Source organism: Hyperoodon ampullatus (assembly GCF_949752795.1).
Source record: "Hyperoodon ampullatus genome assembly, chromosome: 14".
Classification (NCBI taxonomy): domain Eukaryota; kingdom Metazoa; phylum Chordata; class Mammalia; order Artiodactyla; family Ziphiidae; genus Hyperoodon; species Hyperoodon ampullatus.
Window position 1 is genome coordinate 53,712,767 of NC_136927.1, and position 60,948 is coordinate 53,773,714.

At 44.1% G+C, this 60,948-nt stretch overlaps 3 protein-coding genes across 3 annotated transcripts; all 3 read left to right on the plus strand.

Annotated features, from left to right (window-relative positions):
- Window positions 1-23,838: 23,838 nt before the first annotated feature.
- GJC3 (gap junction protein gamma 3) lies at window positions 23,839-24,663 on the plus strand (the record flags this gene model as incomplete). Its single annotated transcript, XM_079719641.1, has 1 exon — window positions 23,839-24,663. The coding sequence occupies one exon, from the start codon at window positions 23,839-23,841 to the stop codon at window positions 24,661-24,663; it is 825 nt and encodes a 274-aa protein (XP_079575767.1).
- Window positions 24,664-26,727: 2,064 nt separating this feature from the next.
- TRIM4 (tripartite motif containing 4) lies at window positions 26,728-44,122 on the plus strand (the record flags this gene model as incomplete). Its single annotated transcript, XM_079720273.1, has 6 exons — window positions 26,728-27,120; window positions 33,579-33,674; window positions 34,362-34,592; window positions 35,841-35,863; window positions 36,129-36,226; window positions 43,536-44,122. 6 exons carry the CDS (start codon window positions 26,728-26,730, stop codon window positions 44,120-44,122), a joined length of 1,428 nt encoding a protein of 475 aa, XP_079576399.1.
- Window positions 44,123-53,899: 9,777 nt separating this feature from the next.
- On the plus strand, window positions 53,900-54,848 carry OR2AE1 (olfactory receptor family 2 subfamily AE member 1; the record flags this gene model as incomplete). The annotated part of the gene is given in 4 exon segments (XM_079719063.1): window positions 53,900-54,051; window positions 54,053-54,182; window positions 54,185-54,517; window positions 54,520-54,848. Coding segments are annotated over 4 exon segments (861 nt in total). The 5' UTR covers window positions 53,900-53,982.
- Window positions 54,849-60,948: the final 6,100 nt, after the last annotated feature.

Sequence of the window (60,948 nt, forward strand, 5' to 3'; positions counted from 1 at the left end):
GGGAGGAGAAACCCAGAGGAGAAGGATCAGGAGGCGGAAGAGGAGGAGGACGGTGAAGAGGGAAAGTAGTTTTGGTTTTCTTTGGGGGTGGGGTGGAGTGGGGAAGATCATGCTGGAATTGGGACTCGTGATTCTGAGACGTCTTCAGGACATCCAGGTGGCAATGCTGGGGAATAGGTGTGAAAACGAGTGAGATGATCCCATAATTATAAAAGGGATCAACAAATACAGTGGAAGAGAGATGCCCTCCTCTTTCCTCTCACCCAGGGCTCCCGGACAAGCCCTGCAGGTTCTTAGAGCTGCTGGGAGAACCTCTCCGAGCCCGTTAGCTGGACACACAGTGCCCTCTCCTGGCGATTACTTGCAGCTGCAACTGAGCCTCCACCCTAGGGCGGAAATGCCTTTCCCGCTGAGCATCCTGAAAGCCGCAGCTGCGGTCCATTAGCCTAAGAAAGAACTGTGACTGACCAGCACGATGGGTTTTAAGATCCTGCACGTGAGGATTGCGTGCTCAAGGGTCCAGAGAAGCTAACCGCCCCCTCAGCAGGTGCCGTGAGCCTCGGAGGCACCTGCGGGACAGCAAAGTGGAAATGGGAGACCAATACGGAAGGTTCACGCCTAACTTAAAAGAGTCCGATGCTTTTGCTGTAAACCCCGTTGTTTATTTGAAAGCATTCACACACGGGACCTCACAAACAGAAGAAAGACCCAGGGCGGTGAGAGCTCCTTCATCCCTGTGGTCCCTTGAGGGCGGCAAGGGCAATGGTGTAATTCCATCATTTTTCTCTGCCCGGCCCCTGCCGCAGCCCCGGCTCTCTCTGAGAAGTAGACCCCGTCTCCTAATCCCACCTTCTTCCGAGGCCTGGGACTTAACACAGAGGGGCCTTGCCTCTTCTGTGTGTCGGGCATCTGAGCAGCCCCCAGGAGCTCCAAATCCCATCCTCTCCCCCATCAGGAAAAGTGCTGCATCCACCCAGCCCCGGCCGGATCCCCGGCATCTGAGTTTTGAGGTGCCCAGAGCTGGCTCCATGGCTTGGGGGTTTGGAGGAGAGGAAGGAAGGGGGAGAAGGCAGCACAACAGAACCCAGGAAACAGTCTAGACTGAGCTTTTCTCATAAATTCTGAGATCTCTCCCCTGTCCTGTTATCCACAACATACCACGATTTTTTCCTGATTGCGAGGCCTCCCGTGGCTGAGACTAAACGCTCCCCTGGTTCTCAGAGTTCCGGGTCTCCCAGTGAATTCTCTGCACAGATGCAGCCCAAACATTCGTTCCTCCTTCCCCTCTTCCCAGGACAGCATCCTGCCCCGGTGCTCCTGGCCTCGAGGGCACACACCCACCCTGTGAACCTGGCCTCCTCCCTCCCGGCCACGGACCCAGGGCTCTCCGTCACGTGTGAGCCTGAAACCACATAATCCACCGCCCACTGGGGACACGGAGTGTGCACAGGCAGGAAGGGTGACATCCTGCCAAGGAACTGGACTTGTTGATAAAGCAAGATTTAGAGGCTCTGGCTCTGTTTACAGAGCAGAGAGAGGGACCGCCCCCCTTAGGGTGGGGAAAGGCAAAATCAAGGTCAGCGATGGGGTGGCGTTGGGGGTACTCACAGCGGTGGCTCCGGGGGCAGATTTTTAAAATATGTAAATGTTGCAAAACTGTCACATGGCTTCACTAAGGGCCTTTCACAAGCCTGGTGACCATGCGGAGAGAGGGTGAGAGATGTGAGAAGGAATGCCAGTGAGGGGCGGCTACGTGGTGAACTGCCCTGTCCTGGGCATCCTCCCCTGGCTGCTCTCTGCCCGTGTCACTCACCTGGAGGCCCGAGCAAGGGCTTGTCCACAGGTAGAAGCACACAGAGAAAAGAGGCTTCTGGCCGGAGCCCACCTGAACCCCAGCTCTCCCCCAGGCCCAGCTTCCAGCCACAGCTGTGTCTGCCTCTTCGCTTTCCATTCCCCCTCGGAGGAAAGAAGACCAGCAGCTGGAGGCAGTCCTCCTCCTGCCTGTGTTTGAGAAGCAGCAGAAACATGGTTTCCTGAGCAAGGGGTGGGGCTGGAGAATCACTCCGAAGCCAGTGTGGAGGCAAGGAGGTGATGCCTGGGAGGAGTGCCCTGGGTGAGGCTCTGATCATGGCAATGGCAGGTCTTAGAGCCCAGGGCATGGAGGGGCCCTGGGCGGCAGGAAGGAATGCAGCCCCCGGTTACCTTCTTAACTTTCCTCTGTGTCACCTCTTTGTCCCTGCTGTCTACCACTGTTCAATTCTTAGGCCTTCCAGAAAAAAGCCCTGTGAGCACTGACTATCTCCAATTCTTGCCCCACCATCACTGCTCAAGCCACTGCAACCTGGCAGCTTTTGGCTCTCTTAACCAGCGGGCTGGAGAGGAAGATGGGAGATGCCTGACAGCTGGAGTCAGGAGAGCTGGGAGAGCCCTGACCCTGGTTCCTAAAGAGAAGTGGCACCAAAGAATGTTCCTGAATACAGCTCTGCAAGATTGCAGGTGCTGCAAAGTCAGGGGCTGTGCCTGTCACGCTGACCATTGTGTCCTAAGCTGGGTGTCTCACACGCGGTACATTTGAAGTAACAAGAAAACACAGTAACTAGGAAACAGAAGATGAGATGAAAGCAATCAATTTAACTGTGTCAGAAATCACAACATATTTAAATAGGTTAATTTCCTATATTAAAATGCAGATTGTTTAGGACTTAATTCTCCATTTCTTGGAATCCTTAAGAAGACATACTGTTACCCAGAAGGCCTTTATAGTTTTGCAGTGTGTAAAATAAGCATCAGCCCAGAGCAGAGAAGCAGAAGTTTGCAATCCAAGGGCTATGTGATGAGCTGAATTGCATTCCCCCAAATTCATGTGTTGAGGCCCTAACTCCCAGTACCTCAGAATATGACTCTATTTAGAGATAGGGCCTTTAAAGAGGTAACTGAGTTAAAATGAGACCATTAGGGTGGGCTCTAATCCAATTTGTCTGGTGCCCTTATAAGAAGAGGAAAGTTGGACACACAGGAGACACCAGGGTGTGCGTGCACAGGGGGACAACTGTGTGACAACACAGGGAGAAGATGGCCGTCTGCACGCCAAGGAGAGAGGCCTCAGGAGAAACCAACCCTGCCAACACCTGATCTCAGCTTTCTCGCCTCGAGAACTGGGAGAAATAAATTTCTGTTTTTTAAGCCACCCATTGCGTGGTGTTCTGTTACGGCAGCCCTAGGAAACTAGTACAGTCATGTACAAGAACATCGGGTGCTGACAGGTTATGGGCAAGTTACCAAAGGCATCTGCTACAGGGGCCAACTCATTTCATCAGATTCTCAAGGGGGCGATGATCTCCCAAAGTTAGAGTCACAGCGTAGAGGTTTCATAACTCAGCGTGGAGATAGAGAAAGGTAGGAAGTGCCCCTCACCCCAGCTTCCGAGGCTGCTCACCCTGACCCATTTGCCTGGCAGGAAGAGAACCCACTAGAAGGTGGTGTGTGGGGCAGAGGCTCATCTCCTATAAACAACCAAGGGGCTGCAATGTGAGGATGTGAGAAAATTTGGGAAGTAACTGCATAAAGGAAAACCCTAGGGGCCTTAAGTCATCGGGCTGATCCCATGCTGTGTATTTCAGAGTTATGATGAACTTTAACCTCCATACGGGGAAGAGGAAAATAAAGTAAAATGAAGCTACCTGGGAGGGGAGGTTGTCTTCTCTCCTTCTGCCCCTTCTGGGGCAGCCAGGGGCATGAGGAGACATCTGCCAAGGGGGCTTCAGGGAAAAGTTCAGTTGGGTCTCTTCAGTTTGGGCCACTTTGTTTAAGAATGATCGATAGCAGTTATTAACCTCCCGGGTAGAAAGTATTTCCACTTCCTGGAGCTTTCCTGCTGTCGGGGATATTAATCCAGCCACCTAGATTGAAGATACAAATTTGAGAGCTTTCAGCAGATTGATGGCTTCAAATCCATGGAAATGGAGTGAAAATCCTAGGAGAGGGTGGGCACAGAAAATAGAGGAAGGTCCATGCATTAATCGTGAAAGGCAAACCGAGTTATCAAAAAAAAAAAAAAAAAAAAACCCTTCTGCATCTCAAAGGCTTAAAATAAAGGTGTGTTTCTCACTTACTTAACAGTTAGTGACCGAGACGTATGGCCCCGCCTAGATGTCAGGGGCCTGGGGACTGAGGCCATCCTGTGTATCCAGGAGGACAATGCATTGGCTTGGTGGACACACAGCATCATCTCTGCCACAGTGCAGGCCCGGGCTTTCATCAGAGGAAGCTGAGGCAGGAAGCCCGTGTGCAACGTGACAGCCTGCAGAGGTAGGGCTGCAGGAAGTGGCTCAGAGCAAAAACCTGGGATGCAGACTTGAGTGATCCCTTCCCCGCAACAGCTCATATCCAGCCCATCAGCAAACCCAGTGCTTGCAGATCCATCAGCAAGTCCTGTAGGCTTGATCTCCAGGATATATCCTAATCTGGCTGCTTACTACCTTCTCCACTGCTGCCACTCTGGTCCAAGCCCTTCACTGGTGCCTGGATCTGGTTTCCTGATCTCCCTCCTTGCATCACTGTGGTCAGTTCACACAGCAGCCGAAGGGATGTTTTAAAAACGTAAATCAAATCATATTGCCACCTTGGCTAAAACCCACCAGGAGTTCCATTTGCAATAGAAACTCCTTTCCAAGGCCTACAAAGTCCTACATGATCTGGTTTCAACATCTTCTCTTAGGGCTTTCCTCTTGTTTACAATGCTCCAGCCCCACTGGTCTTTATTCTGTCTTTCAAACACCTAGATGGTTCCTTCCCCAGGACTTGGCATTTGCTGTGCTCTCTGCCCCAAATGCTCTTCCCTCAGATAGTCCCAGCTTTGATTTCTTTACTTTTCTTTCTCTTTCTTTGCACTTGGGAAGGAAAAAAAAAAGAGACTCGGTGATGGGTGGTCTGGGATCTCTTGCGACATCCTCAGATGATGTAGAGATTGGCTTCACTCAAACTTCTTCTTGAAATCTCCCCTGATATTTCTATCTGAAAGAAATTTCAGCATGAAAAGAGTGCATGTTGGAATTGGTTATCATGGAAGCGGTCGTGGGAGGACGTGAGATTGGAGCTGGACCTTAACAGTGAGGGTTGTTTCAATAAGCAGAATTGGGGTAACCTCCATGCAGGAAGGGGCTGTACCTACCTTGTTCTACGGGTCTCCAGTGCTTATTAGAGTACCAAGCAGAAAATAGATACTCAATATAGAATTCTTGAATGAATTCACCACTAAATGAACAAAGGAAAGAGAGTGAAAACACTAAATATGTGTGATGGCGACGAACAATAAGGTCTATTTGGCTAGAACAGCCAGTTCTAGCGAGAAATGAGGTTGAAAAAGCAGCATTCAGCTGAATTGAAGAGAGCATTAGCAGAGAAAGTATTTAAGTCCTATACCCGGTTGGTGTCTCCTGCCTAATTCGGAGCATGCCATTCCTCCAAACCAGCTGGTGAACTATCCCCAGAGAAATCCTCCATAGAGAGCTGAGGTAGTACTTAGGGACTGAGGAACTGTTGAGAAGGAGATAATTTGCGGCAACGAGCCTCTCCTGGGGTGGGACATCCTCAGATTGCACTGGAAGTTGGTCCTGCCCGCAGGGAATCTGTTGGTGGGTCTTTGCTGGGTGGGCAGGAGGTGACCATGGCAGGACCCCCATTTGGCTCTCTGGACCCCTTCTTCCTCCCTGCTTTGTCCAGTCGATGCCCATGGCCCCGCCCCACCCTCGGGTTGCTTCCCTTGTCAGGACCTTGCCACCTTCACATCTCAGCTGTCTCACACCCGACTGGTCAGGAACATTCTTCGTAACCTCTTCTTGGCAAGCTGTCTTAGGCTTCCCCTGAAATCTGAACCCCTCCAGGAAGTTTCTCTGGGTGTCCGAGTGGCTCTGTGCCCTCTCTTTGTCCCCACACCTGGCCAGGACTCAAGTCTTTTGAGGTTTTCTCCCCCTTGCACATCTCTCCTGTTGTAAGTGGGGCAGATCTCACATTGCCTCAGCCCTGGCCTGTTCATGTGGACTCTGCGTCTCCTCGTTGCTCTGAAACTTTTCTCCTGTCACGTGTTATTCTTTATTTGTTCAAAGGTCAGAAGTTACTTTGAAATATCACTGGCTGTGTTACTGAGTTATATATATATATATATAACTCCTTCTGAGTTATTTGGTTCTTCTTCCATGACTAACTATTAAAGATAGCATTTCCACGTATTGTCCACCAAATACAGGGTAAGAAAGTAATACTACTATGAGTGAGAATTATAGAACCATGGGGCTTATCCAGGCCAGTGTCTCCCTGGGGAGCTCAGGACAAGGACAGAATCCAGACTTAGGCCCTTTTCTTGAGTCTCAGGAGTGGGCTGACAATGTCCTTCCCTGTCTCCAACCTTGTCCTGAACCTACAGCTTTTGAGAGTACTTTTAGTGGGTTAAGCAGGATTCTGAGCAACACTGTTCCATACCTCTAAGCCTTCCTCCTTCTCTTCCACTGAGTCATGCACCCTCTTATGTCCCCTTTCCTCAAGGTTTCTTGGTCCTTCTTTTGCTCAATGCTGATGAGTAGAACACAAGAAGAAGTGAACACTTAGTCCAGGTAGTAGGTGATCCCGCTGAGCATCTCAGGGCACTCCTCCTCCAGGCAGGCCTCAGCCACTTCACTGAGCTGCTCTCCGATTCCCACTTCTTTTTTTTTTTTGCGGTACGCGGGCCTCTCACTGCTGTGGCCTCTCCTGTTGCGGAGCACAGGCTCCGGACGCGCAGGCCCAGCGGCCATGGCTCACAGGCCTAGCTGCTCCACGGCATGTGGGATCCTCCCGGACCAGGGCACGAACCCGTGTCCCCTGCATCAGCAGGCAGACTCTCAACCACTGCGCCACCAGGGAAGCCCCCATCTCTGTTTCTTAAAAAAATTTAATGTTTCATTTTTATCATTTTATCCTATAAAGCTATAAAAGCAGTTGAGGCTTGAGCCACATTTTTTTAAAATTAATTTTTATTGGAGTATAGTTGTTTTACAATGTTCTGTTAGTTTCTGCTGTACAGCAAAGTGTGAGCCACATTTTTTGTTTTAAATAAATTTCCACACAGTTACTTCCAATTACATGACCTTTTTGCAATTCTTTCCTTTTTCTGTTAATTATGTTCCAGTAAAAATTCTTTGCTTAAGACCATAAGTATTTTTTTCCAATGCTTGGTTTATGCAAAAAGTAATATGGTTTCCAAAATATTTTTTCTTTATATTTCACGTGATGATTTTTCATATCTTTTAGCTGGTTATTTTGTAGATACTTACCTCCATGTCTCTAAATAAAATGCTTTCTTGATATTTCATTATAAAGTCAATATCCTGGAAGATGATGATTTACCTTCATCCTTTCCCAGCCTCCACCACACACGTCCATTTCCTGTCATCCATCCTCCCAACATAAATAGCTTATATGAGAATTTAGGTTAGATCGTCATTATTTTCATTATTATGACTCTGTAATATATTCACACCTCTGCTGTGTAGTAAACTATAATCATTTTACTTTCCCACACAACTTTTTATTTTCAATGGAGCTAATAGTTATTATTTTCAATGTTCTTATTCAACTGCAAGCTTCTCACCAGTCATATTAATCTCATCACAAGACATTCAGAAATCTGGGGTTTAGACAAGTTGCTCTCCACACTTGGGATCTCCCTTCATCATCCTCATCTTGGGAATTCCATCTCTTACCTGTGTGGCACCTTCTATGTCCTCTATACCATATATATAGTCTTCTCTTAGTTTACTTTTTCATTTCGATGGAGCACATTATCAAGAAGCTTCTGGAGGTAAATTTTTAGAGTGCTGGTATATCTGAAAATGTCTGTATTATACCCTCACACTTGAGTGACAGTTTGGCTAGGTATAGAAGTTTAGGTTAGAAATTATTTTCTTCATAAGTTGAGGCATCTCTCTGTTATCTTCTGGCTTTCATTGGTACACTTGAAATGTCTGGAGACATTCTGATTTCTGATTCTTTAGTATGTGACCTGTTTTTTTTTTTTTGTCCCCTTTGGAAGCTTGTAAAAAAATTTATTTTTTTCTCTAGCATTTTGGAATGCAAGATATGAGTCTATTCCTCCTCAATTCTTTCTTTAGGGAACTCCTATTGTGTAGCTGTTGAACCTGCCAGCCAGGTTAATTTTTAAAATCTCTTTTCTCCTACTTTCTATTTCTTTTCTTTTTACTATAGTTTCTGGGAAATTTCTTCAACCCCCCCCCCCACCATGAGGGGCTACAGAAACAGAATGACCCATTGCTCTGTTCCTGTGCCTCATGGAACACCTGGAGCTTTCCAGAGCCAGTGAGAGGGGCTGGAGGGGGATGTCCAATGATGGGAGGACCCTCCCTCCCCTTGGTGGAGGGGGATCCCCAAGAGACAGGGGGACCCTGAGCCATACCTCACCAACCATATGGCTGAGGAGGAGGAGGGGGAGGGCCAAGGGGGCAGCAAGAAGAGCAGTCAATCCTCACGGCTATGCCTGGCCAGGAGAGCACTGAGCCACCACACTGATCACCACAAGTGAGGATGTTCCTCTGCCTAATTCATCTGGAAAGCCCAGCTACAAAGATAGGTGCTCTCCCCACTCCCCAGCCTGATCTGAGAAACAGAGGGGGGCGTCCAGGTTGCTGGACACCAGCTGCCACCCTCACTGCCCTGGGGTGCTGTGGATTGGAGGGGGCACCTCATAGGTTCTCCCCGCAACCTCCAAACTCACACAGAAGGGTAGGGCTGTGGGCTGCTATAGCCCAGAATCCTGAACCCGTCCTGCGTCCCATGCCCATGAGAGCAACCGAAGATCAGTGTGTTAGCATCATTCTGATGCAGTCCTGCCTCACCAGCAGGAGCAATCAGCTTGTGTGGACGGTGGGCCAATCTGGCGTAGAGGTGGGGTTGGGGGCAAGGAGCTGGGGAGGGTGCTGTTGGGAGGGGCAATCTGCCATGGGTTTTGAACTCCCTGTACATTCTGGGCATCTCAACAATGCAAAGTCCTGTGTTATCTTTACCCAGGCTGTTTCTCAGGGTACTGCATGGAGCCACCTCCAGGGATGTGGTATTGAACCCCTCTGGAAAAAGATCAGGCTTGTGCCAGCTCGCTGTCATTCCCCAAGCTCCGTGTTCCCTCCAAGCCTGCCACCTGGGTCCTGTGGAGTCACTGTCTGGGATTTAGGGGCCATGCTGCTTGCTGTGCCATAATCATCAGTTCTTTGTCTCTGTTCCAGAGCTGTCCTGTCTCTGTCACATCCATGAAACATAACAGGCTTATTGGCTTGCAAGTAGGGTTCAATTCCAGAGTCTGACAAGCACCTGCCCCAGGGGATGGTCTCACGCCCCTCCCCTGCCTGCATCTGATTCTCTGCTGGCAGTGTGTGTTGGGGGTACTTTGTGTGCTAAGCTGATCAACCCACATGTGTGCACCCCAGCTATGGATATGTCAGTGCACTTTTAGGAAACCAGGTCCACCGTTCCAGGGAAAACAATCAGGATGATCCAGCCCTCACTGCCGGCCTCCTGGAACTCTTGTGGGGGACACCACACACCTTCACTTTAGTAAGGTTCAAACCCGACATTGACACTTGGGTTGGTGTTTCTTAGACTCTTAGAGGTAATATCCCATTTAGCCACAAGAGGAGCCTATCAGTGGGCTGGGAAAGGAAAATCAGCTCGGTGGGCACTCCTGAGTCGGCTGAATAGAATCTTTCTTTCTTTCTTTTTTCATTGAAATATAGTTAATGTACAATATTATGTTAGTTTCAGCTGTCCTATATCATGATTGTACATTTGCATACATTGTGAAGTGACCAGCATAAGGCTAGTAACCTTTTGTCCCCATACAAATTTATTACTATATTACTCACCGTATTATTCTTTATGCTGTGCATTATTATACATCCCTGTGACTTATTTATTATGTAACTGGAGGTTTGTTCCTCTTAATCCCCTGCACCTATTTCACCTACACTTACTCACTCCCTTCTGGCAACATTCATTTGTTCTCTGTATCTGTGAGTCTGTTTTTGTTTTGACTTTGTTTTTTTAGATTCTACATATAAATGAGATCGTGTGCTATTTGTCCTTCTCTGACTTATGTCACTTGGCATAATGCCTTCTAGGTCATCCATGTTGTGGCAAATGGCAATATTTCTTTCTTTTTAAACAGTTGAGGAATATCCCATTGTGTGTCTGTGTGTGTGTGTGTATATATATATATATCTATCTCTATATATATCTATATATATATCTCACATTTTCTTTTCTTTCTTTCTTTTCTTTTTTTTTTTTGGCCGACCAGGGATCGAACCCGGGCCCTTGGCAGGGAAAGCGTGGAGTCCTAACCACTGGACTGCCAGGAAATTCCCTATACCACACCATCTTTATCCATTCATCTATCAATGGACACTTAGTTTGCTTCCATATCTTGGCTATTGCAAATAAAGCTGCAGTGAACATTGGAGTGCAAATATATTTTCGAATTAGATTTTATTTTCTTCAGGTAAATGTCCAGAAGTGAAAATTCTTCAGGTAAATACCCAGAAGTCATACGGTAGTTCTATTTTTAAATTTTTGAGGAAACTCTATACTGTTTTCCACAGCGGCTGCACCAATTTACATTCCCACCAACACTGCACGAACATTCCCTTCTCTCCACATCCTCATCAACGTTTGTTATTTGTTGTCTTTTTGATGACAGCCATTCTGACATGTGTGAGGTGATATCTCACTGTGGTTTTTTTTTAATTTTTAAAATTTATTTTTATTGGAGTAAAATTGCTTTACAAGATTGTGTTAGTTTCTGCTGTACAATGAAGTGAATCAGCTGTATGTATACCTGTGTCCCCTCCCTCTTGGCCCTCCCTCCCTCCCTTTCTCCCCCCCATCTAGGTCATCACAGAGCACCGAGCTGAGCTCCCTGTGCTATACAGCAGGTTCCCATTAGCCATCTATTTTACACGTGGTTAATCTGCATCTCCCTCATGATTAGCAGATGTGTGTGAGGCTGGGGAAAGGCAGAAATGTCTGGATATCTCTTCCTCTCCCTGAACACCTGGGATCAGTATAATCCTACCCAGGGCTTCCTCCTCCTTCCTCCTTCCGTCTATTCAGAACAGTAACTCTAATTAGGATTTAACCCAATATGAGTGTTTTGGTTAACTATCCAGGTTTTACAGACAGCGTGTCCAGTTGAATGTTGAATCCCAGTTCCACCACCACTGGCTAAATTTTTTACCTTGAGCAAATTACTTAATTCCTCTGTGCTTCAACTTCTTCCTCAATAAAATGGATATTTTGATAACAGTTTTATCATAGAGTTTTTTTGGGTGAGAATTGAGATAATATGTACCTGGTACAAAGTACTTGCTCAATAAATGCCATCTACTATAATTACATAGTGTCCTGTTCTTTCTGTCTATCTGTCACCCCTGCTACTCATGACTCTGACCACAATTCTTCTGTTCCAGCCCATGTCTCTCCCAGTCCTCTGTGCCTTAATTACTCCTACTTAGGAGACACGATCCAGGCTGCTTTCCTGATCTCTCCTCCTGGAGATTCCAGATTCTCTGCAGCTTTCTGGGCATTCTTTTCTTGAACGCCGCTCTTTACCTCTTATTCCATGTCTTGTAGCAATGGATCTGAGGAACTGGTTCTTGCCCTGGTCTGGATCTTGGAGTCTGTTTCACCCATAGAAATTATTTATTCTGAGTCTGTTTCCTCATACATAAAATGGCCTGGAGGATTCGTAGGATTCCATGTAGCTATGACAGTCTATGGAAAGGAAAACATTTAGTGAGCACCTGGCATGAACCATGAACTATGCACCGTATGTACTGAGCAAGTTCTAAACGCCGAGCAATGCCCTTGGCAATGAGGGTCAGGGCAGATCAAGAGACACACCCTCCCTGTCCTCACGATGCTTACACAGGCTAGTTTTTAAAAATTGAATTCTCATAACAACCATGAGGGGACTCATGGGGGCAATGCTATCCAGATGATTAAGTTACTTGATTAAGTCACCAAGAAACAGCCAGTGACTGGTGGAGCCATCATGTGAACCCAGGTCTGACTGACCCCAAGATTGGCTCACTTTCCACCCAATAGCCCTGGACAGGGGTGAGTCTGACACCTTCTGAAGCGGGAACAGCCTCAGGCAGATGCGGGGCATGGAGGTGAGAGGTCAGATGTGCCTGGATCAGAGCTGACTCTGACATCACTTCCTGTGTGAGCTGAGGCCTGGGAGTGGGGATGGGGGAGAGGTGGGGGAAGGAGGAAAGCAGATGAGTGTGGGGTTGGGGAAAGGCAGAAATGTCTGTGTATCTTTGGGTGCTCTGATATTTCCTTCCTGCTATCTCCCTTTCTCATGTCTACCTGGGACTGGCCCTTGAACTTGTGAAAATGGCCTAGTCCTACCTCCCATTCACAGCCTTCACTCCACCAGCCTTCTGTCTTTGGAATGGTCCATGACGTCATTCAAGGTCGCCATGAAGACGTCCTCTCTGGTCTTCTGAACTTGGTTCTCCTTCTGTCCTCCATGTGTACCACCTGGCTCTAGGGGCCCAGGGGCTTACTGCCTTCACAGTCATAGAGAAAGAAGACCTGATCATTGGGGTGGGCAGTGGCCTAAAACATGGGGAACACTTCATGGGGCCTGGAAAATCTACTGTAAAGAAAGTCACAGACATAAATCACAGCAAGATCCTTTTGGACCCACCTCCTAGAGAAATGGAACTAAAAACAAAGATAAACAAATGGGACCTAATGAAACTTCAAAGCTTTTGCACAGCAAAGGAAACCATAAACAAGACCAAAAGACAACCCTCAGAATGGGAGAAAATATTTGCAAATGAAGCAACTGACAAAGGATTAATCTCCAAAATTTATAAACAGCTCATGCAGCTCAATAGCAAAAAAACAAACAACCCAATCCAAAAATGGGCAGAAGACTTAAATAGGCATTTCTGCAAAGAAGATATACAGACTGCCAACAAACACATGAAAGAATGCTCAACATCATTAATCATTAGAGAAATGCAAATCAAAACTACAATGAGATATCATCTCACACCAGTCAGAATGGCCATCATCAAGAAATCTAGAAACAATAAATGCTGGAGAGGGTGTGGAGAAAAGGGAACACTCTTGCACTGCTGGTGGGAATGTGAATTGGTACAGCCACTATGGAGAACAGTATGGAGGTTCCTTAAAAAACTAAAAATAGAACTACCATATGACCCAGCAATCCCACTACTAGGCATATACCCTGAGAAAACCATAATTCAAAAAGAGACATGTACCAAAATGTTCATTGCAGCTCTATTCACAATAGCCCGGAGCTGGAAACAACCTAAGTGTCCATCATCGGATGAATGGATAAAGAAGATGTGGCACATATATACAATGGAATATTACTCAGCCATAAAAAGAAACGAAACTGAGCTATTTGTAATGAGGTGGATAGACCTAGAGTCTGTCATACAGAGTGAAGTAAGTCAGAAAGAGAAAGACAAATACCGTATGCTAACACATATATATGGAATTTAAAAAAAAAAAAAAATGTCATGAAGAACCTAGGGGTAAAACAGGAATAAAGACACAGACCTACTTGAGAATGGACTTGAGGATATGGGGAAGGGGAAGGGTAAGCTGTGACAAAGGGAAAGAGAGGCATGGACATGTATACACTACCAAACGTAAGGTAGATAGATAGTGGGAAGCAGCCGCAGAGCACAGGGAGATCAGCTCGGTGCTTTGTGACCGCCTGGAGGGGTGGGATGGGGAGGGTGGGAGGGAGGGAGATGCATGAGGGAGGGGATGTGGGAACAGATGTATATGTATGACTGATTCACTTTGTTATAAAGCAGAAACTAATAAAAAAAAAAATTAGAAGAAAAAAAAAAAAAAAAAAAAAAGAAAGTCACAGAGTAAGGACCTATAAAATTGGAGAGGCCTTTGAGGTGTGGGTCTACTGTGAGTCCCACTGAGGGGCAGCAGAGGGCCAAGAAGGAAGACCTGGTCATTGGGATCAACAGTTGTCCACGGCCTCTGGTCTCTAGCCTTTTCTTCCTGTCAGCCTCTCAGCAATGCACGCTCACAGGGGCAAGGACTTGCCTTCATGTGGTAGAAAGTGCAGGATGGAGAAATTTATAGAAATCTAGGTAATAAACCAGATGGAACAAAACCAGGATGCTGCTCCCATTAAACTTCACCAGTCCTTTGAGTTAAACTCATTGCTAAGTCGAATCCTTGCCATACTGGTGGGAAATGCACTTGCTGACTCTGTAAATGTTGCACGTTTTAAACCTGCATAATATTAAAAAATTACTAGCTTTGGGGCTTCCCTGGTGGCGCAGTGGTTGAGAGTCCACCTGCGGATGCAGGGGACACGGGTTCGTGCCCCGGTCTGGGAAGATCCCACATGCTGCGGAGCGGCTGGGCCCGTGAGCCATGGCCGCTGGGCCTGCGTGTCTGGAGCCTGTGCTCCACAACGGGAGAGGCCACAACAGTGAGAGGCCCGCGTACCGCAAAAAAAAAAAAAATTACTAGCTTATATTTTTGTGACCTTCAGATTGTCACGCAATGATGGGCCCAGGACTAGCTTATCTCCCTTCTCTCCAGGTCACACTTAGTATCCCCGGCCCAGTGCTGTTGGATCCGATTCTCTGGGGAGATTTTTTTTTTTTTTTTTTTTTTGCGGTACATGGGCCTCTCACTGTTGTGGCCTCTCCCGTTGCGGAGCACAGGCTCCAGACGCGCAGGCTCAGCGGCCATGGCTCAAGGGCCCAGCCGCTCCGCAGCATGTGGGATCTTCCCAGACCGGGGCACGAACCCGTGTCCCTTACATCGGCAGGCGGACTCTCAACCACTGCGCCACCAGGGAAGCCTGTTTTTCTTTTTGTTCTGACACTTTCCTTCTACTGACTGTAACTGAGCAGGGCCCTATGAGGCCTTTCCAGAATAACCACCACCCCCTCCGCCCCCACCCCAATGTCCTCCGCCTGCCTTTTGTCTGTAGAAAAACTTTAGTCAACGAATACATTTAATCAGAGAAGTGAGAAAACGCAGAAAGAAAGAAAAACAGTCAAGCAAGACAAACTAATAATACTTTAGCCATTAAACAAAGTCAAGGACCTTTAGTTCTTCCTCGAGGGCTATAGATAATATTCTGAGCCATGTCCTTTGAGCTGTTATACAGATACTGAAACCCCCTCCAGGTGGAAGAAGTTAACCGTGTGCTGACCACACAGGTAGACCCTAGACCAGTTGGAACCAGAAGGTTGATGATGTTGACTCCCCATGACCTCACCACCGACCAATCAGAAGAATGTCCACGAGTTGACCACGCCCTGCTCCTAGAACACTATGAGACTCCTCATTACCCCCTCCAGGGGGGGACACACAGTTTTGAGGGCATTAGCCCGCTCTGGCCCCCTTTGCCTGGCAAGCAATAAAGATATTCTTCCCTACTTCACCCAAAACTCTGTCTCTGAGATTTAACCCGGCACTGGTGTACAGATGCCCAATTTCGGCAACACTCTTCCTCCTCAATCCTCGTTCCTGGTGGTCTCTCACTCTCCCCTGAAGCAGACAGACACATCCAGCTGTGGAAAGAGGGAGGGAGGGAGGGAGGGAAGAAAGATTTCTCCCCCCATCACCATGAGGGTGCAGAGATGCTCCCCAGCCTTGGGTGACCCCTGCACCCCAGGCACCCTGCTGCTCCAGGTCCTGGCACGTTTCGTCAACATATGGCTGTGGGAGGAGTCTGGTCTCATCTGCTGGGAGGAGGGGAGACAAAGAGGGCCTTGTGTGGTGGAATAAAGAAGTGGGAGGAGAGTTCTCTTGACCCTTGGGGGCTTCTTTCCTGGCACCAACCCTCAGAAACTTACTGTGAAAGAGAAGTTTGTCTTGGTGCTTTAGGGTCCTGTCAGAAGCTTAGAAATAATTAGGCAGAAGCCCCCTCCCCCCAGCCTCCAGCACCAACCTTAACCTCCTGCCCTGATACCCACACTGACCCAGGCACTGTGGACATTTATAAATGGAGCCATTGAGGAATCAGGAGAAATCCAGGCAACTCTGAAAAATGTGCCTATTCTCCGAGTCCTGTGTATCTCCCCACTTCCCACCCCCATCACAGACAGTTTGTCAAGGACTTTGGTCACTGTGGCTGGACTGTCTGCATAGCCCCGAATGGCGGGCTCACAGTTCTCTGTTTCCAAGGAGGTGATCACATGCCGTCAGCAAAGAGGTGCTGTAGGCACCTGACTCAGTGGCTCCTCCTTGAGAGGGGGAAAGAGTTGGACCCTAGATTCACCCTTGGTTCCCATTCTGCCTCTTCTACTTACTGCCTGAGTGGCCTTCACAAGTGATTCAACCTTTCTGAAACTTTGTTTTGTTGCTAGTCACCTAACTCTGTTATTAGGTGTATAAATGCTTAGGATTTGATGAATTGACCCCTTTATAATACCGGAATGACCTCTTTATCCCTGGTAATAGTTTTGCTATGAAACCTAATTTGATATTAATATAGTCCTTCAAGCTTTCTTTTTTTTTAAATTTATTTTACTTTATTTGTTTATTTTTGGCTGTGTTGGGTCTTTGTTGCTGGGCGCGGGCTTTCTCTAGTTGTGGCGAGCCGGGGCTATTCTTCATTGTGGTGCACGGGCTTCTCATTGTGGTGGCTTCTCTTGTTGTGGAGCACGGGCTCTAGGTGCATGGGCTTCAGTAGTTGTGGCACATGGTCTCAGTAGTTGTGGCTTGCAGGCTCTAGAGCGCAGGATCAGTAGTTGTGGCGCACGGGTTTAGTTGCTCCGCCGCATGTGGGATCTTCCTGGACCAGAGCTCAAACCTGTGTTCCCTGCATTGGCAGGCAGATTCTCAACCACTGTGCCACCAGGGAAGCCCTCAAGCTTTCTTTTGATTAGTGTTAGCAAAGTATATTTTTCCATCCTTTTACTTTTAAACTATGTGTGAATTTATATTTAAAGTGAGTTATTGGTGGGACTTCCCTGGTGGCGCAGTGGTTAAGAATCCGCCTGCCAATGCAGGGGACATGGGTTCAAGCCCTGGTTCAGGAAGATCCCACATGCCGTGGAGCAACTAAACCCATGTGCCACAACTACTGATCCTGCGCTCTAGAGCCCGTGAGCCACAACTACTGAGACCATGTGCCACAACTACTGAAGCCCACGCACCTAGAGCCCCTGCTCCACAACAAGAGAAGCCACTACAATGAGAAGCCCGTGCACCACAACGAAGAGTAGCCCCTGCTTGCCACAACTAGAGAAAGCCCTCGCACAGAAATGAAGACCCAACACAGCAAAAATAAATAAATCGAAAAAAAAAAGGAATGAAGTTCTGATAGATGTTACAACATGAATGAACCTTGAAGAGACCACGCTAAGGAAAATAAGCCAGTCACAATGTTCTATGATTCCACTGATACGAGGGGTTTAAAGTAGTCAAATTCATAGAAACGGAAAATAGAATAATGGCTGCCAGGGGCTGAGGGCAGGTAGAAATGGGTACAAAGTTTCAGTTTTGCCAGATGAAAGAGTTCTGGAAATCCACTGAACAACAAGAATGTGAATATATTTAACACTACTAAAATGAACACAAAAATGGTTAAGAGCACGGTCACCAAGAAAAAAGAGAGAGAGAGAGAGAGAGAGAAGGAGAAAAAGAGTTAATCCGGAGGAAGGCATAAAATTGAAGAAGCAACACTGAGCAAAGAAACTGGTAAACATGTTGGTAAATCTAAATAAGAATTGAATTAAATATTGTCTGCAATGCAAGGAATGCATTAGAGGTGGACAAGTCTAGAAACAGCGACACTAGGGTGACATTTCGGTAATTCAGTCTTTTTTTTTTTTTGTAAATTTCTTTATTTATTTTTGGCTGCATTGAGTCTTCATTGCTGCGAGCGGGGGCTACTCTTCATTGCAGTGTGTGGGTTTCTCATTGCGGTGGCTTCTCCTGTTGTAGAGCACGGGCTCTAGAGTGCAGGCTCAGTAGTTGTGGCACGTGGGCTTAGTTGCTCCTCGGCATGTGGGATCTTCCCAGACCAGGGCTCGAGCCCATGTCCCCTGCATTGGCAGGCGGATTCTTAACCACTGCACCACCAGGGAAGTCCCGGTAACCCAGTCTTGAACTAAGGCACCTTCTTAATTCATGGGACAGAAATCTGTGCAACCAGTAGAATGATAAGATGTGCTCAATGAAGGAGAAGTTGTCAGTGATGACACCTAAGTTTTTGCTTGGAATCCAGGGTTGATGGCATAGCTAGTCATTAAGATGGAGAAAATGCCAGCAGAGGATTTTTATTTTCTTGAGGGTATGAAATTATAGTGGATTTACCATCAAAAGGTCTTTAAGGGCTGGTAATTTGAAATATGATGAAGCTAGGAGTATAGTAGTGTTTAGGGGTTTGCTATCTGCAGCCAGATTGCTTTTTCAGATCCCATCTCCTTTACTCACTAGCTGGTCAACCTTTTACAAGTTATTTAACTTCTCTATTCTTCATTTCTCTCCTCTGTACGAGGGCAGTAACAGTATTTACTTCATAAGGTTGTTATGAAGTGTGAATTAATAACCATTTAGCACTTAGAATATCCATCATTTATTAAACAACTAAATAAATGTTGGTGTAACAAGATATTGGAAATTTGGACTGCGATTTCAAGATGGAATATTTTAGAAAACACAACACATATGACATTCTAAAGTGATTTGTTAGTCTAAAATACAATATTTCAAAGGAAAACCAAATAAGTTATGTCACTCGAACTCTACACCCATGTCTAAGTTGTATAAAATGGCAGAGTTGTTGGAAATTAGAAGGAGAGAGGATTAACTCTGGAGGGAAGCTGCCTTGGAAAGAGATGTGCTGTTAGTTCTCCCCAAGGGAAAGGGGTGAGGGTGCTGCCTCCTGTATCTCATGCCTAGTGAGAGGGGCTCCATTGTGTTGATTCCCGACTGATAAATCAAAAAGGCAGGAGATAGGATATCCAGCAGATGAATGGAAGGAGATGTGGCTGTGTTGGAAATGGCCTGTATGCCCAGAGTTTCTTGGCCCTAAGGATGCATCCATATTTCCTGTGTACCAGATGTGAACAGGAAAGAGCCAGTGAGAGGTTTCTATGTCTAGCTGAGTAGTATCCCCTGGAGGAGTGAACAGGCTTCAAAGGTAAAAAATCATCCATTTGGCAAACTGTCAAAAAGATCAAATCACTTAAAAGATGAAGACTCTCGAGCTGGACTTGAACTTCTCTATAACAATGTGAAATGCTAGAAAATAGTGGAATGATGCTCCAGATCTCCACAGGGGCAGTATCTGGAACTCAGGTGGTGCAATTTTCCCTGGGCCTGGCGGAGAGGGGCTGGGCTCCCTGAGTTGCAGAGAGCCCGTTTCTCCCAGCCAAGAAGAGAGGATGTCCAGAGATAAATGTATGAAATTCTATCTGTTGTTGCCTGCAAGCCCCTATGTTGGAAACATGCCGAAGCCTTTGCCCCCCTTTCAGATGATCTGAAAATCCCCATTTCAGTTCACTTAGAAGACAGAGCCCTCACCCTCGACAACAGAGGGTTATTCTCCAGAGCCCATTCTTTAGCAGCTGGGCTGCCTGCCCCTCTGGCTGTAATTCTTTGACCCTGCGCTAAGGCTGCCAGGAAAGACGAGGGGCGGGGGAAGGAGTGGGTGGAGGCATGGAGGCAGGGCCTGGGGGAGAGCTGGGACCCTGCCGGGCTCCAGCCTGAGGGCTCTTACCTCTGCCTCTTTCCCCGGCTGTTGGTGCTTCTGCTCGAAGCTGCCAGGTGAGTGCCAGGGCAGAGCAAAGCTGGGCTGGCACAGGGCCTGGGGTAGTGGTTGTAGGGGCCGCCTGGGGCTCTGGGCTGTGCATCTGCAACTCTAATGCACACGCCCACGGCCTAGGGATTATTATTAAAATTCAGACTTGACTTGCTAAGCCTGGGATGTGGCCTGAGGTTCTGCACCCCTGGTGATGACAGAGCTGCTGCACCATGGACCGCACTTTAGTAAAAGATCTGGAATGTTTTCTAGGCCAGGTGGGGTGAGCTGGAAGCAGGGAGCTGCTCTAGTGCTGGCCTCAGTGGACATCCTTCCTTCATGCCTTAACCCTCTGAGGTGGATTCTGCTGCCCATAGTATCCTGAAATTTTTCTCCCAAAGAACAAGAGATGCTTAGAAAAATTCTTAACAAAACTGTTATGGAATTAAAAAAAATCTGTTTACGTATTTGAAAATCCCCTCAAACTCTGGGTTTTCCTCCTTCTCCCAACTCTTGAGCTCATAGGAACTGCCTCTAAAATCTTGACAGGGCTCAGATCCTGCCAGCCCCCTCCCGAATAAATTGATTTGCAAACTATTTCTCCCCTTGGAGAAACAGAGTGGTCCCTTGAGCTTTCTCAACAATGCTGAGCCCTCAGCTCCCTAGGTCTCGAAGTTTAGCCTGGGGTCTCTGGCCCCCTGCGGGCAAAGCTGCAGATGTGTTTGTGGGAGGAGGATGCGGGTCTCAGAGAACGAGAGGGGTGGGCTGGAGATGGCTGGAACAGATGGGGGGACCACAGGGTTCCAGGAAAGCAGGGGAGGAGGGAGGACAGACAGCTGTGTTTGAGCTTCGGTTTATAGGAAACTCCCTTTGGTCTGCAGACTTGGGGAGATGGAGCAGGATATTTATTGTTTGCTCCCTCCAGGAGGCCCTGGAATGTGTGTTGAATAAGCATTGTTTTGGTTGTAACAGCCGCGGGGCAAAGGGCAGGAAGGGTGCTCCAAACCAAGGGATCTCAAGCAAGCCCTCTTGTCCTGCTTTTTCTGTTCTCTCCCTTCCAAACCCCCAAAGCTCTGTGGTGAGCCCTGGAGACCTCAGCTCGGTTCTGAGAGCCTCTCAGAGGACATCTGGGTGTCTGGCTACAGGTCTGGGGTGGGCACGGGAAAGAAGAACCAGAGAGAGGGCTTCAGGAAGCTACTCAAACTCCCGACACTTGGAATATGTCAGGGCTGCTCTGTGTTAAATTCCAGGTCTGCTGGGGATGTGCTGGCAACATGTGTAGACAATGCTGGGCCTGCACTTGGAAATGAGACGAGGCGGAGAGCTTGACTTGAGAATTTACCAAGTTAGCATTTAATCTGGTGACTCGCCAGGAGGGCCAGGGCAGAAACCCCCAGAGCCCAGGGCTCTCCCCCAACCCCAAGTGCTGGGACCCTTTGAACTTATGAGGTGGGAGAGGCTGCAGGCATCCTCACAGGAGGATGTACAACCAGCCTGGAAATGGGCTGATTATCATGCCCTACAAAAGCCCTCTGAGATGCTCTGGTGCAGACATCTTGCTTTACAGAGCTGGCAACTGAAGCCAAGAGTGGAGAGGTGATGGACCAGTGCTACCCTAAAGCAGTGGTTCTCAACCAGGGGTGATTTTGACCCCAGGGGACACTTAGCAGTATCTGGAGACAGTTGTGGGTGGGAGGGGAGAAGTGTGCTACTGGCCTCTAGTGGACAGAGGCCAGGAATGCTGCTAAACATCTTACAAAGCATGGGACAGCACCCCTGCTACCCCTAAACAAAAATTATCAGTCCCCAAGCATCAACAGTGCCAAGGTTGAGAAACCCAGGACCAGCCTTGAAACTTGCTGTGGAGCTGTTTTCACCAAACAAAACTGAAACATTTATGGAGAAACCACTTCTTTCCTAGACACTTCACTAAGTGCTTTCTCACCAACGAAAGCTAGTGACTTTGTTTTACTGTTGTCTTGATTTCCAGGTTAGAAACAGATTTTGTTCCTTATCTATTTACCTTTTATTATTTTCAATTATTCATCTTCTTCCTTTGAATTCTGGAAGAATTATCCAATGTGCTTTTTAGCATCCTGATCTAATTTCCCCCAGAATCTGTCTTATTGACTTCAAAGATCAAGCTGATGATCTATCTCCTACTCTATTTATAGTGGGTGTACACATGTAAAGATCCATTTACTCTCATTTTTGAGGAGTCTTAGGGATGAGAAGGGATAAATCTTTATCTTCAATATGCCATCTTTAATCATGGGACCAATTCTGCATCTTTCTAGAGACTGGAAATAAATTTCTTCTAAAAATTTTAACCCAATTTTATAGAAAAGAATTTTCAGCAGCCTGATATACTTCTAAGTTTTCACAGTCTATGAAGGAAGAAGAAAGACAGGGACTGAGGGGCAGGCAGAGGTTCAGACTCTGATTCTTAGTGGCTCAAATAGGGTTTCTCACAGTTGGTGGATGGTGACATAATTCTCTGGTCAACTGAGGCCCTTAGAACTGTCCCTTGGAAGCATCTCAATCCGTCTCTTTTGACTGCACAAAAGTGACCGTTCGGCCTAAGTTTTGGCATGTGGTCCATTCTTATCTATAGTTTATAACACTAATACTCATTTAAGATTGTTTTGTGCATCTCTCTGGGTATTATAATTGGGAAGCCGACGTGAGATAAATTAGGCCTGTCTCACTTGCTGCCATGTTAACTTAGAAATTCAGGTTATTATTATTAGACTTAACAGGAAGAAACCTAAGCAAGTTCAAGGTCAGAGCAGATACAAGGATGGTCTGAATTACAGCAAAGATAATTAGGGGGTCAAATTCTTGAAGAAGCTGGAAGGAGTGACCCAGGGACACAGACTTGAAAGGGAGGGAAACCTTGGACAAGTGGAAAGACACTTCTTTCTCTGAGATGCTACAGCAGGACATGACTGTGAAGATACGAGAAGAAGGAGCTTCAGGGTTTCACACTAACAAGTCTATTTTCTCTGGAATAAGAGCTTTGCATGGTCTTCTGAGAGTGAGGGGAACCAGGTATGTAAGAGTTTGGGCTGAAGGGGGAGGGTTAGGAAGAGAAGCTTGGCGTTGAGGAGGGCTGCTGAGGAGGACAGAGAAGAAGATGGCAAACTGGGCTTGTAGCATGACGGCATTTTGTCCAGAGAACAGAAGAATTTCTGAAGCCTGTCCTCGACCATGGTCACCTCTCACCACGAGGGAGATGTAAACCCAAGGAGCAATGACAAAGCAGAGTTGAATTTTGAATTTTGATCCAGTCACCTCTGGTTTTGGCCCAAACACCATTATGTTTAACCAGTAGATTCTGCTGGGTTTTCTTCAAAGTATTCTCCTCTCCTAAGCTGGTTAGGTCTGAAGAACATCAGACTAGAGCAAGCCTTGACATTCACTCTGTTCACTGGATCGAGCCCCTTAACCTAACTTCACTTCAGTCTCACCACTGTGTTGGGGGCCAGACTGACACACCTGTGAGCACCTGGGGGCCTGAAGCCAGAGAAAGGCAGACAGGCAAGGCAATGCACACCCCTCCCAGGGGCAGCACTGATTTCATTCAGGTGACACTGACAGTAGCACCAGACCTAGCAGCCATCACCTAGGGAAGCAATGGTTTTCAGAGGACTCAGGTCTCTGACTATTTAGCCTTTGGGAAGCAGAAGCGGGAGGGAGGGAAAGAGAGAGACAAAGACTGACCCTGGCCTCCCCGCAGGCCGAGAGTTCCTCTCCCCTCCAGCAGTACAGGAGGGGGGACAGAAGAGCAAGCCACACCCACACTCACTCACTATTAATATTCTACATAGATGATTCCGTTAACTATAAAGAGGTGCCCTCAGGTCATGGTATTTGATCAGCCAGGTCCTGGGAGAAGAGCAAGGAAGCCTGCCTTAGTCACCGTTGGATTGGGAGTGAAGAGCTGGCCTGGCACTTCTCCCACAGGACAGTGAGCATTACACCTACACTCACCACTGTCCTCTCTCCCTGACAGGATGTGTGGCAGGTTCCTGAGGCGGTTGGTGGTGGAGGAGAGCCGGCACTCCACCCCCGTGGGGCGCCTCCTGCTTCCTGTGCTCCTGGGGTTCCGCCTCGTGCTGCTGGCCGCCAGTGGGACGGGGGTCTACGGCGACGAGCAGAGCGAGTTCGTGTGTCACACGCAGCAGCTGGGCTGCAAGGCCGCCTGCTACGATGCCTTCCACCCTCTCTCCCCGCTGCGCTTCTGGGCCTTCCAGGTCACCCTGGTGGCTGTACCCAGTGCCCTCTACATGGGTTTCACTGTGTATCATGTGATCTGGCACTGGCAGGAATCTGAAAAGGTGAAGAAGGAAGAGGAGACCCTGATCCGCCAAGGGGAGAAAAGCAGAGATGCCTTGGGGCCTGGAAGCCCCAGGGTGCTCTGGGCCTATGTGGCACAGCTGGGGGTGCGACTGGCCCTTGAAGGGGCAGCCTTGGGGGGGCAGTACCATCTGTATGGGTTCAAGATGCCCAGCTCCTTTGCATGTCGTCGAGAGCCTTGCCTTGGTAGTATAAGCTGTAATCTGTCTCGCCCCTCTGAGAAGACCATCTTCCTGAAGACCATGTTTGGGGTCACTGGGCTCTGTCTCTTGTTCACGCTTTTGGAGCTTGTGCTCCTGGGCCTGGGGAGATGGTGGAAGATCTGGAAGCACAAATCTCCCTCTTCTAACTACTTCCCAACTTCAGAGAGCGCCCAAAGACACAAGGAACCGACTGATAACTTCCCAGTGGTAGAAACGAAAGAACGGTTTGGAGAAGCAGGTGAGAGGGGCACTGATGTCCCTCTTTCTACCTGTCCCTGATGTATGGGTCCTGATGATCCCCCATGGCAAGTCCCTCACCCTCTGGGAAGTACAGCTCCCACACGTTACAAAGTAGAAAACCAGGTTCTACGCAGATGTGTCCTAACCACTCATCCCACCCCATCGCCCAGCTGCATCCCCATCAACTGGATGGCTCCTTCCAATGAACCAGGACCCAAGTGCTCAGTTGATTGTACCTCCTGCCCTTCCATTTAGGTCTCTTCCCACTTAGGAAAAGTCTCAGCTTCTGCTTGATCCTCTGCTTTGCAGAATTATGAAGACACCTGGCTCACCTCTGAAGGAAACCCTATGACTGGATCTTCGTCCGAACATCCAGTGAGTGGGGTGTTTATCTCCATGGTAAATTAAAGGCTGTTGGAGCATATCCAAGAGCCTTGGGGGGCCACGGTGTCTGAAGCTTTTCCTTGGAGATCTCCTGCTTGTGCCTTCTCACCAGAATTCCCTGGTGTCAGCATCACAATTTTCATGGGCTTGGTTCCAGAGTCAGCCAGCAGAAACCTCCATAAAACCTCCATAAAACCGTGCCTCTCTGTCCTGCACAATAAATATTGACCACTGTTGCTGGCACTCCTGTTGCTGAGGACAATCCTCTTTCCCGTCTCAATGAGTTTACTCCTCTTTCCTGCTGTCCACATTCTCTGCTCCCCCCACCTTTAAAATCTTGTAACCTATAAATGCACCCAGGCCTGCAACATACGTCATATTCAGAAACTCTGGCTTTCCAAGCATATGTAACCCAGGGTCCTTTAATATATAGATTCAATGTATTCAAACACTCAGCCACACTCTTCTGGAAGATTCCTGTGAATTCAGAGTCTTACATACCCTGGACCACTGACAGATCTGATTTCTGCTCAATCCTCATTCTCTGCTTTGTACGTTGCAGTTGCTCCACTGTTTCATATGGGGGGGGAGGGGCCAAGTCGTTACTTTTTAAACTCATACTTCTCAGTATCACACAGAAAAGACAGCAAGTTTTATTGCTGATTCAGGGCTAACAGTAAGGGACATTTATATCACAGTGGGATTCAGCAGATGATCTAATGCTGAATATCAGGCTTCTCTTCCTTGAGTCTCTCAGTCATTTCTGTCCAAAAGCATCCCAGCCTCCCACCTTTTCTGCAGAAACACTTCCCTTCTCAGTTCTTCCTCACCCTCAAATTCTCAACAAAGAGCAGTTTCCAGGTTTGGTTGTCTCCTCTGAATCTCAAATGATCCCCAAGTAAATTAGGAAGGCTCATTCCTAAGGAAAGATACTTGATTCCCCAAAGACACTTTGGCAACAACTAGCAAAGTAACAGTTTTCTTTCTGCTACACAGTGTTTCATAAAGAATCCTGTATCTAGCATAGCCAGAGCCCAGCCAAGTGACCAAGGACAGAAAAAAAAAAATGTCATCATTCTGAACTCCTCCTTGATAGTGTCCCTTTTAAAATAGCTTTATTTTTTAATTAATTAATTTTAAATATTTATTTATTTATAGCTGCGTTGGGTCTTCGTTGCTGTGCGCAGGCTTTCTTTAGTTGCGGCGAGCGGGGTCTCCTCTTTGCTGTGGTGCGCGGGCTTCTCATTACGGTGGCTTCTCTTGTTGCGGAGCACGGGCTCTAGGCATGCGGGCTTCAGTAGTTGAAGGCCGGGCCAAGTTAATTAGCGCCTCCCCGTTTTGCTCCACCAGAGGCTGCTGCAGCTGCGCGATCGTCGCATTCCGGCGCATCCCCCGAACTACGGGCTCCTCGAGGCCTCTCTAGGCTTCATGGGGAACTTCCGCATCTCTACTGTTCGTCCAGTTGCAGCCCGCAGTCCCGTCACGCCTAGCGCGCAGGCCTCTCGAGGAAACCCGGAGGTTCGCGGGGTCGGCGCCCTCAGCACGCGTGGGAAAGGGCCGCCGTCCGGCGTTCGCGCGGCCCCGCTGGGTGTCGAACCCCGGAAGAGGCTGCACTTTTCCCTCCCGCCGGAGGCGGCGGCCGCGGTTCCGAAGGCCACCTCACGCAGCCTGCAGACCTCTCATCCAACCACGACTCCGGCTCTGGGGCCGAGGAGCAGCATGGAGGCCGAGGACTTCCAGGAGGAGCTGACCTGCTCCATCTGCCTGGACTATTTCGAGGACCCGGTGTCCATCGAGTGCGGCCACAACTTCTGCCGCGGCTGCCTCCGCCGCAGCTGGGCGCCGAGCGGCAGCCCGGTCCCCTGCCCCGAGTGCCGGCAGCCGTCGGCGCCCGCTGCGATGCGGCCCAACTGGGCCCTGGCCCGGCTGACGGAGAGGATGCGGCGCCGGCGCCTGGGCCCCGCGCCCCACGGCCTGTGCAGCCGCCATTGGGAGCCGCTGCGGCTCTTCTGCGAGGACGATCAGCGGCTCGTGTGCTTGGTGTGCAGGGAGTCCCAGGAGCACCAAGCCCACACCATGGCCCCCGTCGACGAGGCCTTCGCGAGCTACCGGGTGAGCCGGCCCTTATGGGGCTGCCGGTATTGCCTGGGAACGTTTACTGTTCACGTTGGAAGCATGAACCCCCATCCTACCCCCACCAGGTTCAGAAAAGTTAAGCGACTCACGAATCTCGGAGCTGGAGTTAAAACTGGGATTGGGAGGGCCGGTGCAAGGTTCAGTCATCACTGCAGAATTTTCAAGGGACTGGCTTCCGGGAGCTCCTAGTTTAAGACGGTTATCCTGAGAGGTTATACACCAGTGCTGTCCAATAGAAACAAAAATACGAGCCACATATGTTATTAAATTTTTTTCTAGTGGTAAAAGGAAACAGGTGATGTTAATTTTAATAATTTATTTAACCCCATTATCGAAAATATCATTCAACATTGATTTTTTTTCCTTAAAGCTCATTCTGTTTCCTCTTTGTTGTGAAAATGAAACAAAAGATAATCAGAAAATGGAGAACTCGGGTTTTTCTTACAGCTGTTCTCTGACTTGGATGGGCACAGATAGTGTGATTTCACATATATATACATTTGGAGTATAGTTGCTTTACAATGTTGTGTTAGGTTCTGCTGTACAGCAAAGTGAATCAGCTATACGGATACATCTGTCCCCTCTTTTTTGGATTTCTTTCCTATTTAGGTCACCACAGAGCACCGAGTAGAGTTCCCTGTGCTATACAGTAGGTTCTCATTAGTTATCTATTTTATACATAGTAGTGTATATATGTCAGTTGCAATCTCTCAGTTCATCCCACCCCCCTCCCCCCTTGGTATCCATACGTTTGTTCTCTACGTCTGTGCCTCTATTTCTGCTTTGAAAATAAGTTCATCTATACTATTTTTCTAGATTCCACATATATGCAATAATATATGATATTTATTTTTTTTCTTTCTGACTTACTTCACTCTGTGTGTCAGTCTCTAGGTCCATCCATGCCTCTGCAAATGGCACAATTTCGTTCCTTTTTATGGCTGAGTAATAGTCCATTGTACATATGTACCACATCTTCTTTATCTATTCCTCTGTTGATGGACATTTAGGTTGCTTCCATGCTCTGGCTGTTGTAAATAGTGCTGCAACGAACATTCATTCAACATTGATTGATATAAAAAATTATCAATGAGAAATTTTACCTTTTTTTTCATGATAGGTCTTTGAAATCTGTGTACTTTACATTTACACACATCAGTTCGGACTATCCACATTTCAGGAGCTCACATGGCTAATGGATGCTGTATTGGACAGTACGGGTTTATACCTACAGATGTCATAGACAACTAATGATTTGGGAAAAACCTGGCTTGTAGGGATGAGTCTGGATTTTACTAGCTTCCTTCATCAATTGGGAAAATCACTTAATGTTTGAATTTGGAGATTATCTATTCTGCCTTATCTTAGAGTTAAGAAGCTTCAGTCAAATAAATCGGTTTATCATACTCTGGTCCAGCCACACTGGCCTTCTTGCTTTTGTTTCAAGCCTGTTCACTCTCTACTCATACCTTCCATCCTCTAGATCCTTTTAGACTTTAGCTTGAAGACCTTCCTTGATCATCCTTTCCAGAGTAGCCCCACCCCCTTCCATTACTGACGGTGTCACTCCGGTGGTCTCCATCTGAATTGGTATCTAGTAAGTACTTGCTGAAAACACGAATTCAATGATACAAGTTAAAGTGTATTGTAAACTGTGAAATGCTGTACAGTTTTATCAGCTGACTACAAACAGGAAACAGATGCAAAGTTAGACTAGAAAGTGTACATTCATTTTTTTATTCAGTAACCTTTATCAGTGCTTCCTGTATGCTAGTCGTTGTTCTAGAATCTGGACGTAAATGGATGAGAAGGACATGGGCCTTGTCTTGTATGGGGCGTAAGCATGTAGTCCTGTAATTTCAGTGTGTGTGAGAGTTATTAACGTTTGTACCAACACACAGAAGGTCTGAGGTTAGAGTGATCAGACGGGAGTGAGGATCGCCTTCACAGAGGAGTGGAACATGAGTCCACTCTTGACGGATGAGTACAGCAAGCTGGGGGAGAGGATATTCAGGCCAAGGGAACAGCATATTCAATAGTGTGGCAACGTGGAATAGCATGTGATAAATAAGAAGACCAGAGGTCGCTCTGTGCTTCAGGAGGGTAGCGCGTGGCAGGGAGGATGGTGGGAGTTGAGGCTGAAGACAGAGGCAGGGTCCATGTTGTGGAGGATCTTGTTGACCATACTGAGAAGACCGAGCTTTCTCTTCCAGGGAATGGGGATCATTGAAGGATTTTAAGGCAGGAGATGACACGATCAGTTCTTTTGTTTTAGAAAGTTCATTGTGGCATCCACGGGGATGAATGGAGAAGACCAGTTGGGCTGCTGTTGCACTACTTCGAGCAGGAGGTAGTAAGGGCCTGAATGAGTGCAGGGCAGGGGAGATGGAGAAGAGGAGGGCATGGAGTTATGATGAGCTGGAGCTGCATGACATTGTAACTAATTGGAGCTGATGGGTCGGGGAGAGAGAGGAGTCTAGGACGGCAGTCTGGATATCTGGTGCTCATTTGGGACATGTTGAGAGTAAAGTAACTGTGACAGGAAGTCCAAGGAAGAGGGACAGGAGGCAGGGGGCATAGGAAGCTAGAAACACAGTATTTTAGATTAGAATCATCAGCCTACCCTTGAAGTCATGGAAGAAGTAAGCTGATTAGATTTTCCTGGAGAGACCACATAAAGGGTAAAAAAAAAAAAACGAGGGAAATGAAGAGAAGCTCGGGAAACACCAATGCTTAGTAGCCAGCAAAAGAAATTGGAAGGACCCATCAGAGAAATGGAAGAGAAAATACATGGGACTTCCCTGGAGGTCCAGTGGTTAAGACTCCGCGCTTCCACTGAAGGGGGCGTGGGTTCGATCTCTGGTCTGGGAACTAAGATCCCTCATGCTACACTGCATGGCTGAAAAAAATCCAAAAAAAAAAACCCCCCCAAAAAAAATTTATGGGGGAGGGCTGAGGCAAGTGTAAGTGGTTAGGTATGAAAGGAGAAAATAACCCTTAAAGCTTCAACCTTTGGCAATAATCATAATATTAACGATAGCTATCAGGTGTTGATTACTTATGCATCACTGACAGTTCTAAGCATTTTTCGTATAGTAATTTTAAATTTCCATAGCAGCCCTGTTGGATGGATTCTGTTTATCCCCATTTTGTAGATGAGGCAGCTGAGGCCCAGAGATGTGAGACCACTTACCCAAGGTCACAGAAGCTAGGAAGTGGCTAAGCTTCGACTGAGGTCCTCTAATTCCTAGTCCATATCATTTTTCACTCTGCTACAGCTAATCTAGCTGAGAAAACTAATCGGAAGAGGTGGGATTTCAGGATTAAACAAAAACGGGCCAACAGGTAGGGAGTGGGTGAGGGTAAGGCTGGGGAGAGTTGAATGTCATGAGGTTGACTGGCCAGGTGTTCCGGAGTCAGGTCATTAGGCACAATTGCCCGTTGTCTGTCCTTTTCTGCACCCTCCTCTGCTTCATTGCTGCTCAGTTTATCCATCTCCACCCCACCCCAAGTTACTAGAAAAACATTAAGTTGCTCTTGGGTAGAATAATTCTGTTTCCACCATCCCATTCCAAGCACATACTCAGGTGGGTGCACTGTGACTTAAAAGTTTGGAGTTCCCTAAATCCATGGAAAATATCCCCCATCCTATGCCCACACCTGAGCCCTGCAGACAGTGTGCTAGATGCTTTCTCTGAGGATCTGAGCCCCTGAGTACTGCATCCAGGAAACCTGCTTTGATGAATTCCTAGCCCACTCTGCTCACCTTCTTGGGCCACACCAGTGACTCAGGATACACCTGGGAGCACTTTTAAGCAATACTGCCCCCCAACCCCCGCGAGTGTTTGATTCAGTTGATGGGGCCCTTGGCATCAGCATTGTTTAAAAATTCACTAGGTGATTCTAGTGTACAGATAGGATAGAGGACCATGGACCTACATCTTAGTATCTTCACAGAGGGAATCTCAAAAAAATCAGAGCACAAGTTGTCTTTAATGGAGTCATTGGTGGTTGGGGAGAAAAAGAGAACAGAGAAAGAGAATAGTGGCCTAAGCTTCAGGAAGCAAACTCTTTGCCTGGAAAAGGCTTCCAGGCAGAGCTCTTCTTTCCCTCAAGCCAATGTTTAGTCTGTGACTCTGGGAGCTAATCCCTTCATTGCTATTAACTCATTTAACAGATACTCAGTATTTCTTGAACCACCCGTTTTTGTGTCACTTGCTGTACTACACTACCAGACTCAGCACTGGGCAAACAGTGGTGAAAAGACCATGGCGCTTACAGTCTGGCTGAGGTGGGGGTGAGAGGCACACCGTGGACAATTAAATGACCACAGATGGTGATATGTGCTGTGAAAGAAAGATAGTGCCGTGCCAGAGAAGTGACATGGGCTTTAATAAGGGAACACGGTAGCCTCCTCTGAGGAGATGACATTTCAGTTGAGACTTGATGGATGAGGACTCAGCCATCTGAGGAACTGTGGGAAGAACATCCCAGGCAGTGGATAGCAAATTCAAAGACCCTGAGGCTGGGAAGAGTAGGACCTATCTAAGGAACTGAAAGATCTATGCACCTGGAGCATCACGAGCAAGGGGGAAAGCAGCACGAGATGAGTTGGGAGATGCAGACAAGAGTGGGGTTATGTCGGACCACAAGGTGTTTGAATTTTCTTAGTGATGCGGGAAGCCAGTGGAGAATCTTAAGCAGGGGACTGACATGATCTGACTGGTCTTTAGAAGATTATGCTGGCTTCTCTGTGGACATTGGATAAGAGAAGGACAAGACTGGAAGTAGGGAGCCCAGTCATGAGGTTATTGTAGTTGTGCAGACAAGAGGTGGCTTGAACTAGGAGGTGGCTGGGGACGGCAGATAGGCAGATTTGATATGTATTTTGGAGGTAGACCTCCCTGCTTGGATTGGATACAGAGGTTACAGTGACTGAAATTCACAGAACCTAAGTGCTGGGATGGTTTTAAGAAAGACCATCTAGTCTAGTTGTCTTCATCTTCTAGGTAAGGGAGCTGTGGCCCAGGAAATGTGTGAGGCTGACTTGACCACAGATCCATAGCTAGTTTGTGAAGGTCTGGACTGAAACTCAGACCTGATTTGAAGTTTCATGTCGTTTGAACTACATGATCACAAGTCAGCAAATGTCTTCATTCTATAAATGTCTGCTCTTTTATTATAGTTCTATATACACACAATTGTCTGATGTTAAATGAAGAGAGTGATTTTTAAACTTTGGTACGTCTACCCAGCTTTGAAATGCTTGTGTTGCCGTCCTGCCACCTCGTGGCAGTTTCTGTTATTGGAGGGAAGAAGTTTTCTAATCCCAGAACGTTACCAAGTTTACTCAGGGGACCACTTTAAGAGCCCAACTGTGGCAAGATACAAAAAAGCTTAGGTAATGAAACAGGAAAATTCATACATACTGAAAATTGTTAAGGGCTTTTAAAAACTGAAAAGTTCTATTTCAAATATATTTATGTTTATTAGCAAACAAAAGTGAAAGCTTAAAAAAAAATCTTGGTCACATTCAAAGGAGATATTTATCTCATGACAGCCTTCACACGTACATCAGATTTGACAGTGATTTGTGCGTGTCTCTAACCTGTCTGCCTCTGTCTCTAAGGTCATCCCTGAGATTCTGCTGTTAGGTGCTTCCCCTCTGCAGCCTACTGTGTTCCTTCTGATCGACTCAATTTTTTTAATAGCTTATTTGGTTTTTTCTAATTATAAAAAGAATATGCGCCTCTTGTAGAAATTCAAACAAAACAGAGATTTATAAAATTTCTAGTCCTCCCCCTCCAACTTTCAAGCCATTCCTATTCCCCAGAGATAAACAGTGTTAATAATACTTAGGTATATACCCTTCCAGATTTTCCCTCTGTTCAGATACAAACGCACACACTTGCACAGACACATGTATATTTGTTCTTTTCAAAACAGAATTATATAGAGAGCTACCTGAAATTGATGTAGAGTATCAATATACCATAATTTAATGATTCCACATTGATGGGTAGTGAATAATGCTGCAGTTAACTTTCCTATACATATTATTTTTGCTAATGTTTTGTTGGATATTATTAGAAATAGGATTATGCATATTTTCAATTTTGTTAAATCCTGCCAGTTGCTCTTCAAAAAGATGGGACCCTTACTCTCCTACTATTATGGTGCCAGAAGCCTTTTCCCTTGCCAGGACTAGGCATTTATGAATCTTCTAACAATTTAAAATTTTTGTCTATTTAATAGGCATACTCTATATCGTGTTATGACGATTTTAGACCAGAATAATCCTTATGCATTAGCCTGTAGTCATCTTCAGCATTTTCTCAATCTCATCCCTTGTTTGAATTAGGTGACTTTTAGCTCTTGAACAAGGAAGATGCTGGGGGAGTTAATTTCTTACTTATGCGTGTTTCTGCTGACAGGAGAAACTTCTTAAGACTCAACGTAGTCTGACAGCCAAGATGAAGAAAGCCATGCATTTACAGGACATGGAAGTGAAGAATGCTGCAGAGTGGAAGGTAAGAGCAGAAGTTGGTTGGGTATTTCTTGCCCTTGAGTCCTTTCCGTCTGAGGCTGCTCAAGGGCTTTCGCTGGGAAGAGCTTGTGGACCTCATCTGTTGTTCGGCCCCTTTCAGATAAGGTGATAGAACAGGAAGAATCTATCTCTACTGACCTGTGTCTTTGGGCAACATGAGTTCCACACACTTCATCCTCATATCTCAAGGGTAGTGTCCCTTTCCTTCCTGCTTTCTCCCTAGGTTGGCTTCCTACATTGGAGTTGATTCGGGTCTATGGCACTGTGGAAAGCAAATGGAGTTTGCTTCCAGAGATGCTAGTCTAGTTGACGTGGGCGCACATATGCACGTCTAAGATTTAACATAACTAAACGGTAGGTGATCTGAGGGCTAAATTAAATAATAGATGTGCAAGTGCATTTTAGTTTAAAAAGTATACAAACAAGGCATTGCTATCATAGCAGAGACTCAGATGTTACAAAGAATGAATTAATACTATATAGACTAGTACAAAGATATCAAGTAGGTGTAAAGAAAGGAGTAGGGGAAATTTGTAGGGGCTGGGCAGGAACTTTTCTGGAGGAGGTGATTTGAAAGGAAGGATCATGGATTGTTAGGGAGTCATGTGCAGGGAATTTAGGAGGAAGGACCAGGCAGAACAAGGACTGAGCCAGTCTCCTGTGGCTATAGGAGAAGATGAAGAATAAGCGAACGAGAGTCAGTGCGGAGTTTGCAAAGCTGCATGTCTTCCTGGCTGAAGAAGAGCAATTGTTTCTTAAGAGACTGAGCCAAGAAGAAGAAGAGACAAAGAAGAAACAGAATGAGAACACATTAAGGCTCAATCAAATGATCACTTCCATGAAGAAGCTCATCTTTGAGGTGGGGGAGAAGAGCCAGAGCTCCACCCTGGAGCTGCTCCAGGTGAGACCGGCAGGGAAGGGCGCAGTCTCTGTCTTTACAGAGTTGTTAGTTAACATCCCTAACTGAACTCCCTCTTGCCTTTAGAACTGAATGTCCTTCCTGGTGAGTGGGTTTAGTAGAAGACATATTTTCTCTGTGTTGCTGTTGTGTTATTATTTTTATTCATTTATTTTTGCGGTACGCGGGCCTCTCACTGTCGTGGCCTCTCCCATTGCGGAGCACAGGCTCCGGACGCGCAGGCTCAGTGGCCATGGCTCACGGGCCCAGCCGCTCCACGACATGTGGGATCTTCCTGGACTGGGGCACGAACCCATGTCCCCTGCATTGGCAGGTGGACTCTCAACCACTGCACCACCAGGGAAGCCCCTTATTATTTTTATTATACAATTAAAGAGTCAAAGATTCACCTTTCAAAGGAAATTAATGTGAAATTTAGGTCTGATGAGCTCAGGTAATATGAGATACTTAGATTTCAAGAATTGTCTAGAACTTTTACAACTTGACTGAGCAGTGAAGTTCCAATTGCATATCCAAAGATATACTATAGCAGAATCTTTGAAATAACACATTTCTTTTGTATATGGATTCTTTCATTTAGTGTAATGTTTTTGAGGTTCATTCATGTTGTAGCATATATTAGTATTGTATTTGCATCCCTTTTTTAAATTCCAGAATAGTATTGCATTGTAGAATATACCATATTTTGTATATCTGTTCACCAGTTGATGGACATTTGGGTTGTTTCCACCTTTTGGTTATTAGGAAGGATGCTGCTTTAACACTTGTCTGTCATTCTTTGTGTGGACATATGTTTTCATTTCTCTTGGGTAAGTAGTAGGCACAGAATTGCTAGGCTGTATGCTATATTTATATTTAACTTTTAAAGAAACTGCCTTTTTCCAAACTACCTTTTTCCATTTTATATTCCCACCACATCCTCACTAAGATTTGTCTGTGATTGTTGAAAGAGTGTAGACGGAGAAGTAGGCAAAAAGCCAGGAAAGAGCTAATGTCATAGTGCCAAAGGAGAAAGAGGAGGGCTTCAAGGAAAGGATTGGTCAACATTGTTAAATAGTTCAGAGGGGTCACATGAAACAAAGACTACGTTGTGTTAATGCATTGGGTTTGACAGCATGAGAGCATATGTGACATTAATAAAAGCAACTGACAGAAAAATACCTGCTCACAAAGTTGAGTAAAAGATCTCTAGGGGAAGGTACATAACTTATTTCTTTCTTCTCTTCACAGAATCCAAAAGATGTGTTGACCAGGTACAAACTCTTGCCTTCTTATGGGGGCTTGAGTAGAATGGTAAAGATACAGGCCAAGCAGAGGGAAATGAGGCCTGGGCTCCATAGATCAGTGTGGACATTGACGTGAGGGGGTTGTCGGGGAGGAGTTCCACTGTTCACTTTTGCCAGGAGGAATGGGAGAGAAGTAGTCTGACCTCTGGGATTTGAACCTTCAGTTGGGAGTTGGGGGTCTTGGGTGTCCTAGTTGTCTCCTAAGCAGAGCAGCCTTCTGCACTTCTCTTAGGTGTGAGAACCAGGATGTGAACTATTCCTTTGAAGTTCTAAAGGTGAAGACTGTGTGCCGGCTACCAATGATGAAGGAAATGCTGAAGCGATTCCAAGGTGAGCAGAATTTCTGGGAGTTGGAGCTCAGAGAATGAACGAGAGAAGTCTGGAAAGGAAAGAGGAAACAAAGCATGCAGCTGACAGGCGGGTCAGGAAAATGGTAATAAGTACTTAGGAATAAATGGATATATGCTTCATTCAAGAAACATCCATTAAACACATACTGTGTGTTATAAGGTACTAGTGATACAAAAAGAAAAAGACCTATTTGCTTACAAATTGGAGAGACAGACACATATCACTTTACTGTAATACAGTGGGATCCAGTGGTATGGTATGAAATGGTATGAATAAAATACTGCAAAACTACAGAGGAAGACCACTGTTGGGGGTGAAGTGGGAAAGTTTTCACAGCAGAGGTGATGACAGTTGTTTGGGAATTTGAAGGATGAGTAGCAGTTTGCCAAGTGGAAAATGAGGGAATCCTCTTCCAGGCAGAGGCGGCAGCATGAGCTAAGGTGTGGAGAAAATCAAGGAGAGGGTATCTGATGTGACTCAACCATAAGGTGCATATGGGGAAAGGCAGGAACTGAGTTTGAGAAGATGAGTGTAGGAAAGACTGAAGATAAACTTATTAGATCTCCAGGGAAGTACCAAGGCATGTATGTGATGTAAAGGTATGCACTCAATTCTCATGTGCATGTACCTGATTAAGAATCATGGTGTGGGGCTTCCCTGGTGGTGCAGTGGTTGGGGGTCTGCCTGCCGATGCAGGGGACACGGGTTCGTGCCCCGGTCCGGGAGGATCCCACATGCCGCGGAGCAGCTGGGCCCGTGAGCCATGGCCGCTGGGCCTGCGCGTCCGGAGCCTGTGCTCCGCAACGGGAGAGGCCGCAGCAGTGAGAGGCCTGCATGCAGGAGAAAAAAAAAAAAAGAATCATGGTGTGGATGTCTACTTCCAGCTAAAATGCAGTAACAGGGACTGGATTTACTCCTGAAACTTAGTTGAGCAAAAAAAAAACCAGAACAGACAATACATAAAACAACAGTTTTTAAAACACTGGACCTCAGGCAGTGAAGGACAGCGATTCACGGGAAATGTGAAACAAATGAGGTGCACTCTATGATGGCCCCAGCCTACAGCCTTGAGAGAGTTTCCAGGCCACCTCAGGGAGGGTAACAGAGGTGGAGCCAGGTGGACTTCCTGAGTTGAGGAGTGGAGCTGAGAGTCCAGGGAGAACAAAGCAGTGAGAGTTTACAGAGCACTGGACAGAGTACTGGAGAGGAGAGAGCTGGACAGAGAGAGAACCCAGATGATCTACAGAGACACACCGTGAACATTCAGCAGAATGCTGATCAGTACATGCTTGTGAAGAACTAACCGAGTTTGAGGAAGGAAATTTCCAAAATGAGTAGAAGAAACAGTTCCTGGTGCTCACACAGGGCCAGGAACAATGCCTGTTCCTACCAGCCTCTGGAAAACTCTTAATTCGTGGGGCACTGGGTAGAGTACGCAGGAAAATCTTGCCTCATTAGTGGGAAATAATTAACCCTACACTGAGCACTGCTTTGGACCCACTTTACAAATCATGAAATAAGACCCAAAAGGATGAAATTATTTCCAAGTAACTGCATCCCAGGACAAAGCTCAACAAGATGGATAGGAATTTTAAAAAATGAGTACCCAACAATGTAAAACCACAATGCCTGGCATCCAATCAAAGATTACTAGGCAGGCAAAAAGATAGGAAAACATGACCCATGATGAGGAGAATAATCAATTGAAACTGATCCAGGATTTACCTGGACGCTAGAATAAGCATAGAAGAACATTAATACAGTTATTGTAACTATTTTGTAAAGAGGCATATAGGGACATGAAAGATATAAAAAAATCCCAGACAGACTTCTAGAGATGAAAAATACTGTAACTATTTTGTAAAGAGGCATATAGGGACATGAAAGATATAAAAAAATCCCAGACAGACTTCTAGAGATGAAAACTACTGTAACTGAGATGAAGAACAAGCTGGTTGGGGTTAATGTGTCATTGCAGAAGAAAAGCTTAGTGAGCTTGAAAAGATAGAGCAGTGGAAACTAGGCAAAATGAAACACACAGAGAAAAAAACTTAAAAAATGAAAATAGCATCAGTGAGCTGTGGGTCATTTTCATGCAGCCTTACGTCTGGTCATTGGTACCTCTCAGGGAGAGGAGTGGGATGGGGATGAGACAGAAAAAACATTTGAAGAAATAATGACCGACAACTTCCCAAAGTTGCTGAAAACTAAGTACACAGATCCAAGAAACTCAGCAAATCCTAAGCATGATGAAAACTACACCAAAACCAGTGATAAAGAGAAAATTTTAAATGCAACAAGTTAAAAAGGACATGTTACAGTGGAACAAAGATAAAGATGACATCACATTACTCATTGAAAGCAATGCAAGTGAACACAATCTTTAAAGGACTGAAAGAAAATAACTGTTAACCCAGACTTTTATTCCTGGCAAAAATACCCTTCAAAAACAAGGTGAAACAAAGATGTTTGCTGATATCCAGAAACATAAAGAGTTTATCAGACCAACACTGCAAGAAATGTTAGAGGAAGTCCTTTAAGCGGAAGGAAAATGATACCAGATGGAAGTCAGATCTACACAAAGGAGTAAAACATCTTCTGAAATGGTAATGACGTAAAGAAATATGTACTTCTGGGCTTCCCTGGTGGCGCAGTGGTTGCGAGTCCGCCTGCCGATGCAGGGGACACGGGTTCATGCCCCGGTCTGGGAGGATCCCACATGCCGCGGAGCGGCTGGGCCTGTGAGCCATGGCCGCCGAGCCTGCGCGTCCGGAGCCTGTGCTCCGCAACGGGAGAGGCCACAGCAGTGAGAAGCCCGCGTAACGCAAAAAAACAAAACAAACAAACAAAAAAAAAGAAATATGTACTTCTGTCATTACTTAAATCTCATTAAAAGGTAATAGGGATGGTTAATTTATATGTTAATTTGACTGGGGCACAAGGTGCCCAGATACTTGGTGAAACATTATTTTGGGTGTTGCTGTGACAGTAAGAGTGTTTTGGGATGAGATTAATATTTAAATCAGCAAACTTGAGTAAAGCAGATTGCTCTCCATAATGCTGGTGGGCCTAATCTAATCAGTTGCAGGCCTGAATAGAACAAAAGGCTGACTTTTCACCCTGAACAAGAGGGAATTCTACAGCAGACTGCCTTAGGACTCCATCTGCGGCTTTGGTTCTTCCTGCCTTGTGGCCTTTGAACTGGAACATCAGTTTTCCCTGGGTCGTGAGCCTTCTGTCACACACAGTGGATTTGGACTTGCCAGTCACCATAATCACATGAAACAATTCCTTATAATCTCTTTTTCTATACACGTACATCTTACTGGTTCTATTTCTCTGGAGAACCCTGACAAATACAGTAATTGACTGTTAAACAGACAGAAAATAACATTGTAGAGTTTATAACATATTTACAAGTAAAATGCGCAACAATAATAGCATGAATGTTGGGAGGGGAGAAATAGAAGTATACCATTATATAGTTCTTTTTTTTAAAGTATTTATTTATTTGGCTGCGTCGGGTCTTAGTTGCGGCATGCAGGATCTTTCGCTGTGGCATGCAGGCTCTTCATTGAGGCGAGTGGGCTTCTCTCTAGTTGTGGTGCGTGGGCTCTAGAGCACGTGGGCTCAGTAGTTGTGGTGCGTGGGCTTAGTTGCCCTGCGGCATGTGGGATCTTAGTTCCCCGACCAGGGATCGAACCCATGTTCCCTGCATTGGAAGGCAGATTCTTAACCACTGGACCACCAGGGAAGTCCCTATTATACAATTCTTATATGTGAAGTGGTATAATATCTCTTGAAGGTAGGCTGTTAAGTTAAAGGTGTATATTATAAACCTTATGGCAATCACTAAAATAAAAGAGTTGTAACTAATAAGTCAACAAAGGAGATGAAGTGGAATCATAAGAATACTTGATTAATCAGAAAGAAGGCAAAAAAGAAGAAAAAAGAATAGGACAAATAGAAAACATAACAAGATGATAGACACAAACCTAATCATATTAATAATCATATTAAGTATAAATGGTCCTAATCAAAAGGGAGAGAATGGTTGGATTGGATAAAAAAAGCAAGACCGAACGATATGCTGCAAGAAACGCACATTAAATATAAAGACCCATATATATTAAAAGTAAAACAATGGAAAAAGCTATACCATGCTAACATTAGTCAAAAGAAATCTGGAATGGTTATATTAATATCAAGATTTCAGAGCAAGGAATATTACCAGAGATAAAGTCAAGTCCTAATGATTAAGGAATCAGTTTATCAGGAGGACATAACAGTTCTAAACATTTATACACCTAATAACAGAGCTTCAAAATATATTAAGCAAAAATTAATAGAGCTGCAAGGATAAACAGACAAATCCACAATTATAGCTGGAATTTTCAGTACCTTTAAAAAATAATTTTTAGAACAAGTAGGCAGAAAATCAGTAAGGATATAGTAGACTGAATAACACTATCAATTTGAATAGCAGTATCAACCAACTTGACCACCCTGTTATTTATAGAATACTGCCCCAAACAAAAACAGAATACATATTCTTTTTGAGTGTACATGAAACATTTTCTAAGGTAGAACAGGGTGGGCCATAAGACATATCTCAGTATTCAAAAGGATTCAAGCCATACAAAGTGTGTTCTTTGACCGCAATGCATTTGAGTTAGAAAAAATCCTTGGAAGTTCCCCAAATGTTAGGAAACTAAATGACACACTTCTCAATAACCCGTGAATTAAAGGTGAAATCAAAAGGGAAGTAGAATGTGTTGATACTTTGAACTGAATGAAAAGAAAAACACATTTCAGAATTTGTGGGATACAGCTAAAGCGACACTTACAGGGAAATGTATAGCACTAATCACCTATATTATAAAAGAAGAAAGTCCTTAAATCAGTGACATCAGTATCTACCTTAAGACACTAGAAAAAGAAGAGCAAATAAAGCCCCCCAAAACAGAAGAATGGAAATAATAAAAATCAGAGCATAAATCATTGCAATAGAATACAGAAAACGAAAGAAATATTAGTGGAACCAAAAGCTCTTTCTTTGAGAATATCAATTTTATTGATATACTTTAAGCAGAATGACGAGATACATCACTAGTATTAAGAATGAGAGGGCTTCCCTGGTGGTGCAGTGGTTGAGAGTCCACCTGCCGATGCAGGGGACACGGGTTCGTGCCCCGGTCCAGGAAGATCCCACATGCTGCAGAGCGGCTGGGCCTGTGAGCCATGGCCGCTGAGCCTGCACATCTGGAGCCTGTGCTCCGCAATGGGAGAGGCCCGCGTACTGCAAAAAAAAAAAAAAAAAAAAAGAATGAGAGAGGCATCATCACTACAAATTCTATAGATATTAAAATGATAATAAGGGAATATTACAAGCAACTTTATGCTGATATATCAGACAACATAGATGAAATGGACAAAGTCCTTAAAAGACTCAAATGACTAAAGCTGACTCAAGAAAAAATAGATAACTAGAATAACATTATTTCTATTAAAGAAATTCGTGTTAGAAACCTTTCCAAATGGCTTAACTGGTGATTTCACCAAACATTTAAAAAATATTTATTCTACATAAACTCTTAACAAAAAATTGAAGAGACTAGTCCCAATTTGTTCTATGAGGCCTGCATTACCATGATAGTAAAATCAGACAAAGACATTATAAGAGAAGAGAACTATAGATCAGTGTCCCTCATGAACATAGAAAAATTCTAAAGAAAATTTTAGCAAATTGAATTCAACAATGTATAATACATCACAATCAAATGGAGTTTATTGTAGAAAAGCAGGTTTGGTTTAACATCTGAAAGTCAATATAATTCACGACGTTAGCAAATTTAAAAAAGGAGGGCTTCCCTGGTGGTGCAGTGGTTGAGAGTCCACCTGCCGATGCAGGGGACGCGGGTTCGTGCCCCGGTCCGGGAAGATCCCACATGCTGCAGAGCGGCTGGGCCCGTGAGCCATGGCCGCTGAACCTGTGCGCCCGGAGCCTGTGCTCCGCAACGGGAGAGGCCGCAACAGTGAGAGGCCCGCGTACCGCAAAAAAAAAGAAAAAAACCTATTTGATCACCTAGTAGTTGCAGAAAAAGTCCTTGTCAAAATCTAACACTCAGGACTTGAGGACACGGGGAGGGGGAAGGGTAAGCTGGGATGAAGTGAGGGAGTGGCATTGACATATATACTCTACCAAACGTAAAATAGATAGCTAGTGGGAAGCAGCCGCATAGCACAGGGAGATCAGCTCAGTGCTTTGTGACCACCTAGAGGGGTGGGAGGGAGACGCTAGAGGGAAGGGATATGGGGACATATGTGTACGTAAAGCTGATTCACTTTGTTATACAGCAGCAACTAACACAACATTGTAAAGCAGTTATACTCCAATGATGATGCTAAATTTAAAAAATCTAACATTTCTGATTAAAAAAACAAAACAAAACACAACTCTCAGCAAACTAAAGAGACATGGAGAGTCTGGGAGGGAAGAGAAGTTGGAGGCAGGCCAGGGAGGAAGTTATAGACACAGTTACAGTGAAAGATGCTGAAGGTCCGAGTGAAGACAATGGCGATGGGAAAGGAGAGGAAGAAAAGAACCTGAGTGATATTTCAGAGGCAGAATTGATACGACTTGGTGATTAATTAGCCACCGAGGGTCAGAGGGAAAGAAGAATCAAATAACCTTAAGATTTCCAAGTGTGAGTGTTTGGGTGGAGCTAATATTCTTAGACCTTAGAGAACATAGAAAACAAGAAGTCTGCATGTGAGGGAGGATTAGTCTCAAGAGAGTGGAAGGGGACTTGGGATGCTCTGAATTCGGTTTTGAGTTACCTGCTGGGGGCTTGCAGAGATGCCCAGTGAACAGCTGGAATCAGTAAAGAGATACCTTGTTAATGATGACATCTGTGTGTTCCTGTACAAAGAACTAGCCAGTCGACAGCTTTGGTTCTGGTCCTGATTCAACAAGTCAGTATTTGTTACTGTTTCTCCTAATTTTAATATGATGGTGAAGACTTGGGGCCATGAAATAATGGGCTCCCCATTTTCTAGGTCATAGTCTTTTAAAGCAGAAGAGGAATGAAGATTTCAGGTTACTAATACATACTATGGCCTGTTAGGCGCAGCTGAGGATCAGGTGAAGGACAATGAGTCGTCTTCTCCCTAACAGTATGTGATAGGGAAGAAGGATGGCACTGAAGCTGGAACAGACGGGCATTTCTGGAGGAGGGTTGGTGGTAAGCTCTTGCATTATTGATCTCAGCTCTCATTTTCTCTGCAGTGGCTGTAAATCTAGCTGAGGACACTGCTTATCCCAAACTTGTCTTCTCCCAGGAAGGGAGATATGTGAAAAATGGAGCATCAGCCAGTTCTTGGCCACTATTTTCTACAGCGTGGAGCTACTTTACTGGATGGAGGAATCCTCAGAGGACCACAGACTTTGTGGAGAGATTTCAGCACTTACCCTGCGTTTTGGGAAAAAACGTTTTCACCTCAGGGAAACATTACTGGGAAGTTGAGCATCAAGGTGGCCTGGAGGTTGCTGTGGGGTTGTGTCGGGAGGACATCATGGGGATTACTGGTGGTTCAACAATGTCCCCCCGCATGGGAATCTGGGCTCTTTGTTGGAGTTCTGCTGGCTATTGGCCCCTGACAGGCATCTCTGTGAGGCCTACCAAGCTAGAGCCAGCTCTTCACCGGGTGGGAGTTTTCCTAGATCACAGGGCTGGGGAAATCTCATTCTACAGTGCTGTGGATGGAGAGCACCTATACACTTTTTCCTGTCCTTCCATCTCACGTCTCCGGCCGTTTTTTTGGTTGAGTCCATTAGCATCTTTAGTCATCCCACCAGCGACTGGTGGGAAATGAGGCTGTTCTTCTCCTGCCCAAGAATCTTTGCCTTGTACCCCAGCCCAGGGACATACATCCCTTGGCCCTCATCTTTGACTTCATATATAAATCCATCCTGGGTGGTCCCTCAATTCTGTCCATTCAGATTCCAACTTCACATTTTGTTCAGCGCCCCCTGGACATCATGTGCGTAGACAGATGTGGAAGACCCTGCTGGGTATCTTTCCAGTGGCCACTTGGCCCACTTTTTCTCCTCTTCTGGTTCTTCCTAATTGAACTGTTCAGCATGTGCCCTCCACATGCTTCAGGGAGACAGGCCCATAGGAGGGAATTCTGGCCAGTGAGTTGGGGTGAGAAATTCTCCAAGGTGCCTCTGAGGAAAGTTTTTTAGCTTTTAGAAAGAGATGTTTGGGAAGACACAGCCCCTCTCTTGATGTTAGTAGGTATACTGGAACCGAGGGCAGCACAATAACCGTGGAAAAAGGAGGAGAAATGTGGTCTTTGTTGGCATCATGAAATGGTCGGAATTTCCCTAATCCCGAATTTCTTGTTATATGAGATTATTGCTGCTTTATTGTATAAGGCAGTTCTAGTTGCCTTCTGGTCACTTGCAGGCTGAAGTATCCTAACCGGTGCTATAGGCACATAGCTTGGACATCACACAGTAGAGGCCTATCTCACTTTTTTTCCTGAAATTTCACAGCTTTATAGAATCCCTTTCTGTTTAGTCATGTAATTCCTGTTCTTTCCAGTAAGTACTGATATTCCTCACTTTCTTGGATTGGAGAATTGAGGCAGTGTTCCCCTGCTCTGCCCGTGTTGTTACTCTTCACCTGACCGTGTCTCTCTCTGCCCTCAAGGGTTCATTGTGCTCTCCCTTCGTCAGATTCGTATACTGTGTGCACAAGGTTATTAACGTCATCCTGAAAATGTTGGGAAACCCTCATTAAGTATTTACACTGTGCTAGCCTCTTCACATACATAATGCTCCCACATGACTCTTGCAACAGCGATGGAAATGAGATGGAAATTAAAATCCTGTCTTTACAAAAGAAAAAACAAACCTTGAGATTAACTTGCTCAGTCCTGCCCAGTTGTCAAACGGGCATGTTGGGATTGAATCTAGATCTGAGAGGAAAGTCCTGGTCTTTTCTACTCTACGTTCACCTGTGAGCAGTTATTGAATGCTGATTGTGGTCTCCAACACCTCTTTCAGGTTTTTATTTCGTTACATGTTTTTACCCTGTATGAGTGTTCTCCTCTCTTTACCCTCCTGCTCTAGATTGTATACACTCAGAGGATTGTGACTGTTACTGGATAGTTATTTGAAAATAATGAATGTTTCTCTCTGGTTATAAAATCATGTACTTATTATAGAAACTTCGAAACATATAAAAAGTATGAAGAAAATGAAAGTTACTGATAATCCCACCACTACTAACATTTTAATGTGTCTCCTCCCAGACTTGCAATAGGCTTTCTGGCAGCTTCTTACAAAACTTCCAGCACCCTCCCTAATCCTTCCTCTCCTTCCTGTGTCCCAGCCCATCCTGGCTTGTCTTTCTTTGCAGCTGGACCAATCCCCCTCATTCAGTGATTTCTGCTGAGTTCTCCTTAACTCTCCAAGATACTTGCTGTTATGAGTTGAATTCTGTCCTCCAGAGAAAAAGATATGTTGAAGTCCTAGCTGTGAATGTGACCTTATCTGGAAATTAAGCTGAGGCCATTAGGGTGGGCCCTAATCCAATATCACTAGTATCCTTAGAGGGAATTTTGTACACACACACACATACACTTACATACACGGAAATGCCATGTGAGGACACAGAGGGAAGATGGCTATGGGAGATGCTGGAGTTATGCTGTTACAAGCCAATGAATGCCTGGGGCTGCTAGATGCTGGAAAAGGCAAAGAAGAATCCTCCCCTAGAAGCTTCTGAGGGAGCATGGCCCTGCAAACACCCTGATTTCAGACTTCTAGCCTCCAGAACTGTGAGACAGTAAATTTCTGTTGTTTTAAGCCACCCAGTTTGTGGAACTTAGGAATTTAACACACTTGCCCATCAGGACTTCCTTCAGTGCTGTGAAATAATATTCATATTTTATGGCAAGACAAGAAAAATTGAAACATAAAAAATTTTCTCTGCTCATTGGTCTCTGTCCCTGCGCTGTGCATTGTGTGTCTGCATTATGCATCAACCAAACCTCCCCCATCAGCAGAAATACTTGCTCAACATAAAGAGCAACATTCTCCTAGCATCAACAAGACAACTCCTTAAAAGATAACATTCTTTCTTTTTTTTTTTTTTTTTTTTTTTTTTTTTTTTTTTTTTTTTTTTTTTTTTTTTTTTTGCGGTAGGCGGGCCTCTCACTGTTGTGGCCTCTCCCCTTGCGGAGCACAGGCTCCGGAGCACAGGCTCAGTGGCCATGGCTCACGGGCCCAGCCGCTCCGCGGCATGTGGGATCTTCCCAGACCGGGGCACGAACCCGTGTCCCCTGCATCGGCAGGCGGACTCTCAACCACTGCGCCACCAGGGAAGCCCAACATTCTTTCTTGATAAGGGGTCACATGGTGCTTAGATCGATGTAAACTGTCATTAATATGTCATTTAATGTACAGCCCTCATCTCAAAAAACTTGTATAACTGTGCCTTGACTTCTAACGGGTGGAATGGTTCTCAGATGCTCTTCCTGGGTTATAATCCTCAAATTTGGCTCGAATAAAATTTTCCATTTCCTTCTTAGATCGATTAGTTAGTTTTTTGTCGACAATACCTACATTGTTAATTTCCAGCCCTTGGGAAACTCATTAGTACCTTTCCTCCACTCTTCTTTCTGGGCTGTTGAACCAGGTTGGTTGGTTCTGCTACAAAGACTTGTTCTCTGACTTCAAGTAGGCTCTGTGGGCTGCTTGGTAAACAAGCTTGATCTTAAATTCCTTTTTACATGTTCTGATGGCAGTGATTCCAAACCTTTTCCTCTTTTCTCAAAGAAAAGACCTTTATAAGCCTCCCTTTATACTACTATAACGGAGGTAAAACTTTACTTAGGTTTTCAGCTGGGACTCTAACGAATAACGAAAAGAAAGATTAACAAGAAAAAGTTTAACACATGCAACACATCATGCAGGAGAAATGTAAAATGAATACTAACTCAAAGCCTTGGCTTAGAATTCTGGCTTTCATAGTATCTTCGACAAAGAACAATAAAATTGTGGAGAGATGTTAGGACAAAGGAAAACAGTTTTAGTCTTCCAAGGGTGGCAGACTGTGTGAAGGTAAATATATGTGTGGAAACAAATGGGTCAATGTGTGTTTGCAGATTCTTCTGGCACTGCCTCTGGGCTGAGTCTGTCTCTGGTAAAAGAAGAATTTATATCCTGCCTTTAGGATTCCTGGGTTTGCTGCCTCTTAATTGCCTTCAGCTCAAAATAATTTTTATGTCAAAGAGGCATATTTTGGGGTGACACATTCTGGTTTCCATCACTACTTACTATTGCAAAGAACTTGCATCTTTGACTGAGAAAAAAATTTTTCTCTTCTACCCATCTGATTAACAATTCTTTGCCTCTTTTTTGGGTCTTGATATTGGACCGTCTCTCATCTCTTCAGGCATGGAATGGGACCCAGTTGTTGTATTGGTTAAAAATAAACTCTTCTGATGCTTCTGATGTACAAACAGTGTCCCAGTCAGCTTCCTATTTTACTTAGTTTCTCTGAGTCTTTATTAGTGTGTTATATGACTCTTTAGGAGGGGTATTTATTCACCATTTCTTAAGTTTATTTCACCACAGAAACTTTATTTTTTATTGAAGTATAGTTGATTTACAATGTGTTAATTATTGCTGTACAGCAAAGTGATTCATGTATATATGTATATATATACACATATGTGTGTATATATATATATACATATATATTATATATATACATTCTCTCTTTTTTTAAAATATTCTTTTCCATTATGGTTTATCATAGGCTACTGAACACAGTTCTCTACCACAGAAACTTTAGCTCTGGGAGCAGCATTGAAGACTCCCCAGAAGATAGTTTGGCAACCACTGTTTAGCCTGCACTTTCTTGAGGTGATCTTGGCCATCTCAGATTTCAATCTAGCTTGCACCCCTTAGCCCCCAGAGCTGGTGGGTACATGCATTGGTGCTATAAGCCACCCACACTGTGTGGCCCTGGATAAGGTTCTGCTAAAGTCTTTTCCCCTGGATTGGGACTTCCCTGGTGGTCCAGTGACTAAGACTCTGTGCTCCCAATGCAGGGGGCCTGGGTTTGATCCCTGGTCAGGGAACTAGATCCCACATGCTGCAACTGAAACAGGAGGGAAGGGGGCAGGGCACAACCTTTAAAAGAATGACATAGCCTGAGGACATGACATAAACTGATTAGAACCAAATAGGTCCAAGATGGCAGATGGGTCGACTTCCACTAGACTTTGAGCCTCATGGTAGCACATCAGCATGCTAAATGACATGCCCACAGGTGCCATGACAGTTCCAAGGCTGACCATAAGGAATTGGGTGCTGGCCCAATTTCTGGAAATCCCCACCCCTTCCCCAAAATAGCTGGAATGCTCCTCCCACTCATTAGCCTATGAAATTACCCACCCCTATAAAAACTGACAACCCCATACCCTGGTGCCACTCTTGACTTCTGAGATGGCCCACATGCTGTCTGTGGAGTGTGTTTCTCTCTAAATAAATCCACTTCTTACCTACCACTTTGTCTCTCACTGAATTCTTTCTGCGATGAGACATCAAGAACCTAAGCTTCATTAAGTCCTGAGACCAAGTGAGTGATCTCAGTTAAAAGACTGGGTTCTGGGTTTTGGCTGGGTTCGAGTCCTGGCCTGTGGGTTCAAGTCCCCATCTGACTTACACAGTTCACAACTAAAAGATCCTGCATGCCACAACTAAAGATCCTGCATACTGCAATGAAGATCCCACACGTGGCAACGAAGATGCCGCGTGCTGCAACTAAGACCCGGGGCAGCCAAGTAAATAAATAAATAAATAAATGTTTTTTACAAAAAAGTATTTTCCCCTGGAGACGAGGCTTTTGCTATGGAAAACACTGGCCACATTTTCCCAATGATTCCTAGTCCTCCTCCCCCTGCCAGAGCCATGAGGTGATCGTTCTCAACTTTTCACTCAGCTCATACGCAGCTCACCCATACCGCAGCTCCCCAAAGCTTCTTACTTTTAAGCTAGCCCACACTCAACCTCCAACAATTCGTCAAAACTACCATTTAAGTATTCCTACTAGTTTATGGCTCCAGTGGATTTTGCTTCCACTGTTAAGCAGATCTCATCTTCAACTCTGTGGATCTGTCTATCCAGATTTTTTTTTTTTCTCTCTCTCCATTACTCTGCCCTGCAAATGCCTATAAGCTTGATCTCCCCTAGACTCTCAACTTTATCTCCTCAACTTAGGGAAGTGGTTTGGCTCTATCTGGTTTCTTCCTCCCAACACTGCAGCCTGAAAACTCTCAAGGCAATAATATGAGACAATTGTAGGGCTCATCTCATTTTCCCCCAGCTCTCAAGGATCACTGTCCTATTTTGTCTGATGTCCAGTGTCTTAAAACTGTTGTTTCATACAGTCTGTGTAGTTTTTTCAGTTGTTTCAGGCAGAAGGGAAAATCCCCTCTCCACCACCATGTTACTCCATCTTGGTCAGAAGTCCTTACATGTATGTTTTAAGCAATTTGAAAAGGATTCTTTTCTCACACTCAAACCATCTCTTTCCCACTTGTTCTGATTCTATTTTCACTATACAGCATGTTTTATTTAATTGAAATTCTTGACTACACTAATGCTTGTCATATTCTAATTAAATTACATAACTTTAGTGTGTAATATACACCATTATAAAGTGAATGCTAATGTGGCTGTATGATCAGAGAAATTCAAACACATGTATTAAACTTATGGTTTATTTTCTAACCAATCCTGGTAATATGGTTATATAAAATTGCTTGTGGTTAGAAAATTCAAATTTTGTTTTAGATACTGGGAATGCATCAATGAAGAAAACAGACCCCGCCCCCCCAAAGAAAAAGAAAAAGAAAACATAACTTACTGGTCTCATGGAGTCTACATTCCAGTGGATAATAATAGCTTACTCTTACATAGCACTTACGTAGGCATCATGGCATTATCTTGTGTGTTTTAAACATATTGACTTACTGAATTCTCACAAACCCTATGAAGTATATATTATTTTTGTCATCATTTTTCACAAGAGGACATAAGCACAGATAATTGAGGTAACTTGCCTGAGATCATATAGCCAATAAGTAATAGAACTGGGATTTGAACTCAGTGTCTCTGGCCCTGTCATCCTGTGCTTAATTATTACAACACCCAGGTTCTCTCAGTAGACCAGTGAGAGCTATCTTATTGATTATGTCGGTTAGGTATCTCTCTCTCTCTTTTCAATCTTTACTTATATTTTTGTTCACTTAAATCTTTCTTACACTTAGGTAAAGTTTTCTTCTTCCAGTGAACTTCTGTTTCTCCTTATAGTTCCTGTAATTTTCTTTATTAAATATTGCTGCTCTGTTAGTGCTTACATTTTCATAACTAGTGTAACTTTATTATAGATTGCACCCATTTATACAGTCTTTTACAGATTTTGGTTTCACTGTTATATACATTTCAGAGAATGCCCTTTTAAAACTACAAAATTTTCGTTGTCTTTCATGCCTTTGAAATTGAATTCCAGTTTTTTAGATGATAAGATTAAAATCCTTTATTTTTTTAAATTTTAATTTATCTCTGCCCATTCTTTTATTTTTAGCTTTATGAACTAGTTTTTAAAAGAGATACATTCTTTTATACTGTAACAGAGTTTGGTTTTGCTTTGTGACCTAATTTGAAAAGCCTTTTCTATGAATAACTGGGTTAAATTCATTTATATTTACTAATAGTCCAGGTATCTTTGTCCTGAATTCTGTCACATTGTATTCATATGCTTTCTGCTCTTATTTAAAAAATATTTCTACATATAACTATTTTTTTGTCTTTTTAATAGTTCTGAAATTTAAGAAAGCTGTATATTTTGTCCTAGTTTCCTTCATAATTAATTTTATGCTACCCTTAATCCTGTTTTTATTAAAGGAGTTTTATTAGTTTCCTATCATGAGATTCCATTATGTTCAACTCTCCATATTAAATCAATTGCTATTGGGATTGACATGTATACACTGATGTGTATAAAATTGATGACTAATAAGAACCTGCAGTATAAAAAAACAAAGAAGCAAACAAAACAACTAATACTAAACTTTCTTGGGTTATTTGTATGGAAATATGTTAATATAAATGCCTCAGACATTACATGAAATTTCTAAAAATCTTATATGTTCTGGTATAATGTTATAAGTCATAATTCAAGTTATTACTTTAAAATGTATATCTCAGAAATAACTAAATTTCCTTGTCAATTGCATTATTATGAACTTTCATCAAATCTTTAACCGTGGGTTTCCCTGGTGGCACAGTGGTTGGGAGTCCGCCTGCCGGTGCGGGGGGCGCGGGTTCGTGCCCCAGTCTGGGAAGATCCCACATGCTGCGGAGCGGCTGGGTCCGTGAGCCATGGCCGCTGAGCCTGCACGTCCGGAGCCTGTGCTCCGCAACGGGAGAGGCTGCAGCGGTGAGAGGCCCGCGTACCGCAAAAAAAAAAAAAAAAAAAAAAAAAAAAAACTTTAACCGTGGTCATTTTAAAGTCTTTTGTCATTTACAGACAGTTCTGGGTGTACTCTGATGCTTTTGCAAATATGTTCCTATAAAAGGGTTTCATCTTCAAGGAATTCATGGAAGAGACTCTGACAAGTACAGGTTTCTGGTAACTGACTATATTGCTGAACTGAATGAATAAGCATTTTCAGAACTCTAATGGAAAACTGATGAACTCATAAAAGTGCTATCAAAAGATCAAGATGAAAAAGAAATTAATTACATGGGACTGAGTGAACTGATGAGGATGATTATAATTTTTGTGACTTTCTGTTTGAATAAAAAAAAAATCCCACAAGGACTCAGAGGCAAAAAATATACAAATCAATATTCACTGCAAAGTAAAGGAGCTGTTACAGTGGAGAAAAAAAAATCAATCGTTATACTAGGTTAATGACACTCCTAAAATATCTGGAAATTATTCACTGCTACAATCAGTCCAAACACTATCCTCTTTTCTTTGGATGTAGCAATAGCCTCATAAATGGCTACACTGCCTTCATCCTTACCCAGTAATATATATCCACTGTCATACATCATCTAGTGTGAGCTTTAAAACATGTAAGTTTTATCTTGATGCTTCCTTACTTTAAAACTTTCTAAGAACTCACATTCTACTTTGAATAAAATTTACTAGACCTTGCTTTCCTCCCTTCCCTTCCCTTCCTAACCCTAACCTTCCCTTCCCTTCCCTCCCTCCCTTCTTTCCCTTTCTCTTTCTTCTCTTCTTCCTCCTCCATCTCCCTCCTTCTTTCCTTGTTCCATCTTCCTTCCTTCTTCCCTTCCTTTCTCCCTCTCTCTTTCTCTCTTTCTCCCCCTCACCTGCCTCATCCTCATGCTTATATCCATCATGGCTTCTCCTACTTTGCTCTTAATTGCACCTACTGTCATACTGGCTTCCCTTCAGCTCCTTAATTACATCAAGAATTTTCTCAACTTAAGGATTTTGCATACGGTATTTGTTTTTCTCTTTCTGACTTACTTCACTCTGTATGACAGACTCTAGGTCCATTCCCCCTCACTACAAATAACTCAGTTTCATTTCTTTTTATGGCTAACATTCCACTGTATATATGTGCCACGTCTTCTTTATACATTCATCTGTCCATGGACACTTAGGTGGGAAGCATCCATTTTCATAATTTAAAATGTTGTTGCTGATCCTCTGACTCACCTCACTGGTGTGAGGCAGCAGTGGGCCTGCAGTTACTCTACCTTCACCTGGTTCTTCCTTTAGCTTCTCTGACTTCTGGGCCAGGACTGTAAGTTTAGCCTCACTAAGTAGGGCTCCAGCTTGTGCAAGAGAACCATGCTACCAATTCCAGAGGCAATAAGAAGTGACATGGGTTTCAGTCTGTCCTTGTGGGATTAATGTCATGTTTGTGGGTTCCAGCCTGACCTTGATCTACTACACATTATATCCATCCTCCCTTCCTGACTGCTTGCCCCATGGACTTCAAGTTCCAGCATCAGACACAAAGGTAACAGCCTTACATAGATTGCTTAACCAGCTTTCACAGTCAAGTAAGGCCAAACTTCTACACAATCCATTAAATGTATATTCATATGTACATATAAATCTCTTAGTGGTTCAGTTTCTCTGGTTAAACCCTAACTGATATAAGAAAAAAATTGTATATATATTACATTTATATCATATGTAAAGTTTAGAGTATATCTATAAAGTATATGGAATTTATAAAAGAATATATGCATATATACACACATAAATGTGCATATATATGTCTTTCTTAATGAGGAGAGACTCTTTTTTGAAGTTTGGCACTTAATAGAGTCTAGATATTCTGGAATTTCAGAATGATCATACTCGTGAAGAGAGATTTGAAGTTCTCTTTTTTAAAAAAAGGTTAATTTCAATAATTAGAGCCATTGAATAATTAGAACTAGAAAAAATTCTCATTCAAAACTCTTTTGTGGATCAAAAGATGCTTATTGTCAGGTTGGATGAATCCCAGCATTTCTGACATCACATTTCATCCACACTTCCTATTTCCCCAGGGACAGAGGAAGGGAAGAGGTGGCAGAGGAATCAGACCTCTCTGGCTGACTTCATCCAGGAAGGGCTCTTTGATGATTCCCTCACACACCTTTTCCTTTCTCCCTGACCATGGTGGTCTTCCTCACTGCGGTGAGTGGCAGCGCCCTCACGCTTCTCCACATCTGTGCTGATCCCCGGGCTTCACACCCCCATGTACTTCCTCCTCAGCCAGCTCTCCCTCATGGATGTGATGCACGTCTCTACAGTAATCCCCAAGATGGCGACCAACTACCTATCCGGCCAGAAGTCCATCTCCTTTGTGGGCTGTGCCATCAGCATTTCCTCTATTTGACTATGGGTGGTGCTGAGTGTGTTCTCCTAGCTTCCATGTCCTATGACCGCTATGTTGCCATCTGTCACCCACTGCACTACACTGTTCTCATGAACAGAAAGGTGGGACCAATGACATCTGCCATGTCTTGGTTGGGAGCATCAGTCAACTCCCTCATTCACACAGTGATCCTGATGCACTTCCCCTTCTGTGGGCCTCGAGAAATCCACACCTTTTACTGTGAGTTTCCAGCTGTTGTGAAGTTGGTATGTGGAGATATCATTGTTTATGAGGCCACAGTTTACATCAGCACCATCCTACTTCTCCTCCCTCCATCCTCCTGATTTCTGCATCCTGTGTCTTCATCCTCCACAGTGTCATTCAGATGCGTTCAGCTGCGAGTAAGAGAAATGCCTTTTCCACCTGCAGCTCTCACCTCACCGTGCTTTCGCTCTGGTTTGGTGCCTGCATCTTCTCATATATGAGGCCCAGGACCCAGCGCACTCCACTGCAAGACAAAGTTGGTTCTGTGTTCAACAGCATCATCACTCCCACACTGAATCCTTTAATTTATACTCTCCAGAATACGGATGTAGCTAAGGCTCTGAGGAGAGTGCTGTGGAGAGATCTTATCACTAAAAGACCGGAAGTGCAGTTGCCCTGAGTATAACAGTGGAATTCGATCAGCTCCTTAAATTGTTCGCTGTAAACTGCAAAGATTTTTCAAGGGTCTATATCCCTGATGACTACTGCAAAATCAAAGTGGTTAACAAACAATTCCAGTATTCTAACTTGGTCTCAGGCATCTAAGCACCATAGAGTACCATCTTAGTCCATTTGGGCTGCTATAACAAAAGTACCAAGACTGAGTGACTTAAACAACAAACATTTATTTCTCACAGCTCTGGAGGCTGAGAAGTACAGATCAAGGCTTCAAAGTGCTAGACACTCTCTCATTTCCTTTTGATCTCTTTTCAGATGGAACCTTGCTCAAATGTGCTTCCCTGATGACCCTATTTAAAGCAGCATCTTCATTCTTTGTCCCCTGATCCTACCTTATAATCCAATTTTGCCTGATGTTGCATAATGTATATATATTCTACTTACTGCTTCCTAGAATGTAATTTTCAAGTAGGCAAGAACTTTACTTTGTTTACTATTGTCTTGCCAGAGCCAAGAAAAGAGCCTGACATGAAATAAGTACTCAATAACTGTTTGTTGTGTGGTTAATAAACGAAAGGGACCTAGATTTTATTACTATTTCACATAGAATTAAAGATAGCCAGCTATCAATCCCATGCAAATGCAGAGACCTGACATCTCAGTGAACTTTCCTGAAGTCTAGAGGGCTGAGAGATGCCAAAGCGATGGACAAATATCTCTATCTTGCTTTTCCTACTAGTTAAAAAAGTTGTTCAGCCCAGGGGCCATCTTCAGAAGAATAACACTTAACATTTGCAAGCAAAGTTATGCTTTCTTTGACAACTAAGTATTTTCTCTTTGAGAAACAGCTTTTTGCCATTCTATAATAAGATGAGCTGGCCATTATGAATTCCGTGCTATCTTACCCACAAAGCCCCTAAGGTTGGATTTGTGTTGTAACACTCCAATATCAAGTAGAACTAATTTTCAGGGAAATGATGCCTGGGTTGTTTCTGAAGGCACAAGGGTGTTGCATAAACAGCTAGCTCACAACCCCAGTTAGAGAGAGGTGTCTGTTCTTCTGCTACCTCTCTCTCTACACATACATAACTACGACTTTGTCCAGAATGCTGTAAGATTATTTGGGAATGAAACAACCCAAGCTAAGTTGATGGATGGTTATTCATGTAATGCTAACATCCGCCAAAAGTAAATAGTACAGTGTTTTATGACCCCCCACCTTGAGAAGAGCTTTAATTCTATATAATTGTAATTATTCTTGATATATTTTAGATATTAACCCCTTATCTTATATAGGGTTTATGGATATTTTCTGTCATTCCATAGGTTGCTTTTCACTCTGCTGATTGTGTGATTTGATGAACACAAGTTTTAAAATTTTGATATATTCCCATTTATCTATTTTTAGTTTTGTTGCCTGTGGTTTTTGTGTCATATCCAAGAAGTCACTGCAAATGCAATGTAATGAAGTTTTCCCCCTATGCTTTCTTCTAAGCGTTTTATAGTTTGAGCTCTTACATTAGGTTTTTGATACATTTTCAGTTAAATTTTGAATACGGTGTAAGGTAAGAGTCCAACTTCATTCCACTTGCAATAGAAATCAAATAGCATAAAATACTTAGGAATTAACTTATCCAAGGAAGTGAAAGATCTATACACTGCAAACTACAAAACATTGCTGAAAGAAATTAAAGGAATGTAAATAAATGGAAAGATATCTTGTGTTTATGAATTAGAAGCCTTTATATTATTAAGAGCTCTTTATTATCCAAAGTGATGTACAGAGTCAATGCAAAACCTATCAAGATCTCAATGGCATTTTGTTTTCAAAAAAGGAAAAATCTATCCTAAAATTTATATGGAATCAAGGGACCCCAAATAGCCAATACAATCATGGAAAAGACTAAAATTAGAAGGCTTACACCTTTTGATTGCAAAACTTACTACAAATTTACAGTAATCAAAAAAGTGTGATACTGGCATATATATGGATGCATAGACCAATGAAACAGAATAGAGACCCCGAAAAATACCCTCACATATATGGTCAGGTAATTGTCATCAAGGATACTAAGATCATTCAGTGGGGAAAGGACAGTCTTTTCAGTAACTGTGCTGTGAAAACTGGATATCCACATGCAAAGGAATAAGGTTGGACCCTTACCTTACACTATGCAAAACATTAAGTGAAAATGTATCAAAAACCTAAATGTAAGAGCTAAAACTATTAAACTCTTAGAAGAAAACATAAAGGGAAAACTTCATGGTAAGAGGTAAATATCCAGAATATATAAAGCATGACTACAATTCAAAGGCAACCACAATAAAATAATCCAATTAAAAAATGGGCAAAGGACTTGCATAGACATTTTTCAAAAAAGTTATACAAATGGTCAACAAGCACATGAAAAGATGCTCAACCTCACTAGTTATCTGGGTTATGATTTAAGAAAAATCATCTCAAATTGGATTAAAGCCTTGAAAGTAAAACCTGAAACCATTAAACTCCTGGAAGAAAACATAAGAGATAAGCTCCTTGACATCAGTCTTGACAATATTTTTTGGATATGACACCAAAAGCAAAAACAACAAAAGCAAAAATAAACAAGTGGGACCACAAACTAAAAAGCAGAAGATTTTCACAGCAAGGGAAACCATCAAAAAATGTGAAATCAACCTAGAAAATGGGAGAAATATTTGCAAATCATATATCTGATATGGGCTTAATATCCAAAATATATCAGAAAGTCACACAACTCAATAGCAAAAACACAGATTAAAAATTGGGCAGAGGAACTGAATAGACATTTTTCCAAAGAAGACACACAAATGGCCAACAGGAATATAAAAATGTGCTCAACATCCTTAATCATCAGGGAAATGCAAATGAAAACCACAATGAGCTATCACCTCACACCTGTTAGAATGGCTCTTATCAAAAAGAAAAAAGGGACTTCCTCGGTGGTACGGTGGTTAACAGTCTGCCTGGCAATGCAGGGGACACGGGGTTGAGCCCTGGTCCGGGAGGATCCCACATGCCATGGAGCAACGAAGCCTATGCCCCACAGCTACTGAGCCTGCGCTCTAGAGCCCACAAGCCACAACTACGGAGCCTGAGTGCCACTACTACTGAAGCCCACATGCCTAGAGCCCGTGCTCCACAACAATGAGAAGCCTGCACACCACAACAAAGAGTAGCCCCCGCTTGCTGCAACTAGAGAAAGACCGCGTGCAGCAACAAAGACCCAATGCAACCAAAAAAATAAATAAAATAAGATTTATAAAAAAATAAAATAAAATTTATAAAAAATAAATAAAATAAAATTTATTAAAAAATAAATAAAATTTATAAAAAATAAATAAAATAAAATTTATTAAAAAATAAATAAAATTTATAAAAATAAATAAATAAAATAAAATTTATAAAAAATAAATAAAATTTATAAAAATAAATAAAATAAAATTTATAAACAAAAAAAGAGGTAAGTGCTGGAGAGGATTTGGAGAAAAGGGAACCCTTGTGCCCTGTGGGGAATGTAAATTGGTAGAGCTACTATTGAAAAAATATGGAGGTTCCTCAATAATTAAAACTAGAACTACAATTATGATCTAGGAATTCAACTTCTGGGTATATATCCAAGGATGTGAAATCACTATCTTGAAAAGTTATCTGCCCCCCAGTTATTGCAGTGTTATTAATATTGGGTGGGCCAAAAAGTGCCTTCAGTTTTTTAAGTAAAAATAAAAGACACATTTTTCAATTTCACCAGGAACTTTATTGAACAACGTATTCACCCTTCTGTTCCACTACCTTCTGCCATTTTTCAGGCAACTTCATAATTCCACCCTCGCAAAACTTATCTTTTTGAGCAAAGAACTGTTCCAGGTGTCTTTTATAATCTTTCAGGGAATTGAAAGTTTTCAATGAAGAAAATTTTGTAGAGACCAAAATAAATGGAAATCTGAAGATGCAATGTCTGGTGAATATGGCGGATGAATCAGAACTTTCCAGCCAAGCTGTAACAATTCTTGCCAGGTCATCAAAGAAACATGCGGTCTTGCATTATCCTGACGGAAAATTATGCATTTTCTGTTGACTAATTCTGGACGCTTTCTGTCAAGTGCCGCTTTCAATTGGTCTAATTGGGAGCAGTACTTGTTGGAATTAATTTTTTGGTTTTCCGGAAGGAGCTCATGATAGAGGACTCCCTTCTAATCCCACCATATACACATCACCTTCTTTAGATGAAGACCGGCCTTTGGTGTGGTTGGTGGTGGTTCATTTCTCTTGCCCCACCATCTCTTCTGTTCCACACTGTTGTACAGTATCCACTTTTCATCACCTCTCACAATTTGTTTTAAAGACGGAACGTTTTCATTATGTTTCAGTAGAGAATCGCATGCAGAAATATGGTCCAGAAGGTTTTTTCGCTTAACTTATGTGGAACCTGAACATCAAAGCGATTAACATAACCAAGCTGGTGCAAATGATTTCCAGAGCTTGATTTGGATATTTTGAGCTTCGATTTGATTGCTGCCATCTTCAACTGGTCTACCCAACCGTGGAGCATCATCCAGCGAGAAATCTCCAGCACAAAACTTTGCGAACCAATTCTGACATGTTCGATCAGTCACAGCACCTTCACTGCACAGATCTTTTTTGTGTGTGTGTTTCAGTTGCGTTTTTTACCTTTCTTTAAATAATAAAGCATGATATGCTGAAAATGTTGCTTTTTTTCTTCCATCTTCAATATTAAAATGGCCACACCAAAATTCACCAACTTTGATAAGTCTTTTTTTTTTTTTTTTTTTTTTTTTGAGGTGCGCGGGCCTCTCACTGTTGTGGCCTCTCCCGTTGCGGAGCACAGGCTCCAGACACGCAGGCCCAGCGGCCATGGCTCATGGGCCCAGCCACTCCGTGGCATGTGGGATCCTCCCGGACTGGGGCATGAACCCGTGTCCCCTGCATCAGCAGGCGGACTCTCAACCACTGCGCCACCAGGGAAGCCCTGATAAGTCTTTTTTTAAATGTACACTGATATGACAGCTGTCACATACAATATAACAAAATTGTTTTGAATGAAGTTAAAGACAACTAAGTGCTACTAGAGCCATCTTACAGAAAAACCAAATGAACCTTTTGGCCCACCCAATAATAGCCAAGATATGGAAAAAACCTAAGTGTCTATCTATGGATGAATAGATAAAGAAAATGTGGTATATATAATACAATGGAATATTATCAGCCATAAAAAATAAGGAATTCTTGTCATTTGTGACAACATGGATGGACCGCGAGGGCATTATGCTAAGTGAAATAAGTCAGACAGAGAAAGACAAATACTCTACGCTATCACTTGTGTGTGGAACCAAAAAAACCCCTCAACTTTTAGGTACAGAGAACAGATTTGTGATTGCCAGATTGCCAGGCTGAGGGTGGGGGGAATGGGTGAAGGTGATCAAAAGGTAAAAGCTTCCAGTTGTGGGCTTCCCTGGTGGCGCAGTGGCTGAGAGTCTACCTGCCAGTGCAGAGGACGCAGGTTCGTGCCCCGGTCTGGGAAGATCCCACATGCCGCGGAGCGGCTGGGCCCGTGAGCCATGGCCGCTGAGCCTGCACGTCTGGAGCCTGTGCTCCGCAACGGGAGAGGCCACAACAGTGAGAGGCCCAAGTACAGAAAAAAACAAGCTTCCAGTTGCAAGATAAATTAGTTTGAAGGATATAATGTACAGCATGGTGACTACAGTTAACAGTACTGAATTGTATATTTGAAAGTTGCCAAGGGAGTAGATCTTAAAAGTTCTTATAACAAGAAAAAAATTGTAACTACTTGAGGTGAATTGACTAAACTCATTTTGGTAATCATTTTGGAATACATACATCTATCAAATCAGTGTGTTGTACGCCTTGGACTAATACAGTGTTATACGTCATTTACATCTTAATAGTGAGGCAGGAGACAGATGGGCTCCAGGCTAGGCATTTACAATTGGCCTCCTGTTTACATTTCTTGTGGTGAGAAAAAGATGGGCTTCAGTCTGGACACTTATAACTAGCCTCCTGTTTGCATTTCCTGAGACATGAGATAGGTGGCTCCAGGTTA